This window comes from Siphateles boraxobius, unplaced genomic scaffold, assembly GCF_051911475.1.
Source record: "Siphateles boraxobius isolate OS27281-9 unplaced genomic scaffold, OSU_SipBor_1 33, whole genome shotgun sequence".
NCBI lineage: Eukaryota > Metazoa > Chordata > Actinopteri > Cypriniformes > Leuciscidae > Siphateles > Siphateles boraxobius.
In genome coordinates this window covers 3,643,477-3,715,565 of record NW_027508953.1, presented here as the reverse complement: position 1 = coordinate 3,715,565, position 72,089 = coordinate 3,643,477, and the positions used below count along the sequence as shown (strand labels likewise).

At 41.7% G+C, this 72,089-nt stretch overlaps 1 protein-coding gene and 1 long non-coding RNA gene across 2 annotated transcripts; one reads left to right on the top strand and one right to left on the bottom strand.

Annotated features, from left to right (window-relative positions):
- Positions 1-33,255: 33,255 nt before the first annotated feature.
- LOC143701910 (uncharacterized) lies at positions 33,256-33,648 on the bottom strand. The gene is made up of 3 exons (XR_013190197.1): positions 33,581-33,648; positions 33,425-33,480; positions 33,256-33,341 (listed from the first exon to the last, which is right to left on the bottom strand). It is a non-coding gene; the product is annotated as an uncharacterized LOC143701910 (long non-coding RNA).
- A 7,160-nt stretch (positions 33,649-40,808) lies between these two features.
- Positions 40,809-68,207, top strand: LOC143701554 (CMP-N-acetylneuraminate-beta-galactosamide-alpha-2,3-sialyltransferase 1-like). The gene is made up of 7 exons (XM_077194919.1): positions 40,809-40,892; positions 41,941-42,250; positions 46,481-46,674; positions 46,758-46,937; positions 47,026-47,071; positions 66,428-66,547; positions 67,662-68,207. The coding sequence occupies exons 2-7, from the start codon at positions 41,978-41,980 to the stop codon at positions 67,824-67,826; spliced, it is 978 nt and encodes a 325-aa protein (XP_077051034.1). The 5' UTR covers positions 40,809-40,892; positions 41,941-41,977; the 3' UTR covers positions 67,827-68,207.
- Positions 68,208-72,089: the final 3,882 nt, after the last annotated feature.

The window sequence follows — 72,089 nt, the reverse complement described above, 5'->3', positions numbered from 1 at the left end:
ATTTAGGCTCTGACCTACTTACATTTTCGATGCTGATTGGTTGAAAATCTAGCTAAACAGTTTTAGATGTCTCAATACGCAGGCAATATAGTGCGCAAATAAATTACACTTTTCTCATTCACTGCAGGACAATGCGTGGAGAAATTTTGCTTGGATACCTTTTATGAACGTTGAACATATTGAGCAAGAGAAAATGTAGTAACTCGTTTGTCGGAACGAAACTGAACGATACAGCTCACGTACAGCGGCCTACTAGTGCTGGAAGAGAGACAGCATCAAAGTGATCCAGTAAAGAAGAATATGGCATGGGGGTTTCTAGAACAGTATTACTATTAGAGGGCACAATTCTTTCTCTTATTAGTTCAATCTTTGTAACGAAAAAGTTCAAGAAATCCTCACAGGTATAAAGTGTAGATTCAGTTAAAGACGGAGTAGTCGGGTTAAGCACAGTGTTTATTGTGCCAAACAGAACTCTTGGACCAGTGCACTGTTCTACTTATTAGGTCTAAAAAATATTTAGTTCTAGCTGCTTTAGCTGCATGCTGGTAACTGCTGAGCGTGTCTTTTAGCATTTCATAGGAAACCTGCAGTTTTTCTCTCTTCCACCTGCATTCAGCTTTCCTGCAAGCCTTTCTAAGGGCACGCGTTTCATTATTAAGCCACGGCTAAGTTTCGGCCTTTTAAGCCTGAGCGGAGCAACTTCATTTATGATGTTTGAGCATAGAGAATAAAGAATATCAGTTAATTCTTCCAAATCTAAACAGGGTCCTGAAGCCTCAACAATTGAAGAGATAGGGCTAGATGCATATGCTTCAGCAAAAAGATTTGATGTTACCTAATTTACAGGTCTAAAATAATAGTCAAGAGATTGGTCTTTTGGTGTGGCAACAGGCAGATCAAAAGTAAAAAATACAGATCTATGGTCAGATATAGGCTACAATTGTCTTCTAGAGTCACATCACTAAGAGACACACCCAGAAATAAAATTAAATCAAGAGTGTGACCATGCCTGTGTTTGGCATCACAAACGCACTGTTTGAAATTAAAAGAGTCAACAAGTTCAGAGAACTGCTTTGCAAGTGAGTTAGATGGGCAACATACATGAATATTAAAATCCCCAATGATTAGAAGATTGTCAGTGGTCAGAACAATAAGCAAAAGAAAGTCTGAGAAGTCCGCAATAAAATCCTTATTGTATTTAGGAGGATGGTAAATAAGTGCACAGTAAATGGGACAAGTCAGTTCCAGCTTAACTGTTTGCAGTTCAAAGCATGGATATTTCTCTACTTGTAGTAAGGTGCATTTAAGCGTTTAAGCGTTTTCAACAACAGAGGCGGAAATCCTGGCGCAGGCTGTTCCGGATGCAGCGGCAGGATCCAGGTCTGTAGAAGCATGTAGTTTCCATGGGTCGCCCAGGCGTCCCTTGCGTTCTTTGCTAATCGTCCACTGCGCTTTCCTCGTCTTTTGTGGCGCTTCTTTCAAGAATGCAATCCACAGTGCAAGCGAGATATCTCCATTGGTATGGACATCCAATGTTTGAAAAAGTAAGAATTATGTCCACTGTCGATATAATGATGATCCATATAGTTGATTGAGAGTTGAATGTCCAAAAGTGTTGAGAGATCATACATCAGCATAGCTGAGATTATGCATGAGAACATGGACATTATTAACATAACAGCACAAATATTTGCGGAGGTACGGTGTTCACCTGTTTCTCCTACTTCTCTGGCATCAGCTTTCTTCTGAAATGTTGAGATCTTGGAGTTTCCCCTCTGTAGAGAGGTTATTTTGTTGCTGCTACAATAACAGAACATTTATCAATAGTTGTTTACCGTGAAGGATCAAAACGCATTTGAACTAGTTTTAGACATTTTTTGCACTCAGTGTAGGTGACGTAATCGACTAACAGCATGTTAAATAATCAGTTGGTTAAAAAATTAGCCAACTTCCAATCACCCATGCATCTTTAACTATAATAATATATTGAATTAATTAGAATTAATTCGAAGCAATAGTGTTTATTATAGAACCCAAAATATTTACAAAAAGTATTTAAATGAAAACAATAATGATGATAATTATATAAATCGAATATAAATTTGTAAATAATCCCTTAACAGAAAATATAAAAAATAAAAATAAAAAATAAATAAATAATATATATATATATATAAAAAGATATAAGCTTTTAATTATTGTGAGGGTTATTCAGCAATCAGGATACCACAAAAACAACAGCAAGCGAGGGAGTTGTGCTGCTTGTAAGTTGCAGTGGTGCTACCTTGTTTCCATGGCAACTCTGCGCCGCTCCAATGTTTGAAACTTTTTTTTTTACAGTCTATGGTTTTGTGGTGATATATGTACAAGTTGTGATTGACTGTTAGCTGCAGGGTCCAGCGTTGCTGGGCAACGGGGGCGGGGTCAGGGACGACTGTGAGTTTGTTCGAAACTGCGCATGTTAATAAAGGCAGACTGAGTTCATCATCAAGATGGCTCAATATCATGACATGGTGTCAGAATTGAAAGATCTTCACGCACTCTGATCAGCAAAGGAGAACGGAAGGAAAATGTCGAAGTTTAACGCACCTGAATCCTTTGATTTCACACAGCCAGCAAGTTGGCCGGCGTGGAGGCAGTGCTTCGCGCGGTTCAGGATTGCAACGAAACTCGACAAGGAAGATGGTGATGTGCAGGTGAATTCGTTACTGTATGCAATGGGCAAACAGGTGGAACCTATATTCAGCACATTTACATTTTCTGCTGAGGATGAAAATCAGTACTACAATGTAGTAGTTAAAAAGTTTGATGACCATTTCGTGCCCAAACGCAATTTGATTCATGACCGCGCTTGTTTCCATAAAAGAAATCAATGAAGTGGTGAAAGTATGGAAGCATTTGTCAGGAGTCTATATGAGCTGGCAGAGTTTTGTGATTTTGGGGCCACTAAAGATGAGCAGATTCACGATCGAATCGAAATTGGAATAGCGGACAGCGACGTGTCTGAGAAGCTGCAGTTAGAGCCAGATTTAACTCCCGAGAAGGCCATTCAGATCGCTCGCCAATCAGAATTGATTAAAATGCAAAGTGCTGAAATGCGAAGTGCATGGGATGTAAGTGAAGTGGGGCACAACTTTAAGCACACAAAACAATTCAAGAAACACACAGGAGGTAAATACAGGAATTCAGATATGAAACAAAGAGAAGTCAGTAGCAATGTGGCCTGTTCAAGATGTGCACATGTACATGACCATGGGGCTTGTTCCGCCCGAGGGAAACGATGTCGTGAGTGTAATAAAACAGGTCATTTCGAGATTGCTTGTAAAACAAAGACTGTTAAAGAAGTGACCAGTGACGGACACGAAGTCGAATCAAACAACATGTGGTTTCTAGGTTCTGTTTCTGATAGTGCTAACGAGGATGAGTGGCATGTGAACCTTCCAATGAATGGCGCTACAGTAAAGTTCAAGATAGATACTGGTGCTGATATCACAGTTATTTCTGAACCTACCTAGTCGCCCACAACTTACTAAAACACTGGCAGACATCAGGAGTCCGGGTGGCAAACTGTACTGTATTGGCAGATTTTTAGCCTGCACAGAACGAAATGGACAACAAGTCAGGTTTTGGACATATGTCGTTAAAGGTCCATATGCTAATAATCTCCTTGGCCGAAAAACTGCCTGTGAAACGAAACTGCTGAGCAGCGTTGACTTCATTAGTACTGAGGATGATGTTTTTGGAGACTTTGGACTTTTAAATTGTGAACCAATCAAAATTTAGCTCAGACATGACGCCAAACCATACAGCCTTTCTACCCCTCGTCGAGTTCATTTTCCATTACTGCCAAAAGTGGAAGAAGAGCTGCAGCGTATGCTCCGGTCAGGGATCACAACAGAAGTGACGGAAGCGACAGACTGGTGTGCTCCAATGGTACCGGTGGTGAAGAAGAACGGTAAGGTGAGAATTTGCATCGACCTTAAGAAATTAAACGAAGCAGTAAAGCGTGAGAGATTTATTCTGCCCACTCTTGAGGACATCCCACCACAACTGTCCTGTGCATGTGTATTCTCAATGTTAGATGCTTCTAGTGGGTTTTGGCAGATACCATTGGACCCAAGCTGTAGGAAACTCACCACCTTCCTCACCCCAGTGGGCCGCTTCTGTTTTCAGAGATTACCCTTCGGAATCACTTCGGCTCCGGAGATATTTCAGAGAGAAATGAGCACTCTTCTTAAAGACCATGCCGGCACTGTAGCTGTGATGGACGATATACTGGTGTTCGGCAGAGATAAAGAGGAACATGATCAGAACCTCAAGGCAGTTTTAAAGACCATCAGAGAATCTGGTCTAAAGTTGAATAAAGATAAGTGTCACTTTGGAAAATCTGAGATTCAGTACTTTGGACATGTCATTGGAAAGGATGGAATCCGGACTGATACAAATAAAGGGAGGGCCATAAATGAGCTTCCCAGCCCTAAGAATTTGACTGAACTGCTACAGGGATTAGGAATGATTAATTACCTGGGCAAATTCGTTCCGGCTCTTTCGTCAATTCTTCATCCGATGACTGAGCTACTGAAAAGTGACACAAAATGGGTCTGCGATGAGGCTCAGACACATGCGTTCAAGAAGGTCAAAAGCTTGTTGACTACAGCACCAGCACTAGCATTCTATGATGCCAACAGAACCACAGTGGTCAGTGCGGACGCAAGCAGCTATGGCCTCGGAGATGCCCTGCTGCAGGAGCATGAGAACAGACTACATCCCATAGCTTTCTGTTCAAAGACATTAGCAGAGACAGAGTGGCGCTACTCACAAATCGAGAAGGAGTGCCTGGCTGGAGAGTGGGCATGTAAACGGTTCTCTCGATACCTACAAGGTATGGACAAATTTGAACTTCAGACTGACCATAAGTCTCTTGTGCCCTTGATAAATGCATATGATATTGACAAAGCTCCCGTAAGATGTCAGCGACTACTAATGCGCCTGATGAGATTTAATGTCAAAGCAGTGCATGTGCCAGGCAAACAGCTCGTGGTGGCCGACACTCTGTCACGAAACCCACTGACACATCAGGGCGAGTCTGACACAGAGGATGACGTCAAGGCGTTTGTACAGGTAGTACTGTCTACTATGCCTATAAATGAGGACAGGTTAAGTGCCATAAGGAAGGCCACGCAGGATGATCTAGATCTTCAGTCAGTTTGTAAGTACATTCACCAATACATTCACCTGGCCCAGCCAGATGTCTCAACTGTCACACTCACTCCACGAGTTTCACACTGTCAGAGCTCATCTCTCAGAAATTGGTGGACTTTTGTTGTATAAAGACAGAATAGTGATTCAAGGCTCACAGAGACATGAGGTGTTACATCAGCTTCACACAGACCATCAAGGTCTTACTAAATGTAGGGAAAGAGCTAACAAGTCAACAAGCCCACACAACAGAGAGAGCCTCTGATGGTCGCCTCCCTTCCCAGGGGTCCATGGCAAAAGAATGCAGCTGATATCTGTGAACTTAATGGCAAGAAATACCTAATGTTCGTGGACTATTATTCCCGTGATATTGAGATTGCTCAACTACAGGCCATCACAAGCCAGCAGGTAATCACACATCTGAAAAACATGTTTGTTAGATGGGGATCCCATTTGAACTTGTGACAGACAATGCTACTCAGTTCACGGCCACTGAGTTTGCAGAGTTTAAAACGACATACAATTTCACTCACACTACTTCCAGCCCTCATTATCCGCAGGCTAATGGTGCCGCCGAAAGGAGTGTTGCTATTGCAAAGCGGATGCTCAGACAGCCAGATCCACAGCTAGCTCTGATGAGCTATCATTCTACACCTATCAGTGCTACTGGACTGAGCCCAGCTCAACTTATAATCGGACGTCAGATCAGAACAACAGTTCCGATGCTGCCAAAGAACCTGCTACCGAGCCCAATTAACTATGAACAAGTTAGATGTAAGGATAAACAAACCAAGCAGGCTTACCAGTACTTCTACAACCGACACTACTCAGCACGTGGTTCACCCGACTTACATCCAGGACAAAGCGTGAAAGTCAAGTTGGATGGAGAAAAGGGATGGAAAACATCGGCAACGGTCGTCGGAAAAGCTCCTGAACCAAGGTCATACATTGTACAAACAAAGGAAGGAGATGCCAGAAACACCTGAAACACCCGACAGACAGATAGTTCATGGGTACAGTGAATTAACTGATGGACCCTCTCTTGAGACTGATTTTTACACAAACTCTGAGAATGGGTCTAGTACCTCAGGAAATAATAATAATGCTGAGGTAGTAGTACTTTAAAGAGGGGAGATGTGGTGCTATATGTACAAGTTGTGAGGGACGACTGTGAGTTTGTTCGAAACTGCGCATGTTAATAGAGGCAGACTGAGTTCATCATCAAGTTGGCTCAATATCATGACAGGTTTGAAAGCGACTCACATGTTCAACACACACGCCAATTGTCAGTCAAGCAGCATTTACATAAATATCTAGAATAAACACATTAGACAACATGAAAAAAACCTCATGAATGGTAAAAACATGAAATTCTGCATGCATATATTTGAGGGAAGTGGTGGGCCATTGCAGCTGACGATACCAACGTTGGCCTAATGTTGTATTTCTGTCAGATAGGTTGGGCCAATGTTGTATTTCTGTCGTATAGGTTGGGCCAACGTAACCAACCAATATTGACGTTGGCCCAACGTCTGTTTGCTACCTGGCTGTTATTAGCAATCGCGACCTACTTCAACCCACTGTAATGTAAAAAAACATAAATGTTTTCACTCATCCATAAACATTATTAGATCCATCACCATGACAGCAACAGCAAGTCCCATCATTCAGCTAATCACTGCGTCATAAACCTACGCCTTTCTTATTGTAAGAGGTTAGCCACGCCTAGCAGCGAAAAAATAATTACATATTGTAACTTTAAAGAATGAAGAATGTCATAAGTTATAGCAAGTTATAACAAGTTATAAACAATCCATAAATAATTTTTGGTATTTTATGGAAAGGCTATATTCCATATTTTTAATGAGACCTGGGTTTATTTCATTTTAAGTTAGAATATTTTGTATATTACAATAGATAACCCAATATATTTTAGTCAACTAAATCTACAGTAGATTAGCTGACAAAAATCTTTTGTTATTTAGTCGACTAAAACTAGACTAAAACTAAAAAAAAGCAGATGACTAAAATATGACCAAAACTAAAATTGCATCTTAGTCAAAAGACAAGTACTAAAACCAAATTAAAATCTGCAGTCAAAATTAACACTGACGCTATCTCTCTAGCCTACGCTTCTATGGGCCTCCAATGTCCCATAGGCGTCAGGGCTCATTCCACAAGGGGCATGACCTCTTCATGGTCTTGGTCCAGTGGTGTACCAATTGAAAACATTTGTGCGGCGGTCGGCTGGTCTTCGCCGCCCACATTTGTAAGGTTTTATAATCTAGAAGTGCCTCTAGAAGTGCCAGCACTGCAGGCACGAGTTCTTTCAATTTGATAAGAGGTCTTGACCCCTGAGGGGCCCAAACCTAGGTATCCCTCCGTGGGTTCCGACATTGTCTGGTCCCTGTAGGGCTCTGACTTAAGTTCCAATATAAGCCTCGGACTGCTTAGCCTCAGGCGATAGCTCAGAGCGAAGTCATCAGCTAATGGCACCGCGTTTCAAAATGGGTACCCATAGCGTATAGCTACGCAATACGAAGTGAACGTTCTCGAAAGGGAACGTACTTGGTTACTAACGTAACCTCGGTTCCCTGAGAGTAAGAGAACAAGTATTGCGTAGCCAGCTGTGCTATTATGCTTCACGTTCGGGTACTGTCGCTTCAGTCGATTTAACCTGATTCCTATGGCGAAATGGGCCGCTTATATAGTCAGTAGTCATGCCCATTCTGGCGCGCTTCGACGGGAAGCGTCCTAATAGGATTACCCGTCCTTGCTACTTCGCCATAGGTTCGTGCAGTTCTCGCAGCCCAGCCAATCAGCGAGCTAGTTAGCTCTGTGCTGTGCTGGCTGTGCAGCTTCACTGCGTTTTAAAATAAATTTTTCAATATTCTTGAGAAAAGGAGTTTTCCCATAGCGTATAGCTACGCAATACTAGTTCCCTTACTCTCAGTTAACCGAGGTTACGTCAGTAACAGAGCACGTTATGTATTTCGTTAGTCTTAGTTGATCACAAGATGGCGCCGCAGATGGCTGCCTCAGTGTGGAGCTCTCCAGCTATTGTGTTGTTTTTGTTCGTTTGTCCTGTGTTTAGTCATTATTTTCCTATCAGTTTCACCAAAGACGAACTACTGGACATTAGGAAACACACACCAGAAAACTATACAGTTTTTGATTATTCAGACGTTTTGCGGGACATTCTCGTCGGAGGTGCAGCGTTGTTGTTCAAACGCGCGGTCAGACGCAAACGCGGGAAGCGTGCCGGCGCGCTGGTTAAACTCTGCGAGCGCGGCCTGCGCACTGCACTCCCCAGCATTCATCTTGTGAAACTACGATCCCTTCCTAACAAAATGGACAAACTACTTCTCCTCACAAGGATTAACAAGGATTTTTCTAACTCTGCTGCTCTGTGCTTCACTGAAACCTGGCTGAGTGAAGCCATACCGGACAACGCAATACATCTGCCGGGCTTCCAGCTGTTCTGAGCGGATCGCATCGCGGAACTAACGGGGAAAACGAGAGGTGGTGGATTGTGTTTCTACTTTAACGAAAATTGGTGTTCAGATATAACAACACTGAACAAGATATGCTCTCCTAACTTAGAGACCCATTTTATTAATTGCAAACCTTTCTACTCGCCACGGGAGTTTTCCTCTTTCATTCTCGTGAATGTTTACATCCCTCCAGACGCGTGCGTGAGCGCGGCGCTACAACAGCTGGCTGAACAAATATCTGAAACGGAACAAAGGCACCCGGACTCTCTTCTAATAATTATTGGGGATTTTAACAAAGCAAATCTTTCCCGTGAACTACCAAAATACAGACAGCACGTTACATGTCCCACCAGAGACAGTAATATACTGGACCACTGTTACACCACAATAAGGAATGCATATCACTCCGTTTCACGAGCAGCTTTAGGGCTCTCTGATCACTGTTTGGTTCATCTTATTCCGACCTACAGGCAGAAACTGAAATCAGCTAAACCTGTGTTAAGGACTGTTAAAAGATGGACCAATAAAGCAGATCAGGATCTACAGGCCTGCTTTGATTGCAGTGATTGGACTGTTTTTGAAGCTGCTACCACCGATCTGGATGAGCTCACAGATACTGTAACGTCATATATAAGTTTCTGTGAGGATACATGCATTCCTACCAGGACATTCTTATCATTCACTGATGATAAACCATGGTTTACTGGGAAACTCAAACACCTTCGTCATGCCAAAGAGGATGCTTACAGAAGTGGGGATGAAATCTTGTATAACCAGGCCAGAAACAGACTGACAAAGGAGATCAGAGTTGCTAAAAGAAGCTACTCTGAAAAACTGAAAAAACAGTTTTCATCCAACGACCCATTATCAGTCTGGAATGGCCTAAGGTTGGAATGGCCTAATGTTTAAAAGCCTGTGCTGACCAACTGGCCCCGGTCTTCAGACAGATCTTCAATAGATCATTGGAGCAGTGTGAAGTTCCCTGCTGCTTCAAACGCTCCACTATCATTCCGGTCCCCAAAAAACCCAAAATCACTGGACTTAATGACTACAGACCTGTCGCTCTCACGTCTGTGGTCATGAAGTCGTTTGAAAGACTGGTGTTGGCCCACCTGAAGGACATCACTGGACCCCTGCTGGATCCCTTTCAGTTTGCTTACAGAGCAAAAAGGTCTGTGGATGATGCAGTCAACATGGGACTGCATTATATCCTGCAACATCTCGACAGACCTGGGACTTATGCAAGGATCCTCTTTGTAGACTTCAGTTCAGCCTTCAATACCATCATGCCTGATCTTCTCATAGCCAAACTGACCCAGCTCTCCATACCACCCTCGATCTGTCAGTGGATCTCCAGCTTCCTGACGGACCGGCAGCAGCGAGTGAGACTGGGGAAACACACATCCAGGACTCTCACCACCAGCACTGGCGCCCCTAAAGGGTGCGTTCTCTCCCCACTGCTCTTCTCCCTGTACACTAATGACTGCACTTCTAAAGACCCCTCTGTCAAGCTCCTGAAATTTGCCGACGACACCACTGTCATCGGTCTCATCCGGAAAGGGTGACGAGTCTGCTTACAGACTGGAGGTTGAAGAGCTGGCTGTCTGGTGCAGTTACAACAACCTTGAGCTGAACACGCTCAAAACAGTGGAGATGATCGTGGACTTCAGGAGGAACAGCTCAGCACTCCCCCCACTCACCATCATGAACAGCACTGTGGAAGCAGTGGAGTCATTCAGGTTCCTGGGCACTATCATCTCTCAGGACCTGAAGTGGGATAATCACATTGACTCCATTGTAAAAAAAGCCCAGCAGAGACTGTACTTCCTTCATCAGCTGAGGAAGTTCAACTTGCCACAGGAGCTGCTGATTCAGTTCTACTCAGCCGTCATCGAGTCTGTCTTATGCACATCCATCACTGTCTGGTTTGGTTCAGCTACCAAATCAGACATCAGGAGACTACAACGGACAGTCCGGACTGCGGAGAGGATCATTGGTGCCCTCCTGCCATCCCTCCAGGACCTTTACTCTTCCAGAGTGAGGAAGAGAGCAGGTAAAATCATCACAGACTCCACTCACCCTGGACACCACCTGTGTGAACTGTTACCGTCAAGACGGAGACTCAGATCACTGGCCACAAGAACATCTCGGCACAGGAACAGTTTCCCTTCTGAACAGTTAACACACCTCCCAAGGCATATGCCTTTAAGTGCAATACTCCCACTGTTTAGTGCAATATCCTACAACTCAGGTGATACTTATACTTATATTTAGATTTATTTATTATAATATTCAAAACACTGTAAATATGTTCATAATCTGTAAATCTGGAAATGTCTATTCTGACTAAACCTAACTGTGATACTTTTTATTCTCATATATTTATATTTTTATTCTTTATTCTTATAATTTGTAGTATTATGTTTCATGTTTCTTGTTGTATTTGTATAGTCCACTGGAAGCCTCAGCACAAAAAAAAACAATTCCTTGTGTGTGCAAGCACACTTGGCAATAAAGCTCTTTCTGAATCTGATTCTGATTAATCAATCTGGTATGTGACTTTATGGTAGAAAATACATCAGACACAATGGAGTGAACATTTTTTAGACATGAGCATGCGTGATTAATATCTAAGCTGCATTGTTGTGTCATCAATTTCATACTGTCATTTAGTGGTTAAGGGTAAATATTCAGTCTGAAAATGTTTTCTTTTTATAAAGAACATGAGATTCCAGTGTCACTGTGTCAGCTGGAAATGCCACACGTCTCTAGTGTGATGGGAAATGCTTGAAGACACTTATGTTTACAGCCAGGCATTACTGTGAAAAAAGTGATACACGCACTGATAATGTAATGTAATAGAGCGTTTGTTATACATGTATGACTTTATTATTTTCATTCAGAGTAAATACACCGTCAAGGAAGCCATCACTGAAGCGCTCTCTTAATTAATTCTTCAATTCTTCTTTAATCTTCTTATATACTTTGTTTAAGGGGTTGTAAATCCAGCAGGGCTGCCAATTTTCACGCAGCAACACATCCATTTTTTTCTCACTCAGTGAAAAATCATGAAACAAAGATGACACTGACTTTTGATTTGTAACAAAGTTTCAGCTTTCAAATTCTGTCACTCATATTACGAAATTCGTTATATTACGTTTTGGCACTCTTAAATGTGACGTGACAGATGTCTGTAGCGGCATGTGAACTGATCTTCTGATCCTCTTTACTAGCCTACTAACTAGTAAATAATGAACATTGAACGAATGAACATTAGAATTTATGTTGAAATATACAGTAGGCCTACAACTTACCAAAATATAGGCTATAGCCTAAGTCTCAACCAGTGTTTCAACCGCGGAAAGAGATCAAAACGGATGGAGAAGAATGTCACGTAAAGTTACATTTACCTCAGAAAAGCCATTTAATTAACATATAAAAAAATATAACTTTAGAGAGGAGTATTTTGTTAAATATATGCACTATATTTTTTTTACTAATATCATCAAAAATATTATAAAGTTATTATAATAAAAACAGCCATATTAAATTAAGTTGTTAATTTTAATCTTTAATAATAAGCTGACAGGGCTCATAGCCTATGTTTACAGCATTAATTGAGCGTCTACCATGAGAAAAATTACCCAGCAAACACAGTAGGCTACAGTACGTTGTGACAATGTCATCAGTTAGACATCATTTGGTCACAATGACGTGACATTACTTTATGACAACGTTGTCGTGCATGGGCACGTCCTCGAAAGATGTCGCTAGTTTATGGAGAACATTGTAGAGACGTGGGGTGCTTCTAAAAATCCCTCCTCGTCTCCTCGCTCCTTCATCCTAAAACCCGGAAACCGATAGAGATCAGCCATCTTGAAGGACATCTCAATTCTCTAATTGCATCGCAAGGAGGCGAGGATCGAGGAGTGTGGAGACTTCTCGATGAGTCATGAGCGAGGATGCACAGGTGTATCCTATGCGGAAGTGTTTTATCGACTAAACGTGATGCACATATCCATTCTCCTCCCCCTTCACATCGATCACAATCATTTTAATTTATACTTTACCTTTGCAGTTTATATAAACCACACATCACACATCTTTCGTACCATGTAGCGTATCTTGCTTTATTGCGCTGCTGATGACGCTGTGGAGTGATGCTCGAGTGATCAAGTATTCCAATGTATATAAAAAAAGCTTTCATTCGATTCCTCCGTCCTCCTTTTCTTTCCTTGCAGCCTTCCCTCGTATCCTACAGGTGGTGGAACTGAGACGCGAGGAAAGGAAACGAGGATGCAAATAAGAAATTAGAAGCACCCGTGGTCAACTGGTCTACAGATAACCCTTTTAGAAAATTGCATTACAAGTATGAGGCCTACCTTTGTGATGTATGCCTTTTTGATATTGTGATGATGACTAGATGTTTAACGTACAAGCCCCCCTTGGTTAATGTAAATGCCTGCTTAGTGTGCTGCTTCGGGCTGTACAAATCGTTGCACAATTGAAAACAGGTCTCGGGGAATTACCTTTCACAAGCAAGACTGAACATTTTTCAAATAGAAACAAGGTTGTATTTGGTCATTATATAGCCTGCCTAATTAGTAATTGTAACGTTAGTTGGCCACCGGAGTAAAATAGCTAGCGATATAACGTTAACTTACAGCTAGCGTGAGTGATGTGCGCAGGATCATGCATCCTTAGTTCGTGACGAATAACGTTAATCTGTCAAAAGATTATTGTATAATAGAAAAGCAAAGTTACTTTAGTCACTATTAAACACATTTTAATGTTCAAATCTTGAACGTCTTCAAAAAAAATCTTAACGCAGTCTTCCACGACATGTCTGCCAGCCGTGCTGTGTGCATATCATAGGCAGATATGGCCCAACTTCCTGTTCATCACACCAGCGGGCAGCACACTAAATGCATGCCGCCACCTATTGTACTGGAGTTTAATTAAAATTAGAGTTATATCTATCAAGGGTTGTATCCTTTTTTACAGTCTATGGTTCAAACACACTGAAAAGTAATGATTGAAGTGGACCATAAAAACAATAACCAGTGCAAGTAGCTTTTGGGCCAAATCAGAATAATAATTCACCTCCCGTATTTGTAGAAAGATGTGGATCACTTCATGAACTCCCCCTAAGGTCACAGCTGTAGACTGTGCATACCATTGATTTAGTCTGAATTTATGTATAAATAATGCATATCTTTTTGGAAGTGTCTTTAATCTTTATAGCCTACATTATACATTAAAATTAATTAAATTAATTAAATTGAAAAGTATATTTAAATAATACTTTTAAACATTAAAAAAATTCAAACTATGAACAATTGTTTACCTGAAAACAAAACCATGTGTTATGACTTTGAGTTTTATATGCTATATGTCACAAAAAATAACACTTATTTAGTTTGATATAAACAATATTAAGTATTATGATGTTAAAAACAGCCAACAGTGTGGATACATCTTTTAATTTATCTTGTTTGAAATAGTTATTTATATATATATATATATATATATATATATATATATATATATATATATATATATGTTTGTGTTTTCTCAGCCTTTGTACTTCTGGCCAATATGTCCTCCAAAAAGGTAAGTTCAGTATCAATCAAGTTATATGGTGGATAGTTTGAGGAAAAAACTGATTAAATCTGGAAATGTACTGAAAAACGTAATTTATTGAATTATTGGCAGAGACACCAGTACAGTAGGTGGATGACATCCAAATAGCGTGAGGCAGTACAATAAAATCTGGGCTAGAGCGTCAAGGGCACAAAAGGCCGCAGCCAACAAGGAAAAACGATCAGTTCAATGGAGATAGCCAGCATTGCTGATAGTCACAACCAGCTCTTTGAGGAGGACAATCTTTGCATGTTTACAGATCCAGCCCTGTCAAGTTCTGAGATGCTCTCTTAAACATCCTCAAAATACATAGGCATTCAGAACTCCCCCATACTGCAAAGACACTCTTTGGAAATGAGAACCATTATGAACTTACTACCAAAGATGCTGTTGAGAGTGTACAGTTTAATGTGGCAGATCAGCTCTCAAAACACCTCTGAGCAGATATCCTGCAGCTGTGACAGACAATCTGCAGTCACTTGACCTCTTGTTAAACGTTGATGGGCTACCATTATTCAAAAGCTCAAACTTGTCCCTCTGGCCAGTTCTTTGTTCCATTAATTTGTCACCAGCATGCATCTTCCTCCTCAGCATCACCACTGCTGCATCCAAACCAAAAACACAAGACTTTATTAGTGACACAGTTCAGGAATTGGCAGAACTAATGCAGAATGGTCTGACCTGGGAGGGCAAGCATTTAAACATCCAACTGAGATGTGTTACCTGCGATGCTCCAGCCAAAGCCATGATCAAGTGTGTCAAGCAGTTCTCTGGTTACTATGGGTGCGACAGATGCACCCAGAAGGGATCCTGGGATGGTTGGTTGACGTATCCTGATGTTGAAAATCTGACCTTGAGGACAGACCAATCATTCAGGGAGTGTTGGCTACCAGAACATCATCACGAGGAGAAGATTTCGCCTTTCTCTGTCATTACATGATCAAATCATTCCCCATAGATTACATGCACCACAGCTGCCTTGGGGTCATGAAAAAGTTGCTGCTATTGTGGACAAGAGGTAGATCAGAGTACCGCATGTCATCAGGAGACATGGCCCGTGTAAGCAATAGGCTGGTGACACTGAAGAAAACAATTCCTGACTGCTTTGCCAGAAAGCCAAGGGGGTTCCAAGAAATTGAGCATTGGAAAGCAACCGAATTCAGACAGTTTGCATTATACACAGGGAAGATAGTTCTGAAGGGAGCACTATAAGGAAAACTGTACTAACACTTCTTGTGTTTTAGCACTGCTCTGTGCATCTTAGTGAGTCCAGAATTTACAAAGGAAGAAAGGGCCTCATGCCAGCCAACTACTGCGATACTTTGTGGAGAAAGGACGGGAGATATATGGATAGACATTTTTAGAGTTCAACGTCCATTCATTGCTGCACCTATCAGAAGATGCTCAAAACTTTGGCTGCCTTGACAACTGCAGGGCATTTAAATTTGAAAACTATCTACATCAGATGAAGAACATGGTCCGCTCTAGAAAAAATGTGTTAACTCAAGTAGCAAATCGCCCTGAAGAATGTTGTGAGGTGGTGGACAACACAATGTTATGCAGAGTGTTCACCCATTTACAGCCATATCTGATGACGACATGTGTTTCCTGTCTTTATGGAGCATATGTCGCTAGCATTAGGCACTCACAAATGCGTTTCCTTGACAGAAAGGCACTTGAGTGGAGGGCATTCATGTTGGAAGAACATGGAATCAGAATTGTTGTGTTTATCCTTCATACTTTGTAGGCTGTTCCAAGATGTACATAGTTATGTATTAGTTTTATTTAAAGACACAGCATTACAACCAAATCAGCAAATATGTCACAAGACTCAAGCTTTTCTGGAGAAGAACATTTTAACTACAAAAACGAAATGAGAATGTCTAGAACGAGGAGGATGAACAATAACAACAAATGGATCTGATACAAAACAGCCATAATCATAATTTATTCACGAGGGTAGAGCATGTCCTATGGATCTATTAATAGCTAATTATAAACATTTCAACAATTTATATTTGAACTTTTCTGTTTAATACAGGATTATTTGCGCTATGTTGTGCTTCATTTTATTGAGCACAATGAAGTTGAGGTGGCTCCATCCAGCTGGTTGGAGTTGAATAATGAGTTAAGACATAAATGTTAACATAAATGTTAAATATTAAACAGGTTTTACAATATTAACAGTTAATTATGCATAATTACATGCATCCAACCCTCAACCAAACCCTAATCCTACCCTAACTCTATAGTAAGTACATGTACTTAATTAATATTACTTAAATATATAATTACACTGTAACAATGACACCGTAAAATAAAGTATAACCGCACAATGTGTTCGTGACGGAGATGGAAGGTCCAGGTTCAGAAAGTAGAAGTCCTCCTCAGTAGTTTGTTCCAATCACCTGGATTTGCTAATTAGCAGTTTTTCCAGCTAGTAGGTAGAACTAATTAGTGAGATGAATTAGTGTATTTAAGATAAAACCTAAAGGTTTATTTTGTGTTACTTTGTTTTAGGTTCCAAGCTTACAGGTGGAATCAGATGTGGAGGAATAACGTGTTTCAGCTGGAAACCTGGCAACTGGACATGCAAACACACACACACACACACACACACACACACACACACACACACACACACACACACACACACACACACTTTTTTGTTTATGAAAATAAAAGTATTTTGTTTATATGTATATATATGTCACATATACAATGATAAATGGACTGCATTTATATAGCGCTTTAACAGACCCATGGCCACCAAAACGCTTTACATATTGCCTCACATTCAACCATTCACTCACTCTGTTCTGACTCCTATCAGTGTCAGTTCTTTGTTAGAAATGATATGTAGCGTCATCTGGTGGAATTTGGAATCATTGCGCTTGTAAGGAGATCGTCAACAGGTGTAGGCCTACATGGAAACTGAATGCTCCACCACTATGGAGCTAGAAATGTGTCTTTATTACATGCGAGAAAATAAATGATCTGAGAGAAGAAAAAAAAAGTTTGAGAGAAAAAGTTATCACACTGATAGCAAAAAAGCATTTCATGAGAGAAAAAAGAATATTTGAAAAAAAAAGTTTTCATACCAATAGCAAAAAATAATATTTGAGACTAAAAAAAGTTTTGAGAGAAAGTATTTTCTCATAGAACATAAAAAAATATAAATTTGAAATTTTTTAAATTATTTCTGAGAAAAAAAATCTCTCTCAAAATACTTGGAAAAAAATCTCGAATATATATTTTTTGCTATCAGTGTGAAAACATTTTCTCTAAAAATAAAAAGTGTTTCTCTCAAAACGCTTTTCTTTGCTCTCGATGCAATTTTTTGCTCTCGTGTCAGGATTTTGCTTTAGCTGTGAAAATTGTGTCATGGGCGGGGCCACGTTCTTTTTTTTCCTATTGGAACGTTCCTATTGGCCAGTCGGGTGAGCATCGTCTTGTCTTAGGAGTCGAACTGAATCATTACACCATTGTTCGCGTTCGGTTCACCTAGATAGATGCCGTCTCTGCAGATGATGACACACACACAACTCGATGGGCAGCTGGCTGAGCAAGTTCAGCATCACTGAAGATTACACATTAAACAATAGCACTCATGCAAGTTTACCTAGCATGATGGCTAATTAATAATTAGCTTTACTAGCGATTAGCAAGCTAATAATATAATACACATTCATTCATGAATATGAGTGCTATTTTTAATGTTTAATCTTCAGTGATGCTGAACTTGCTCAGCCAGCTAACATCCAGTTGTGTGTGTCATCATCTTACCCAAACATTGGAGTGTCCGTGCTCGACTTAGAGCTTAGATCAGGCCCAAAAAATCAAGCCCGATCCTACCCGAGCCCGTGCACGTTGTGTCCGAGCCCAGCCCGACGCATTAACAATAATTATGAGCCCGAGCCCGATTTAAACCCGAGTCCCGACCATTTTAATACGTGGGTCGTTATAACTGACGTTCTCAACTACTTTCTATGTTACTTTCTCCTCCTCCTCTGTTCTGCACCTCCAAATACTTTCAAGTTAGCCTACGTGTCGCCATCATACACATCAGCATAAATGCTCCTGATAAATTATGTGTTATTAAAGCATTAACACACAAACCACTGTTATAACATAAAATCAAGCAGCTACTGAGTGCATGGTTTGGCATGACTGAATGCGCGCAAAGTGCGCTCCCTGAAAAATCCCTAAAGCTGACATCAGTTCATCGCGATCTCACACATCTCTGTTATTATCAATGACGCTGACTGCACAATGAATCTTTCATAATATATACACTTTGTTTGTTATAATTAGAGGATTTGCCAGCATACAGAATTCAGCTCTGAACAAAAAGTCCGTTTTGAGCAGTGAGGGGAGACTATCTTAAATGCTTCTGATTGGCCATTGCGTTCAAGAAATCAACACATATGTCTGTGATTGGCTACATCGCTCAACGCTGCAAACATGTTATAAAACAAAACTCTGGCCTGTAAATCATTTGTATTTTGTTTTAGTTGTTCTTGTTGTTTTTCTGCAACAGATGAATAAAAATGTATTAGTTTTTATGTTTTATTCATAGATATTTCTAGTTTGCGGGAGTCCCACAAATCGTTTTATTCTCCCGGAACCCACACACACAGAGTGAGTGCATTACAGCCCGCGCCCGCGCTCGCACTCGGCCATCAAACCTAGTCCCGCGCCACACTCTCTTGCGATAGGAGTGCACGTCTCTAGATCAAAAGCCCGGCCTGGCCCGAGGATGGTGACGGGAAATATCGGCCCGAGGTCGGGCCTGGGCTCGGGCAGAGAATCTAAACTCTAAGGCAGAGACTGCATCTATCTAGGTGAACCGAACGCGAACAATGGTGTAATGATTCAGTTCGACTCCTAAGACAAGACGATGCTCACCCGACTGGCCAATAGGAACGTTCCAATAGGAAAAAAAGAACGTGGCCCCGCCGATGACACAATTTTCACAGCTAAAGCAAAATCCTGACACGAGAGCAAAAAATTGCATCGAGAGCAAAGAAAAGCGTTTTGAGAGAAACACTTTTTATTTTTAGAGAAAATGTTTTCACACTGATAGCAAAAAATATATATTTGAGATTTTTTTTCCAAGTATTTTAAGAGAGATTTTTTTTCTCAGAAATAATTAAAAAAATTTCAAATTTATATTTTTTTATGTTCTATGAGAAAATACTTTCTCTCAAAACTTTTTTAGTCTCAAATATTATTTTTTGCTATTGGTATGAAAACTTTTTCTCTCAAATATTCTTTTTTCTCTCATGAAATGCTTTTTTGCTATCAGTGTGATAACTTTTTCTCTCAAACTTTTTTTTTCTCTCAGATCATTTATTTTCTCACATGTAATAAAGACACATTTCTAGCTCCATACATAGCTTTATTTGTCTATCCTTGGAATAGATCCATCAGTGAGTATTGCCGCTCACAGTCATTTAAGTAGTTGAAACATGTGTAGACGTTCTACTACTGTTATTTAAAAGCATTTATTTTCAGTGAAAATCGGGTTGATGCTAATCGTGTTGCTAACCGCTAGCATGGATTTAGAAGTGTAATACATACAGAGTTAGCTCAGTCTGTTAAGACTCATTTAGGATTGTTTACTTGCCTGCGTTTTATTTAGCCCATTTACTTATGTTCTTTGAGTGAATCATATTTTAATATTTACTGTGGTTATTATATTTATGTTAATGTTGCACATATTTGACTGTGTTTATTTTATACTGTATTGCAATTTTACAAAAAAAAAAAAAAAAAGAAAACAATCAAGATTTCAGTAAAGAAAACACTCAACCTGGAGTCAAGCCTACTGAGTCTTATTGTTGATTTTCGCTATCTGTCTAACAGTACAGTGACGTGTCTGCCAGGACAGAATACACTCATTCATACAGCGACGGCGGTGTCAGGCATTCTAAAGGTCGGACATCCGGGAATTTTACTCCTATAATGCACTGCGCGCGCATAGCAACGCGGCGAAGGGTAAAACAACAAGCGCCCGCCATTAAGCTACACGAAAGCGGAAGATAAACAAGCGCCGAGAATAATGCCTAAAAACTATACATTTATGCAGTTAGCCTTTATTGGCTTTTTTTTGGAAAAAACAGTGTCCCTCACTGACATTGTACAAGCTGTGCCACTGACAGACAGCTCATTACAGCCACTTTGTAACACAGTGCTTTTGAATGAACAGTTTTTTTTTTTAATTAATAAAAAATCGATTATAGTTAATGTAATCGATGCTTGATGGGTATTTAAACATGACTGCAAGTGTAGGACACATGGTATGTACACATGGTGTTCATACCAGGGGATTTGATAGGGTGGCCATACGTCCGGATTTTGTCTGGACAGTCCGGATTTTAAGCCCCTTGTCCAGCGCAGCCTCAAGCCGGACACTCATTTGTCCTCCTTTTTGGAGTTGCGCTGAATTGTTTAAAAAAAGTTAACCTATAACAATCCCGCACATTGATAGCGGCTCCCTGATGCCCAGAAATTAGTTAAAATCTCCTGGAATCTCGAGCCGTGCATGCGAGACAGGACATAACGTATGTGCTCCAAACCGTGCAGCGCGCGGCAGAGAGCGAGAGACCTTGCGTGCCCTCAGCACCCCCGCCCCCACTTGTCAACAAAATATATGTGTCCTTCTTTTTGGTGTTATGGAAATAGCCACCCTAGGATTTGATGAGGTAATTTGTATGTCTGGATACTCGAGCCTGGGCCATGCTTTTGGTTTGTTCTCCCAGGACTCAGCTGGATGCCGATGGACAATATTGTAATGCTAAACCTACAAGCGACAGCTTTCTGTGGTACCTGGTCAATGCAGGCGCTAGGAGACTGTCTATATATTGATAAGACATTCTGTAATAGAAGAAGAAGATCTGTATTCATATAGCTGATAGCGCCTTTCACAGACATGTAACGTTAGCTAGTCACAAAGCACTTTACATGAGTGTTTTATTACATTCACTTCTCACCACCGACATACATTCGCATACACAGATATCATTCATCATTAATACAAAGTATTCCGTTGGTATCCATAACTGACATAATCCACAGCAAAACTTCTGTGAATAGATACCTTTTTGATTTGCCTCGGGCTTTGCCTTCGGTTTGTTTTACCCTTCAAACACGGCGGCGGCTGTTGCTATGCAGGTCACATGATTTGTGACGTAACGTCGACCAAGAGAATGCAAGGCGCCATCCAGCTCGTCGGGAGCAGCCGGGGTTAGGTGCCTGCTCATGGACACCTCGACACTTGGTCAGGTATAATGATATTGATACATGGTTATTGATATGAAAAAAAAAAATTAAGTTTCCAAATAGAATTTGTGTAGTATTTGTTTTGTTTTTATGAGCCAGTTAAGATGAGGTAAAATAATGTTTAAAAAAAATCAATTTTATTTATAAAATTGTGCTAATTCTAAAATGGGATTGAAATTAAATGTGGATTGTGTAGACTTGTTAAAAGTTCAAGCTGTTCAAATAAGGAAAACAAGGAATAAATTAATAAGGAAACCATAGGCATGTAAAATGTATGTATGTTGTTTAAATAAATTGGCATATATAAATTAAACATATCGATGACATTTATGGTCATAACATACAATGAAATACATAATCATATACATCGTCTTAATATATGTCAATATACTCATTTAATATGAAAAATGTATATATGTTATAAACTTATATCAACATATATCTAGAGATATGTATGTATGTGATAGCAATATATTGTCTTATATTTAGCATATATGATGGCGTCACTTGCGATATAGGGACATATATGTTATATTAGGGCTGGGTATTGACACAAATTTCACAATTCGATTCGATTTAGATTCACAAGCTTGCAATTCGATTCGATTACGATTCGATTCAATATTGATTATTTTGGATATCAGGTACAATACATGGCAAATTTTCTCAAGGTAAACAAATCTCTTAACCAATGCTGTAAACTATGGGAGTCAGTTGTATCATTAAAATTGTTTCATTAGCCTACTATAGCCTAATATTAAAGGTAAAGATTTACTGATTTGTCTACAAACAATTACACTTTTATTTATTTTTCTAATAATAAAGTTATATGAAATATAAATATTTAAATGCTGGCTGTCATAAAAACTTGCCAGATTTATTCAAACATGCATTAAATATTGAAAAACATAAAATAATTATAAAATAACATAAAATGCATATGTAATATGGTGCATATATTTAGCAAAATGCTCCTCTCTAGAGTAAATTTTTCTAGCTGACTAACGAGTTCATGGTCACTGGATATGGTTTTTCTGAGGTAAATGTGACGTTACATGACATTGTTTACAAGCTGTTTCACTGACGTCTTTCCTCGGTTGAAACAATGATTGAGCGATTCCATGTGACAACAAGGATTTCGATAAGTTATACTCTATCTTTTAACACACTTTCAGATGCTCATTCATGTTTATTTCATGCTGTAACTGGTAATATTAAGGCGGAAGAGAAGATTATGTGTGCTCGGCGCTGCTGCTTCTCTTGAGCTGCGCCAGAGCGATCTCACGCCACAGCGCCAAAACGGTATTTATGTTTTTGAATTTCGTAAGAAAATGGACGTAATTTGAAATCTGAGACTTTGTTTCATATCAATAGTAACAAAGAACAAAGATTATTGCGTTTATTGGATGGGATGCGCGCTACAATGTTCCATTCATTCATCAACTGAAAACAGGATGACTAATCGATTCTTGGGATTTAAGAATCGATATCGGTTCGTAAAAATGAGAATCGATTAAAATCGAGAAATCGATATTTTTTACCCAGCCCAATGTTATATATTACATTTCCGTATAGGATGTCTATGGGGCTAGATTATAATGACGCTGCTCTCAAGGACATTTTTAACTCCTGGTTGGATAACCCCCTGCCTGCATGGGAGATGGATTCTCTCAGGATTCTGGATTCTTGGTCGTCGCAGTAAGTGGGGAATACCAAGTCGACCAGTATCATCTTTCAACAATCACCCTGCCCTTCCTCGCCTGTCATGTCAAGTTTATGATCCTTTTCTGGCTTCTACCAAGAAACTAAGATCCATAAGGAATATGGCAGTTCAGGCCACCACAGCTATCCCAGAGTCAGTCAAACCAACTGCCATCTTCCAGGCATCCAGGTCAGTCCCAGTCACTTCAAAATCTGAGTCAATATCTGTTATTCAAGAACCACTCAAGTCAACCACTGCCATCTCTCATACATTCAAGTCTATTCCAGCCATCTCTGAGTCTGCTGACTTAAACTCTATCTTCCCAGTAACTGCCAAAAGTATTCCTGTTACTTCATAGTCTGCCAGGTCTGTTTCAGTCACTGCTGAGTCGACGGGGGTCACTGCTATTCTGCCTGGGTTGGCTGAGTTGGCTGTAGATACTACAGAGGCAGCCCAGCACACAGTATCAGCCCGTCGAAAGAGGAAGAGGAGAAAGGCCCGTTCAGAACCGTCTACGATTCTCCATTCTCAAGCTCCAGGTCCAGTCATTCCAGGGAAAGTCCAGGGAAATCTTTTTTTTTTTTTGAACACTGTGTTTATTGTTTTTTTTCTTAAAAAAACTAAACAAAAAAACAAAACAAAAAAAGAATAAAAAAAAAGAATACAAAAAACAAAAACAGGGAAAAAACAATACAATCATATCACAACCTATATCACACCCCAAACCTCCCTCCCCCAGTGCCACTAATAAACCATACAAGATTAAACAAGAAAAAAGGCATTTAAAGTCATATTAAATTTAGGTATTTTGTCCTGTTGTTGTTATACCAATATATGAAAGGAAACTGCCCCAGTGTTTTACAAACAGATCTTCATGTTTCTTCAAACAAAATGCAATTTTCTCAAGAGGTACATATGATGATACTTCTGTAGTACACATAGAAGTAGTAGGTGGTTTAGAGTCCTTCCACCTCAGAGTTATGCATTTTATTGCTGCTAAGAAAGCTAATCTAACAAACCTCAGATTAATCCCCCTCCGTTCATCTTATAATGAAATGTACCCCAACAAGATAAGTCTGGGCTCCTTGAGTATATTAGTACCGACAACTGTGCCAATGATCTCTAAGACCCCTTCCCAGTATACCTCAAGATCAGGACAAGACCACAACATGTGTAAAAGTGTCCCTCTCTGCACTTTACCAGTGAAATCATTTTCTAAGCAATTGACTACTTATGTCATGCCCTCAGAGACAATTTCTGCCAGTCCAGTCATGTTCACAGAGGCCGTTCCCAAGCTGCCTGTTGTCATTGCCGCAGAGGCCTTCTCTGAATGTCTTGCAGATCTTGTCAAGTCTCTAGCAATAATTCCTGACAAAGCTGTCGTGACCACAGAATAAAAGCCCGCTGCTGTGAAGGCGGTCCCAGAGCCCACTGCTGTGAAGGCGGTCCCCAAGCCCGCTGCTGTGAAGGTGGTCCCCGAGCCCGCTACAGAGGGAGCTGTTCCCGAGCCCGCTACAGAGGGAGCTGTTCCCGAGTCAGCTTCAGAGGAAGCTGTTGCCGAGTCCGCTGCTCCAGCTCCGGAGAGCGCTGCCCAGGAGGGTGCTCCTGAGTCAGTCCCCGTGCACGCCAGCGCAGCCCAGGAGGGCGCTCCCGCGTCAGTCCCACTACCTGTTTCCAAGACCTTCATCGATCCTATCAGTTCTGTCTTTGGGCCCAAGTCTGTCAAGCCCAGTTGGAAGTCCAGATCAGTTAGGCCACTTCCTGTGTCCAAGAGTGGCTCTAATCAAGTTCCCATTCCTCCCATCCCACCCTCTGCGTTTTCTGGTTATGGGTCCCCTAAGCCGGCACCTCCTTTGTCAGCCGTGAACTTTTTTCCTGGTTCTGTTCCCACCCACCCCATCCCATCCCTCCCATCCGCCCCATCCCTCCCTCTGTGTGCCCTGGTCAGTTTGGGACTTCCATGTTTACGCCCTACCCGCTCCGCCCAGTTGTTGCCTCCGTGGACTTCTTTGCCTGTTTTGGACGCCTGGAGGCCTCCTTGTTTCCCTGTACCAAGCCCTCTTCTCTAGTTGAGTCCTCGTTTGTCTGAGTGTTGTCACCTGTCCCTTGTCCGAGTGTTGTCACCTGTTTCTCATGTTCTCCGCTCCGTTGTTTGAGTCCTCGTTTACCTGAGTGTGTTCACCTGTTCCTTTTCCAAGTGTTGTCACCTGTTCCTCTTGTTCTTAGCTCCCTTTATATGTGTGCTCTTTCCCTCATGTGTTGCCAGGTCGTTAGATGTTGTGCTACTGTGTACTTCTGTGTTACATAGTTTGTTTCTCATTACTAAAGTCAATAGTTTTTTATGTGTAGAAGTTTTTTAGTGCTTTAGCTCAGCCATCGGTCCTGTCTGTCTTTTCTCCTGTGTCTCTAGTTCCGGTTCTGCCCTGCTAGCAGAGCTTCCCTGGCTGCTTACACTCTATGCTTTGGAGCAAGCCTGGTGCTGAGCCTGAGATCCCTGAGTGCCTGGTGCTGAGCCTGAGATCCCTGAGTGCCTTGCTGTTGTAATTGAAGATTCTGGCTGGCTACTGCTAGTATTCTCAGTTTTCATTCTGCTCTGCCCGTACTACTCCCCAGCCTACAGTCATCGTGTGCTAGTTACAACTGCTGCTCGGCTAGTTAGAACGGCTGTCATTGTGTCTCAGCCCTGTCTATTGTCTGGACTGTTCACCTTTCCCACCACTTGTCATCTGTCTACTGTTTGTCAATAAACCTGTTAACACTTGTTCTGCATTTGAGTCCTTGACAGACCTCTGACAGTCTGTATATATATCAACATGGTAACTGTGTATTCACACCCTAGCAACCATTCAGAGCCACCAAGCAACCATTTGCAACATATAGAAGCCATATTACAACTCCACAACATCGTACAGACGTGGTTGTTGGCTCGTATGCAATCATGTACAACACCTTAGCAACCGAGTTGCAAGTTTTGCAACTGCAACTCACATTTTCTTCAGGAAATGTACATTCTAGTTGTCTATATTCTGCAATTGATATTACATTGTATTTGCTATTATTATTATTATTATTATTATATTATACCACTTGCGATTATCAATCTATTATAGTTATGCTTTTTTATTTTACTAGTCACTATTTCCGGATAGGTTTCCGGGCGCTGCTCTGTGGCTGCCCTGCTGTCTCTCGTGTTTGGCACTTGTTTGTTTATTTGTTTGTTATCGTGAATGTTCGTATGATATGCGTCTTATCCCGCACTGCACTAAAGCAATCATGGACTTGGCTTATTGGTATAACATCAGACTGCTTATAGTGATTTTAAAACACTGTCTTGCCCATGGACTTTATCATGACCATGTCGCTAGCGTCGCGGGTGATATCCGGTATAGTAGAGAATTCCTCCTACTAACACGCGATCGTTTATCTACGGATCATGCAGCCGTTGTAAACTCTATACCAAACTATTTAAGGACCAACCCAAAGACATGGACTACCCGAACAAAGCGCAAACGAGGATCAAAAGGGGGTACTCGGCGAAGATTAAGGAGGCTGAAAAATAAACTCTCCCTGCCCGTTACGTTGCTTATCAACGCCCAGTCTCTAAAAGCAAAAACCGACGAGCTGACTGCAAATATCCACCACCTGCACGAGTACCGTAGTGCCTGTGTCATGGCTATCACGGAGACATGGTTGGACAACAGCATCACATCCAGCGAGGTGGGATCCCGCGGTTTCTCTGTGTTTAGGACTGACCGGGACCCTACAATTACGAGGAAGACCCGTGGGGCGGGGTCTGTCTACTCATCCGGGACGAGTGGTGTCGTACAGTGTTGGTGAGAGAAAGCTTGTGTACCCCTGACATTGAACTGTTGTGTGTCTCGCTTCTGCCTTTTTATTTGCCCAGAGAGTTTCCTCAGATATTTCTTACTGTCGTATACATACACCCAAAGGCAAATTTCGATAGGGCACTAGACATCTTTTTTAATCTCTCCCATAAGCTCGATCTACTGTCTCCGGATGCCCCTAAGTTTATTTTAGGAGATTTTAATAATTGTCCTGTGAAAAAGTGCTTACGCACATATTATCAGTATGTGGATTGTCCCTCCAGGAAAAATAAGTTTTTAGATTTATGTTATGGAACTGTTAAAAACGCTTACTCTTCATCATTGCTCCCACCACTAGGGGCATCTGACCACAATGTGGTTTATCTCCGTCCTACATATCAGAGGCTTCTGCAAAGAGAGAAGCCCCAAAAACGCTCCGTTAAAGTATGGAATAATGACAGTATTATGACCCTGCAGGGTTGTTTTGATTGTACAAACTGGGACATTTTTAAATGCCCTGTTATAAATGAACAGGTAGAAACAATATCTGACTAAATCAATTTTTGCGTAGACACAGTTATACCCATAAAAACAATTAAAGTCTTTCCAAACGATAAGCCCTGGATTTCCAACAAATTAAAGCATCATATAATTGAAAAGAAAAAAGTATGCAGGAACTAGGATGATACACCCAAAAGGGACATACAGAGACAAATTAAAAGACAAATAAAGCTGGATAAATACAGGTACAGACAGAAGATTGAGGCAACCCTGATGTCAGGCAACTTGCGTGAGGCATGGCAGGGGATCAAGACAATGACCAATGTCCCCCACAAGGGCAGAGGGAATTCTTCCTTGATTCTGCCCGGACTTGAGGGACTGGAAAGGGCAAACCAGCTAAATGGGTTCTTCTGTCGTTTTGAGAACGGCAGCAGTGCTGGGGCTGGCATCGTGCTGCCCCCTCCATCCCCTGCATCTTCTGTATTAAACATCAGAAAATCGGATGTCCTTCACCTCTTTAGTTGATGTAATCCTCGGAAAAGTCCTGGCCCTGATAAAATCTGTGGTAATACTCTCAAGCACTGTGCAGAACAGCTAGCCCCTGTGTTTACGGATATTTTTAATTCTTCTCTTATTTTCTGTAAAGTTTTTTATTGAAAGTTGACATCATTGGTCATCTTGTGGAAACACCGACAATTGTACCTGTGCCAAAACTGCCAAAACCCACAGAGTCCAATGACTTCCGACCGATTGCATTGACATCATTGGTCATGAAGTGCCTGGAGCGCTTGGTAAAGATGTACATTGTATCACAAACCCAGCATCTTATGGACCCCCTGCAATTTGCTTATCAAGCCTCTAGGGGGGTGGACGATGCAATTTTGACATTAATGAATTATTTGCATATCCACTTTGAAAAACCAAAGACTCATGCTAAGATTCTATTTGTGGACTTTTCATCTGCTTTTAACACTATGCAACCCAAGATTCTTGCAGACATTTTAGCTAGTGAATTCTATCTTAACTCAGGTATTATTAATTGGATCATGGACTTTCTTACCAGTAGAGTACAGCGGGTTAGAGTGGGCTCAGTTCTGTCAGATGTGATGATAACATCAATAGGCTCTCCACAAGGATGTGTTCTATCTCCTTTGCTATTTATTTTATACACAAATTCATGCATTAGCACTTTTCAAAACAGGTATTTTATTTAAATATGCAGATGACACAGCTTTAGTGAGTCTGTTAAAGGACGAGGAGGTGGATCATGGGCCAGTTTTAGACTCCTTTTTAGAATGGTGCAATAATCTACATTTAATTTTAAATATTAATAAGACCAAAGAAATGTCAAAGTCACAGCAACCCACTGACACCTTTATCAATGGGGAGATTATTCAGGTTGTTTCAAACTATAAATACCTTGGCATTGTACTGGACAACAAGCTTAAATGGGACTCATGGACTGATTTTTTGCACACTAAGACACAGCAAAGAATGTATTTTTTAAAGAAAGTGCTTGTTTTTAATGTTAATAACAAAATGTTTCAAATGTTTTATGCTGCTTTTATTGAAAGTGTTTTAACTGGCTGCATTATCTGTTGGTTCGGAAATGCCACCGAATCCCAGAAAAAGATAATCAGAAAAACAGTTACTTCTGCCAGCAAGTTTCTTGGGATAACTCTACCGAGCATTGAACACATTTACAAAGACGGGGTGGTGAACAAGGCTAATTGCATTGTATGTGATCACACACACCCGTTAGCATCTCATTTTAAATTACTGCCATCTAGGTGTCGTTTCAGTCTACCACTTTTGACTAAGAATAGATCGAAATTTTCTTTTGTACCACAAGCCATAAAAGCTTTAAATCACCCAAAATAAGCTAGATGTCCGGCTGGTCTGGTCAGACCCAAGGGAGTATAGTGTACTGTTTTGTATTTTATTGTTGGTGTCATATGTCTATGTCTGATGTCATGTCATTAAGTGCCCTGCGACTGTGCCGCAAATCCAATTGCCCCACGGGGAAAATAAAATCTATTACTACTATATTACTACTATTTAACTTATTTTTTATTGTCTATATTCTGTAATTGATATTTCATTCTATTGCTATTATTATAGTATTATACATAAACTATATGCTATTATAAATGTGTTATTATATTATTGTACTTATGATATTATATAATTATACTATTCGTTACTATTTTATTTGCTCTATACTGTTTGTTTATTTTACTGACTACTAACTATTTAAAATGTCAAATGTCAAAAAAATTTACTCGAATCAGTGAACAACATTAATAATGTCCCAGTCTTACAGATCATTAACAAAAAAAAAGTTATTTTAGGGTTTGGTTACCCTTTGAGCAATGGCCATGAATGGTGGTTTAATGTCAACAATGTGACAACACTGTAACGACCTTCACCATACAAACGTAGTTATAGCAACCTACCTTTTGGCCATGTTGTTAAAACGTTGTTAGAAGGTTGGGTACGTTGTGCCAACGTTCTGTGTTTGCTGGGTAGTCAGATAGTGGGGGGTGGCCTACAACTCTTGTTAGGGGAGCTCCTGATCGGTGCGAATAAAAGTGACAAGAGCCCCGAGAAACGAGCAGAGAGAGTATGCTGCACCTGATGGACTGAGTTGACAAAGGGTATTTTCCCTGCTGATGGACTGATTCTTTTGAATGCCTTGCTGACAAAAGGTGTGTTCCCTGCTGATGTGAGCTCATCTACTACTTGAGATTCTACAAGCTGATAAAGGGCGGTAACGTTTTATGAGATTGTGCTGTGTTTTAATAAAGAATTGTGTGAAAATTGTCATTCTGGTGTACTATTCTATGAGCCCTACTACAGTTTGTGTGGTTGTTACAATATCATACGAGACATTTACTTGGTTCATCAAAGATTTTATTAAGTTATCTGGACTGAAGACCAGTGGACCACGTCTCGTAGGGTTGCCAACTTCAGAAAAGAAAAATACGGGACAATCGTGATTCTTTACAGGAAAATAAGGGAAACTCAAAATATTTGTACTGGATCACACAGATGTCATTTCAGGTTCGTATTTGTTTAAAAGGTTCTCAGACATAAACACATTTGTTTTGCTCAACGTATTTATGTACAATTTAATTTTAAAATTAATTTTAAGGTCATACAAAAAAGTCAGATTACACACAAACCATTGTTCAAAATAAAAATCCTTAGAACTTTCTATTCATCACAGAATCCTGACATAAAAAATAAAATAAAAACATTAATAGGCTAGGCTAATAATCAGAAATGTTCCTTCACTCTTAGAAAGAATGTTAAAGATGACACAACCTGTGTCCAGGTCCAGGACCACTAGTTTTGTGCTAATTTTAACTCATTCACTGTGTTAATGAGTTTAACACACTAAATGTGTCAGAAAGGTTACCAATAAGATGTGTAAAAGATGTGTAAACGTGTAACATTACCAAATGTGCTATCCTTGGCTACACACATTGTGTTAAAAAGGTATCTAAAATCCTAAACAAAACATTTGACAAAATAAGTATTAAGTCTGTGGTTGATTATCTTATTTATTATAATGAAATATCATCAATTAAATTCAATCCAGAATAGAACAATACAATTTAAAGCAGTCAAAAAGGAAATGTCCAACATAGGACAAAACAGTTATTTTCACAATCTCATTATGTAACATGACACATAACCCCACCTTCAAAATAATTTCACTTATTTCCAAACATTTGTGGATTGATGTACATTGGTGGCCAACAATTTAGAATATATTAAGCATTTTAATGTTTTTGAAAGAAGTATCTTGTGTTCACCAAATATTTAATTTGATACAAAAATACTGTAAAAACAGTAATATGGTGCAATATCATTACACTGTAAAACAGCTGTTTTCTATTTGAATATATTTTAAAATGCAATTTATTCCTTTGATGACAAATCTGAATTTTCAGCATCATTACTCCAAGTCTTCAGTGTCACATGATCCTTTAGAAACCATTCTTATATGATGATTTGAATCTGAAGAAACATTTCTGATTATTATCAATGTACGTACTTCTCCATCTTTTCCAAAGCATAAGAGTAAATGTGATCATGAAAACAATCTTTAAAAGGCCAACCTCAACCAAAAGCCAACCTTTTTTATATGCATATTTTGTCCACCTTTGGGAAAAAGTAAATGAACCTAAACCTAAATTAACTTCTCCTGTTCAGAACTTAGTCTTGTGTAGACCTATCCCTAGACTCTATCGCAGCTTTTCTAGATCAAGGACTGGCCAAGAGAACGTTTGACTGACATGTAACGCAACCAATTTACAGTTCGTTTTGTTCTGCGTCATGTTTAGGTGCGTGGCAATAATGTCGATGTCCCTACAACAACAGACTGGCATGCATCTAATAAATTATCAAATTTCACGAACACATTATCACGAACTTCACATACTTTTGAAAATCCATTGTTTAGTTGATCCCTGTACGCGCTCATTGTCACAGTTGTGAGCACAACGGCGTTCTTCTTCCACGAGGGGTTTTGGTGTTACGGCATAGAGAGCCTAAGTCCCTCCCCTTCCGGTGGACCACCATGGGACCTTATTTCGGAAAAACATTGTATGGTAGTCAATGGCGAGAGACAATAAATATTTGGATCCCTCTTGAATTATGCCCTGAATTACACATATGATGTTTGTCGATTTAAAAGATACATTTTAAAGTCAAGAAAGTCGCAGTTTGATGTAAAACTGTTGAGGTATAAGACTGTGAAAATACGTAATTACAAAGATTACAAACCCAAAAGGCGCGCATGTGATGTACCTTTTCTCTCAATGAATGAAGCTAACTTTACTGAAGCTAACGTCTGTCATTTTTTCTATAGTCTAAAGTTATAATAGTAACGTTACACCGTCATGCCTGTGTGTTTTGTACCAGATACGAGCTTGGTGACGTACATGAGACGAGAGATGTAGTTCATTGAGCGATTTTCACATAAAACTAAATGTTACTCTTCTGTTTTATGACAAACTGTGACTTTCTTGACTGTCATAATTATCTTTTAAATTGACAAACATCATATGTGTAATTCAGGGCACAGTTCAGATGGAATAAAAAGATAAGTTGTCTCTCGCCATTGACTACCATACATAATTTTTCCGAAATAAGGTCCCATGAGCCGGAAGCGGAGGGGAGGGACTTAGGCTCTCTATTTGTTTCCATCGGCGGACCGATAAAGAACACGACACACACGCCTCCCGAACATCCTGTAGAATTCAACCAATCAGATTGCGACTTTGAAACTCCTGAAGTGTTTCCAGAGAAATGTGACATATGCATCAATTTCCTGTTCCCTGGATGCATGCGTGTTCACAAACACAAATGTGCTCAGTTTTTCTTCAGAGAAGATCGCAGTTCCAACACTAAATAAAAATATAAGAGGGAAAGAGAGAGAGAGGAGAAAGTTATACAAGCATACATTTTTTTTATCTCCATCATACTATAATTCAGAATATATATTTGTAACACCTTTTTCTCAGCAAATTTAAAAATTTCAGATGAACAGTAAACTAAATTATGCCAGATTGAATTTTAATACTTACATTTCCTCAATTCTCTCCAAAAATGCTGAGATCCATAGACATAAATACTGCAATCAAGGATTTAGCAAATTTCAGCTTATTTGCAGTGAAGGGATAGCTGTTTGAGACAAATACACAGTAAGATACATGCAAGAAATCCCCATGTGATGATCTTTTTCTTACCCTCAGTAGTTAACCCACATGTGCGCTGATATGCTGATATCATATTAGACACCTTCCGGGTCGGACTCTTCGGCCTAATAACAGATTAAAATAATGCACAAATAAAAACTAGTTGTTTAGAATGCTTGATTTGGTATGAATTAATGATTTAGTGAGTTTTACTGCAATGCTTACCTGAATAAATTCAATCTCGTGAGACTGAACAAAGAAAATTATCCATCTTCTGATTGGTTCATTTGCTGTGTACGGTGTACATTTTAGGACATCCTCAGACATATGAAGACAAGGCATCATGCCTCAGACTAAAAGACTTCGGTCATTGGACACAACGGCATCACGTCTCAGACTGAAAAGCTTCAGGTCTCAGGAAAAACAATGTCAGGTGTCAGGTCTCGTACAATTAGGCATCAGACGAAACAGCCTCAGGCATAAAGGCATCGGACAAAACGGCCTCAGACAAAAAGGCATCAGATACCCCTTTTCCACCAAAGCGTTTTGAGAGCCGGTTCGGAGCCGGTGCCTGCGCGCGAACCAGTTCTTTGTGTTTCGACAGCCAAAGAACCGGTTCTCGGCCAGGAAAACTGGTTCCAAAGCGGCACCAACTCTTTGCTGGACTAGAACCAGAGAACCGTTCTTTTACCACGTCAGGCTTACGTCGGGGGCTGGGGGCGGGTTTATATGTGTCCTAAACATCTTTTCTGACCGCAAAGCCAGGAGAAACATTTGCAGAAACACGATGTAGTCCGCCATTGTAATTGTTATGCTTGAAGTTGGCGCAAGCGTTTCTAGCTTTTTTAAAAAAATTTTTATTGAAAACATTATGTAAGCAAAGAAGAAAACAGTCACAAAATAGAACAAATAAACGGAGAGAAAAAAAAGACAAGACAGGTGTACATAACTAATCAGAAAAGATTACATATCAAAGGAAAAGATTAAAAGACTTACATATTTCAATTGTTTTTAAAGCCTTCTTGGTTCACGAGTTAGAGATAATCCCAAAGTAATGTTGTACTTGCAAGCGTTTCTAGCTGAGACGTAAAGCGACGTACACAGTGACGTAACGACGTCGTTCGCTGGGCGCTCTAGAAGTGGAAAAACAAACAGGTTCTGAGGAGGTTCGCAAGTTGAACCAACTCCGAACCAACTTTGAACCAGCACCAGTTCCGAACCCGTTCTTTTTTGGTGGAAAAGGGGTAACACAGATAACACAGATTGTCATTCCAAAAAAGCACATGAAATCCATTTCAAGCTACATCCTTATGTGGTTTGAAATCCTATTCAAATCACATATCAGGAAATTCGCTTCAGTCTGAATGCTCTGATCGGATTTTGCGTGGTATGTGACTTTCTCACGCCACATAAAATGTAAACATCAGACGTTGTTATAGGGAACATGCTGAGAGTCTCTGCCGAAACAAGGCTGTATTGTTGCAAAGCGCGGACAAGCAGAAAATTATTATTTTTGAAACTGGCGCAGATAAGAGCACGGATACCTGTGCATACCAGCCTCCTACAGTTCTGCAGCTCGAGAGGCAGGAGTCCAGCGCGGCGGCTTCACATTTCCATGTTGTAAAATTTAAACAAGACAACATCTCTATTGCAAATGCAAACCCCTCCATCAACGCAACGTCACTGCCATATTGCCAAAGAACTGCATGAACACACAACTCGGATCTGAACAGTTGCGATACACAGTGTGGACATCATTTTAGATAAGATTCCAATTGATTTTTTTTTTTTGCACTCTTCTCTTTAACTTTTGGCAGTCTATAGAACTCGAAATGTTTTTTCCCGGTGTGACCGATTAGTACAGACCAAAACGAGACCATTTTTCAGCAGCAATAATCAGCCAAATATGCAAGTCCGTTCAGTTTAGTGGCATTGTTTATGTTCAGTACCTCAAAAATGGCCGACTTCCGGATTGATGACGTGTAGTGAAAACCCTCAATAGATGGGTTTCCGTTTCTCTAATTACCCATTATCCTCTGCGGCGCGCCGCCATGTTGTGTGTCAAAGCTGTCATGCTCATGTTTACCGCCTTTTCATTTACCCAAGTATTTTTGACTCTTTTGTGTTGAGATAACGATGACAAATTCCTGCAAACCTGGCGACAAGGTGAAGATTATTTACAGGGACACATTAGACGATGTTTGCAAGGCAAGATATGATGAGAAATTGAGTTATATCGATGGAAAGGATCCTTACACAATGTCGAGAGACGACTGGTCATGTAATCCTGCGGCCTACCCCGATATTCAGGAAATGGACATTGCCAAAGTCTTATTTGATCGGTGAGTAATGTAGATGAACTGCTGCGCTTGTGACAGGACGCATGTTTAACTGAAAGAACCTGCAGAAAGAGAGAGAGAGAGCCGGTCGCGCGCGCGCACTCCCTATCCCTTCGGAGCCAGGCGAAAGTGTAAACAATACTGTAATAAAATATAGAACTATAAAGTCGTTTTAAATCGACAACATGTACGTACGGCTCGCATGCATTTAATGTATTTGTGTGTACTCTTCTCTGGGCATACTGTAGTCGCTAGTGTGTTTTTGCACTGACAAGGAGCCATGTGATCAATGGCTAGGCTCACACAATCATCGCAATGTGCATGATAATCATGGAAATAAAACAAAGTAGAATTAAAGGAACTCAGCTGTTTATCAATTTACCTGAGATAAAATGATTGGAGCAGACTTATAGTGTCTTTTGTTTGGGTCAGGGTCGAAGGCCTCTCTGTTGATTCTCGCCAGCCATACGTTACGTCTCTTGTACGAAAGCCTTTCCGTCTCTGTTCCTTGGAGATAAATCACTTTTGGAATATCGAAATATTGTCTCTTCGTCGTGTCGGGATCAGCACGATTCATACAGCCCCATACAACACAGGTGTGACCCATTGCTTCAGGATATTATCATGCTCCGTAACACAAACGCTTGACCCACTTGACACACAAGATGGCGCCGTAAGGAGTTGCGGGAGAAATGTGATGTCATCGTAAATCTATCTATACTGGAAGCAGCGCAACCAAGAGAAAAGCTGTAAGATTAAGAGAATGGACTATTGGGAATAATTTAATACTCATTCATGGAAAAAAAATATATTAAAGTGCAAGTCAGTGATTCTGATAGTGTTTAGGCCAGCAGAGAAGGCCTTGCTGGCCCTGACGGCCCACCACTGCCGAAACCATATCGAGTGCACTCATTCATCTAGGGCAAATTTCAAACGGAAGTGACGTGAGCATCCCTATGCCCAACTCACTCAGATAGGAAGAGCCCGTGAAGTGGACTTTGGAGTGAGCAGGGCATTAAGCATTAAACACATTTCTTACCTATGAAACTTTATCAAACTTAATATGAAATGGATGACGAAAATGTGTGCAATATCACAACAAAATAAAACAACTTGAATGATTCTGTTTATAGCCTACTCTCCTGCCATGTCTAGATTTAAAATTAATCGAGAGGATTCACATGACCATAAACGATTAAATTACTTCCTTGAAGTGACCATGTTCCCATTTCTAACGGGCTTGTGGAAGGGTCCTTCGTGATGGTATTCAGTTGTTCACTTTCGTTTGGAATATCCCTACAAATGGCGCCCCCTTCCCAAAGTGCCCTTCAAGGGTGCAAAAACGCCTTTTGGAATTCGCCCCTATATGCTCTACGGCTCGATAGAATATCCCAATAATCCACTGTGAATTCCGGCGTCTCGCCACAAGATGGCGCCCACATCATCATTTTCCACCGATGGTCCAATGTAATATCATACAGGTATAAATTCCCTTTAGTTTAAGAAATTGTTAAATTAAGCTTTATACATATTTCCAAGTCAGATTTCAAGATAAATTATTTCATTACTGGAGCTGCCAGTTTAATAAGTTTCAAATGATTATTAAACAGCAAGCACAAACTATGCAAAAACGGCAGCCCTTCCGGCACACTCAGTGTTCATTCACTCCTTCAAGTGGACTATATTAGTGGAGTAACGTATAGGAATAGTGAATGAGTGTATATAAGTCTATTTCAAACACAGCCTATCTCAAGCCCTTTATACAACTTCCACATCAACGGCTGCTATCAATCATTACTTAATTGATTTGATTGGTATAAAGGGAGAGATGAGACCTGACCAAACAAGAAGTTGATCAGATGTTATGCAAATGTTCTGATCCTGAATCAGATCAGCACATAATAAAGAATAATTAAAAATAAAAACTTGTGAGATGTAAACTTGCAATTGTGAGAAAGTCACAATTATCTTTTAAATTGTTTTATTTCGCTGCAGAAACAAACTTCCATAACCTCTTTGCTACCATATAAATAATATTTTAGATCCACCCCTAATTATAATTGACTTTAGATGGTTAAAAAGTTTTGAATAACAACTGATAATATATAGATTTAAGGCCCTATTGTTTCATCAATTTATGGTTTTGCCATAATGGGTAACTGTCAGAATACAAGTTTTTTTTGAGTTAAGATGTAATCATTAGAACGTGTTGACATCAGAAAGTGGGGCATTTGGATATTTCCACCTCTACTCGTTTTGAGACTAACCCTGGCATGGCATATCACTGTCATGCGCTCCAATACCAGCTCTTTATCCTAAAGTTATTTGAACTGAACCATACTTTCAGCAAGCACTGTTTTTACATTTGCAATCTTCCTTTATTCTTCTGATGGTACACACATTTAATTGGGCTGTTTTGCCTTCCTTTATAGGATAATAGACAGTAGACAGGAAAGAACGTTGTTTTTCTAAAGTTCAAGCATGGTGTAGTAAACTTTTTAGGCTAAAGACTCTTTAATGTACTTAAATCCATGTAAGGACTGTAGTAAATAAATGACTGTAAGGACTGCAGTCTTTGCCAAAGCAAATATATACACTCTGTATAGATATGCTAAGAAATATATAAAGGTTCCTCTATGATTTTAGTTTTAGCATAACCTGATTAACAAGAAAGAAATAAAAAAATGTCTGTATAAAGAAACTGTGATCTAATGCTTAAGATTAACATGACTCAATTGCCATTGTTGGAGTTGCAATAATTAACAGAATCACTGGTGACGCAGAGCCCCATCTACAGGTCCTTCTCAAAAAAGTAGCATATTGTGATAAAGTTAATTATTTTCCATAATGTAATGATAAAAATTAAACTTTCATATATTTTAGATTCATTGCACACCAACTGAAATATTTCAGGTCTTTTATTGTTTTAATACTGATGATTTTGGCATACAGCTCATGAAAACCCAAAATTCCTGTCTCAAAAAATTAGCATATCATGAAAAGGGTCTCTAAACGAGCTATTAACCTAATCATCTGAATCAACTAATTAATTATAAACACCTGCAAAAGATTCCTGAGGCTTTTAAAAACTCCCAGCCTGTTTCATTACTCAAAACCGCAATCATGGGTAAGACTGCCGACCTGACTGCTGTCCAGAAGGCCATCATTGACACCCTCAAGCAAGAGGGTAAGACACAGAAAGAAATTTCTGAACAAATAGGCTGTTCCCAGAGTGCTGTATCAAGGCACCTCAGTGGGAAGTCTGTGGGAAGGAAAAAGTGTGGCAAAAAACGCTGCACAACGAGAAGAGGTGACCGGACCCTGAGGAAGATTGTGGAGAAGGACCGATTCCAGACCTTGGGGGACCTGCGGAAGCAGTGGACTGAGTCCGGAGTAGAAACATCCAGAGCCACCGTGCACAGGCGTGTGCAGGAAATGGGCTACAGGTGCCGCATTCCCCAGGTCAAGCCACTTTTGAACCAGAAACAGCGGCAGAAGAGCCTGACCTGGGCTACAGAGAAGCAGCACTGGACTGTTGCTCAGTTTTGCATGTCATTCGGAAATCAAGGTGCCAGAGTCTGGAGGAAGACTGGGGAGAAGGAAATGCCAAAGTGCCTGAAGTCCAGTGTCAAGTACCTACAGTCAGTGATGGTCTGGGGTGCCATGTCAGATGCTGGTGTTGGTCCACTGTGTTTTATCAAGGGCAGGGTCCATGCAGCTAGCTATCAGGAGATTTTGGAGCACTTCATGCTTCCATCTGCTGAAAGCTTTATGGAGATGAAGATTTCATTTTTCAGCACGACCTGGCACCTGCTCACAGTGCCAAAACCACTGGTAAATGGTTTACTGACCATGGTATTACTGTGCTCAATTGGCCTGCCAACTCTCCTGACCTGAACCCCATAGAGAATCTGTGGGATATTGTGAAGAGAAAGTTGAGAGACGCAAGACCCAACACTCTGGATGAGCTTAAGGCCGCTATCGAAGCATCCTGGGCCTCCATAACACCTCAGCAGTGCCACAGGCTGATTGCCTCCATGCCACGCCGCATTGAAGCAGTCATTTCTGCAAAAGGATTCCCGACCAAGTATTGACTATTGTGTGCATAACTGAACATAAATATTTGAAGGTTGACTTTTTTTTTTGTATTAAAAACACTTCTTTTATTGGTCGGATGAAATATGCTAATTTTTTGAGACAGGAATTTTGGGTTTTCATGAGCTGTATACCAAAATCATCAGTATTAAAACAATAAAACACCTGAAATATTTCAGTTGGTGTGCAATGAATCTAAAATATATGAAAGTTTAATTTTTATCATTACATTATGGAAAATAATGAACTTTATCACAATATGCTAATTTTTTGAGAAGGACCTGTATAATCATGTTTGCAGAGGTTCTTCAGATTTGCTCTACTGAATAGTGTTGAAGACAAAATATTGCACAATTCAAATGTAAAGTTCATGTCATTATAGCTCTGAAGGAAAAATAAAACCACGAATTTGAAATAAATAAATGGTTTCCAAAGCTTTTGACCAATGATTTTCCGTGACTTTTCTATTTGTTCATGATTTTTGTTGATCTTTTAAAAAAAAGAGTGAGATTTTGTACTTACAAAAGTATAGACAAATTTTATTTGCTATAGAAATGTCAATTGCTTCCACATGTGAAAGCTAACGCAAACAGTGTTATTGTCACCGTGCGAGGAGTGGAATAAATCCGTGGATTCAAGTGCAGAGTAGAAGTATTTAATAAAACTACAACGTACAAACTTAATCCAGAACAAACAAGGCAGGGCAGGAACAGAACTCAACACGACAAATACACATAACAAATACAACAAACGAGCACAGGACAGCAAACACAGGAAGACTAAATAGGAAGGCAAATAAGGCGGGTAACGAGGATAACAGGTGGGACAAATAAACCAATAATCAGATAACAAGGGGGAGGGACCAGACAATAACAAGAGCACATAGCCCAACATAAGAAAACACTCATGTGCATAACCAAGACAGGACAGACATGTGACAGTTATTTGATCAGGAGGTGTAGAAGAGAAACCCCTCCTCCTTAGATTCATCCCTCATATTTAACCTGATCATCTACCACATTCACAAATCTGGCACACATTCTTCAGGCTTACTGCTATTGTTCCAGATTGTGTTTAAAAAATAGTGTTTTTACAAACATCAGGTAGGTTAACTTTACACTATTTATTTTTAAATGAATATTAGTTTTTGTCTTTGTCACACAATAGAAAATGACTCTTCCGTTTACTAGAATGCATATTTAATGTACTACAGTTTTCAGTTTATTTGCGTGTGTGTGGTTATCATTTTAAGGACTAGTTTGAGTGGAGTGATGACAAAGTGAGTAAAATGAGGACCTTGTGGCTGGTCCTTGCTTTGACACCCCTTTAAAGAGCTGTTTGAGGGTTAAGTGTTTGTTTTAGGGATAAGGTTAGAATTGTTAAAGATAGATTTAAGGTAAAGGTTAGGCAATGATGGTTAAGTGTATGGCAAAGGGCTGGGAATATCATTCCATACTGGGGATTGCATTATATAAGTGTTTCCCAACCCTGTTCCTGGAGGCACACCAACCCTACACATTTTCAAACTCTTCCTAATCAAACACACCTGATTCATCTCATCAGCTCATTAGTTGAGGCTCCAAGACCAACAGGGTTGGGGAAAAGGCTATATTATAGAAATTAATGTCCTCACAAAGATAGTCATACAAACTTATGCGTGTATAGCCTATATGTGTATAATATGTATTAGAATATACGGAGAACATTTTCTCCCTAGCCTGTGGTTTTCCTCTGAGTATCATGTTGTGATTGCAACATCCATTGACAGTTGCGCACACACACACCTTACGAGCTTTGTTTACCTAATTTAAATCCACCGCTGTCGTTTATTGTTCTCTGGTAACTTTATGGTTTTAGACCTATCAAACACAATGAAGATGGAAAAATCATACGAGATGAGGATAATAATAAATGTCACATTTATTAATGTACGCTGTAAAAAACCCCGGAAAATATAGGATAGCCTAGGCTACTGGTAATTTTCTCCCAGGTATTCAAAATACAGGTAAAACACCTGTAAAAATAAATAAGGAAAATTCCTTCACTTTAATAAAGTAGCCAACATTGTGCCATTTTGCCAAGGATTCTTTGAGTGTTCTATAGAGTGCCTAATAATAAATTGCACACTAATATATTTTTTTCTCTTCTCAGCTGTAGGATTTGAAACCCTCTTCAACCAGCTGAAAATATGGTTCCCATCACTAAATGGAGATATCCATACATCACAGGGCTCTTCACTTTTAGCATCTTATTTCTTCTTATGTTCTTCCAAAACGCGGTGATCTATACTTTTCTCAAAACATCAGTTGATTCCACCAAAGGAGGTCTGTGCGCTTGTGATAAATGTGTCACGGATCTGAACGATGATGACTGGTTCTTCTTGCGGTTCAACCCCACAGTTCCACCTCTGCTGAACAGGAGAAACAGTGCGTTACAGACAGACGTCTACCATTGGTGGAAGGTACGTGACTTCTTTCTGGATGAAAACCAAGGGTGGGGGAGACTGGGGTTAGTTTGATCACGGTGAATAACTGCCATAATTGGGTTCATTCATTTGCCAAAAAAATATATATATAATTTATTTTTCTTTTTTTTCTGTGGAACCTTTTTTCCATAATATTTTTTTTTTCTACATAAAATTTAGAGTAGCCTATAATCATGTATTCATCAAGTTGTTCCAAACCTGTGTGAGTTTCTTGAGTAGTGAGTAACCAAACAGTTTCTGGTTTGACTTCCATTATAGTATATTTTTTTCTCCATATGGAAAATAATGGAGACCACCAATGGGGACTGCTTCATATATGATTTTGATTTAACTTATTTAAAGGGTTAGTTCACCCAATAATTACTCACCCTCATGTTTTAACCCTGTAAGACTTTTGTTCACCTTCGAAACACAAATGAAGATATTTTTGATGATGATGAAATCTGAGAGCTTGCTGACACCTTAGGCTGCTTGGTAATTGCATTCTGCCAGCCCAGAAAGTTAGTAAAGACATCGCTAAAATAGTCCAATTGACTACAGTGGCTCAACCTTAAGTTTATCAACTAAATGATAGTGAAGCAACTTGAGATTTCACACTGCTCCAGTGTTCTGTTGAAGATTAGACATTTAAATACCGTATGGGCCTGATGCTTTGCTGGTCTCCTGTTTTTTGAAAACTCTGTTCACATCCTCCACACAGACCTTAAGCGCAGGTTGAATAGCAGGACAGGGGTTGAAGGGTGTGTGTTGGTTTTTGTGTGAAGTGCAGATCAGAGCGGGTGTGGGGTGAGATTCTGGGCTTTTAAAATCTACAGTAAAATACATTCAGATCCTCAGCCAGTTGATTCTTCACAGATCGTGGGGTTAATGTCTTGTGCTTGATGTTCCTTAGACCTGTCCAGACTGACACCGGATTGTTGGCTTAAAACATTTAGCCACAGCTTTGGTTGGTCTATTTTTTTAGCCTGGTTAAACAAGATTTTATCCCCACTTCTGTAAGCATCCTCTTTGGCATGATGAAGCTGTTTGAGTTTCCCAGTTAACCATGGTTTGTCATTAGTGAATGATAAGAATGTCCTGGTAGGAATGTATTCTCATGACATGAAGGCCAAGTGTGGTAACCCATACTCGGAATTTGTGTTCTGCATTTAACCCATCCAAGTAGTGAGTAGGGACACACACACACACACACACTGCAAACCATGGACACACACAGTCCAAATTACAGGTTTACCGGATTTCAGTTTCTGCCTATAGGTCGGTATAAGATGAACTACAGTGATCAGAGAGATCCAAAGCTGCACGTGGGACAGAGTGATATGCGTCCTTTATTGTGGTGTAAAGGCCCCAATATAATTAAAGCAGATTGAAGAACAAACTGATGTGACGCAATTTTGAATAAAATCTGGTTGAAACCAAGTTCGCTAGGAGTTTGTTTTGGGATTTCGAAACAGCTTTCCTGGGAAAACCCTTCGTACTGCCATTGGTCCATGGCGTTTACGTAATAGGTAGGTGTGCGCGGAAGCTCCGCCTAGTTCCGCCTTCTTTCACATGGAAATCTTTTGTGATTCAGGCCTGTTCATGCGGTCGCGGTCAGATGTCCATCAGTGAAAACATGAGCACACTGGATAGCTGCTTTAAAAAAAATGAAGTTGTACTTCCAATGAAATGAGACATTGACACTGTTTTTCATGTTTAATATGGTAAATCTGCTTGACTTGATGCTATCTATTGTATAAAGTGATAGCCTATAAATAGCGTGACGTGACTTTAGTTAGCCCGACTCAATTGGCCCATATGGAGGCATCCGATCAGCGGGTGAAACTCTCTGCGCGTTACTGCCTTTCCTCGTGGCAAAATAATTTGATTAAATGAAATTCATTTTTTCATATGTATTACCTCTCATCTGACTCCATACATGAAAAGGTTTTAATGATATGTGTGCATCATTAAATGTGAGGGAATGTTTGACTATTCTTTTTAACTCTTTACTGAAAATAATGTCAGAGTCAGTTAGAATAAAATCAAATGTTTACACTTTATTATGTCAGGTAAATGTATCATGCCAATTTCATAATGATTTCAAAGATAATAGATACAAAACATCAAATGCTCTGGAATAAATAGAAAAGATGCGAACCTTGACATTATCTACATGATGCGAAGTGTTTTGCATACACTCCACATCACAGGCTGGTCTGGGTTACAGAATCGCCACAAGCCGTTCACAGTTCACAGTGGACATTTGCATTAATCACCGTCCCAGACTTACTGGGGACAGAAATTGATTTACATGGGGGCACACCCACAGCAGTTACCAAGATATCTCGAAACTCTCCACACCTAAGACCTTTGCACCAGTCACACTTAGACATTTCAAATGATACCAAACATTTATAATATACTGTATGATAATTGTTCATATTAAACCATATAGATTTTGAGTGAATTCAGGTAGGGATGGGTGAAGGGAATGAAGTGTAAATTAGGAGGTGATCAACTCAAGTGTGACCGTGTCTCGAATGGGGATGGTAATATAGCAAGAGAGTTCAAATTTTAATTTCCTTTGTTTTCTCAGAGAGTAGCCCTCTCTTCCAGTTCTTCCAGTCCTACCCTTTATTGGAGCGCCGCAGAGCTCGTCCACATCGCTATGATCAGATGCTTTGCTTAAGCTTTTGTTATTGAGAGGAAGGCATGCAGCACAGATTTACATGTTCATCTAAACACCGCTCTCAGCAGTGTGGATGGCTTCATATGTTCGATAACAGTATCGTGTGATCACGTATTTTGAACTTCATTTTACACTTAAACGAAGAACGAAAAAGAACTTCACTGTGAGTATATCAGGCCCTTAATTACTTAATTACCACTATATTACTGTCTCTGGTGGGACACGTAACGTGCTGTCTGTATTTTGCTTTGTTAAAATCCCTAAGAATGATTAAAAGAGTCTGTGTCTGTGATCTGTTCAGCCAGCAGTTGCAGCGCTGTGCTCACACGCGTCTGGAGGCATGTAAACATTCACGAGAATGAAAGAGGAAAACTTCTGCTCTTTAGTTTATAAAAGCCTCTAAATCTCTAAATTAGGAGAGCACATCTTTTTCAGTTGTTGTAACATCTGAACACCAACTTTCATTAATGTAGAAAGTAACATATTAAAAATGGTAAATTATTTCAGAATGCTCTGTCTGTAAATGACATTTCTAAATGTCTGTAAATGACAATTTTACATGAATCACTTTTTTTGTAATTTTATAATAGTTTTCCAAATACTTACCCATGTACAAAAGCAAATGGTTGTTGATGCTGTTTCCTATGCAATGATGTTGGACAATCATAACAGTGGCAGGCCTTTTCAGACAGTGACATTTTAGTGACAAGCCTTTTCAGACAGAGGGTCAGAATGAGGGTTGAAAATTATTGTTTGTGCAAAAAAAAAAATGACGTTGTAAGTGAACCACAGGATTTTTTTTTTAAATTAGTCTTCCCAGTGAAAGCTTACTATTCTGAAGCTCTTAAACCCGATCATGTGTTTTAACATTCATATAGGGTCTACAGTCGGAAGCCTCTAAAAATACTACACAGATGTGGTGGCTCCAAGACCGGAAATAAGTGGGTCAGATCCAAAATGTGTATAGCCTACTGTTGTGTGTCTGCAGGAACAGGGTTGGGGAAAAGGCTATATTATATAAATGAATGTCCTCACAAAGATAGTCATACAAACGTATGCATGTATAACCTATATGTGTATAATATGTATTAGAATATACGGAGAATATTCTCTCCCTAGCCTGTGGTTTTCCTCTGAGTATCATGTTATGATTGCAACAATCCATTGACAGTTGCGCACACGCACACACCTTACGAGCTTTGTTTACCTAATTTAATTCCTTATATGCAAAGCTGATTTAAATTGCAGTGAATAATGTGTAGTTCAAAAATACTGGACAAACCGCGCTCCTAATGGATATACCGTAATACGGAACGCAAATTTTTAATTTTTTTCCACCGCTGTCGTTTATAGTTCTCCAGTGACAAGGCTTTTCAGACAGAGGGTCAGAATGAGGGTTGAAAATTATTGTTTGTGCAAAAAAAAATTACGTTGTAAGTGAACCTCGGGAATGTTTTTTAAAAAAGAGTCTTCCCAGTGAAAGTTTCCTATTCTGAAGCTCTTAAACCCGATCATGTGTTTTAACATTCATATAGGGTCTACAGTCGGAAGCCTCTAAAACTAACTACACAGATGTGGTGGACACATTGTTTTCTCTCTTCCCTGATGAAGAACACTACTCAGATGGTGGTCCAGATCGCTGCAGAACCTGTGCTGTGGTGGGAAACTCTGGGAACCTCCTGGCATCCCACTATGGTCAACTAATAGACAGCCATGACTTTGTCATTAGGTATTTTATTTTCTCTTTTGAAGTCTCGACGATGCATACGACAACAGATGACTTAAAAATACAGCTTCATGCTCTTACCTCAGGATAAATAAAGGTCCGACAAAAGGTTTTGAGAAGGATGTGGGATCTAAGACCACTCACCGGGTTCTGTATCCTGAGAGCGCTGTAGACATGGACAACTCCACCCATCTGGTGCTTCTGCCCTTTAAGATTACAGACATGCGCTGGCTCATCAGTGTCTTCACCACCAGACACATCACGAGGTGCAATTGTTTCCTCACACGCTCACATAATTATTAAAAAGCCTTTTATGGCAATTATCTTAATGTAATGAATCTTTGTTTTCCTCAGCACTTATATTAGAGTGAGTCCTACAGTAAATGCAGACAGAGACAAGGTAAGAATCATATCTATCAATCAGTATATAACATTGATTTTCACGTATTGATCTGTATAGTTTTCCTAAACAAATGTCATTAAATTATGCATGATTAAGTCAGAATCCCCTGAATTGTGCACAAATAAAGGTTCCAAGAGGGGTTTTCGCAGCGATGCCACAGAAGAGCTATTTGTTTTTTTTTCTCAAGGACCGTTCACACCAAAAATGATAACTATAAAGAGAACTACAACGATACTTGTTGTAGCATCCACGCCAGCATACAATATTTTTCAGTTATTAAGCATGCGCTGCAGTTTTGTCTTCTGCAGCTTTAAAGGCTTGAACTCTTTAAAGCAGGGGCCTGTACCATGATGGTAGTTGAACAAACTCAGGATTAGTTTAGAGTTGACAAAACCAAACCAATCCAACAAGGCTTTGTTGATACCATGATGCTGATCATCAACTTTCTCTGTCAACTCAGGCTTTGATCCTGAGTTTAGGAGTTTAAGTGTGACATCAGTAGCGAACAGCCAATCACATGTTGAGAGAGAGTGAAACTGAGATTAATTTCTCGCGAGAGAAGCAGCGCAATTCACTTATTAAATAAAAGTATTAAAATATTAAGAATTTAAACAAATTTACACAGCAAGGAGAAACAGCTGTCTATGAAAGAGGACAACTAAAAGAAAAAGTCTCGCTACTGTATATCAGTGCAAGTAAAAGTTCTGAAGTTATTTTATACAGCTGATAAAGGTATAGAGAGAATTGAACATTTAAGCTCACATGTAGTCATTTTATTGCTTCATCTATTGATGCTAAAGCGTATTTATATTACCTTTATATATTCATTTAAACTGCGTAATAATAATTGATGAACTAAAATTGTACATGTGTGATTGATAAAGGGTATAATAATTACATAAATAATATCTAAATCATACAAATTTATTATTCTAAATAAGCATCACTAAAAACCAGACAATTTTGTCTGTAAAAATCATTTGCTATGTAGTGACCTTTAATTTTGAGTAGAAACAGGTGGAGTGACTTTATCGCATCAGACATGTGTCACTTTGCTCACAGCTGATTGGTCCAAGTTCGGTTTGCAACCTCTTACCTAGAACATAACCTGCCCCGGACCAGGTTAGCCATGGAGCGTAAGTTACTATGGCGATGAACACTGCTAAAAGCCAAACCACTTTCATGGTCCCTAAAACCCAGGGTTGACGCAAATTAAACTGAAACATAGCTGGCTAGCCACCTAAACCGGCTTCATGGTATAGGCCCAAGGATGGATTCTGATGTTTTTATGGTTATCAGCTAGAAAAAATTGCCCTGAAAATGATTCCAACGATATTGTTTCTCTGTGCGGTTATAGTTGTGGTCTGGAGTCTGCAATTCTTTTATATTTCGAGCGATATCGTTATAGTAGGCTAACTGTCAAAGGACATGATTTTTTTTTGTTGTTGAGATGTGTATTTATATTTTTGTTACAAATGAATGTCAATTTGAGTTTATTCAATTTAAAAACAATCGTGATATTCAGAAGACGATATTTATAATGTATGCTCTTTGAGGTGTTTAAATTTAGGGGTAGCCTACTTTAAGTAAGATTTACGTAGAAAACGTGATGTGTCACGTGACCCGGTTCAGTTTGGAGCGGGTCTACTCTCTCTGCGTCATTTTGGGTCAGAACGAACATGGTAGCAGAGAAAAGACATGTAGTCTGAAAAAGAATTGCCTAATCTGAATAGTTTTACGGGCGCACACGTTAATTTACCTTTATATACATTTCATAATGTTTAGTTTTATTTTATATTACTTTACGTGCACGATGTGATGTGCTATTCATGATGTTGATTGGATTTGTCGTATTTCTGTTGTGACATTCACTTTCATATAGGGATGGGAATCGAGAACCGGTTCTTCTTCAGAACCGGTGCCCAGTGAACCGATTCCTTGGAACCTTTAGCATGCTTGCTTAACGATTCCTCTTATCGGTTCCGCTCGTTGCAAATGTGTCATGACGTCACACACGCGCTACGTTGTTTTGGTTATATTTCACGCGAAAAGACGACAATACGGTCACTTGCAACACTTGTAAAATTTCAATTTCGTCAAAGGGAACTACCTCCAATATGCAGAAACATTTGGCCACACAGCATGCAATTAATTTGACGCGAGTGTGAGTGATTAAAAATGCTCCAACTACTTTAAAAGCCTAGGCTACATCTGGGCACATTTCGGCATTTATGAACAACCTGGTAAGCACGACCTGGAGAAGAGACAGTGCGTGTGCGCTCATATCACGCACAAATAGAATATGCACGAGGTAATACCACTAACTTGAACTGTTGAACAGTCGAGCTGTTATAACTTGAACAGGATCACCCGGATCCGCAGCCAAAAACAAATCATCCACCCGCCCTAATGTTATCTGATTTAGGTATCCGCACCCGATGGTCAAATTACAAGTATTCTGTGTTACGCGTCATTATAAATGGATGATCGCCTTCAACAACGGACTCGTTGACGGATGCGCGCGTCTCAGGGTAACATTATACAATGATGAATGAGCGCTGCTTTTAAATGAACATTTCTTTAAAACAAAATTGATTTGACAATTTCATTTTCTTAATGGGATAAACAGACTTTAGTCCCATGAAACTTTAACTGGAATGTCACTGTTTCTGTCACTGCGACTTCCCGAACAGGCGAACACACACACACACACACACGCGTGCGCACGCACACATCACTTTTGAAGTAAAATTGAAAATTGGATGCAGTGCACCGCGATGCATCGAGATATCGAATTGAACTGAATCGATGACATTATAATCGTAATCGAACCGAACCATGAGACCAGTGTGTTCAAACCACTAATACTCTGTGCTGTGTCTTCTGATCAGATATTAAAGCGAGTTAATACAAACAAACACATTTGTACTTATTCCCTCACCCAATGAGAATCGATAAGAGAATCGATAAGCAATATCGATAATGGAATCGGAATCGTTAAATTCTTATAAATTCCCATCCCTACTTGCATATCATCGGACATTGGCACGAGAGACTTGTAAAGACTGAGAAATGCATATTTTTAATATGTTTATTTCTTGTAGTTTTCGCGATGTCACCGAAAAGAGATATACAAAAGACATCTGTATGAAGCGTGGCCTTTATTTCGTCAGACCAGTGCGGCAAACGTTATAGTAATCGTCCTCTGTGTGAGCGGGCCTTTAGTGTGAAACACATTTTTAAAATCTAAAGAACAGCTTTCCACTATAAAGAAACTTTTGTTAAAATTGAAAGGTTCTTTATGGAACCATCAATACCAATAAATAATGTTTATTTTTAAGAGCGTATTGCATGATTATTTTGGTTGTTTTTTGAAGGATTAGTTTACTTTAAAAAAAACTTTTGCTGATAATTTACTCACCCCCATGTCATCCAAGATGTCCATGTCTTTCTTTCTTCAGTCGAAAAGAAATTAAGGTTTTTGATGTAAACATTCCAGGATTTTTCTCCATATAATGGACTTCAATGGGCCTCAAACGGTTCAAGGTCCAAATGAAAAACACCCTTAACACTTAAAACACCTTTGCTCTGTTCTGTGATGCATCACAGAACAAGGCGAGCATTTGTGCTTATAAAACTTAAACTTTTTTATTTATTTTTGAAATGACCGATCGTTTCGCTAGATAAGACCCTTATTCATCGTCTGGTATCATTTAAAGCCCTTTAGGCCGCTGTACGTGAGCTGTTTCGTTCCGACAAACGAGGCACTACATTTTCTTTTGCTCAATATGTTCAACGTTAATAAAAGGTATCCAAGCAAAAAGTTCTCCCAGCATTATCCTGCAGTTAATGAGAAGAGTGTAATTTATTGGCGCACTATATTGACTGCGTATTGAGACATATAAAACTGTTTAGCTAGATTTTCAACCAATCAGCATCGAAAATGTAAGTGGGTCAGAGCCTAAATCAAGCCAATATCACTATGCACATGTAGTGATGGAGGAGGACGTAACCAGCGCTTCTTCATCTGATAGCGGCGATCAAACTCGATTAACACTGGTAAAGTGTATTCTTCATGTCGGAAAAGATGGTGCGAAAGGTCCGCCGCCCTTTACTGAAGTCCGATGGGACAAATTTAAGCAATGTGCGAAGGAATGGCTCAAAACGTCGGACACTACGGAGCTAGCTATTGATCCCACGCTGCAGGTAAGCTACTTTCATAACATATGAATATTTTTTCATTATTTTTGGGTGATGCTAATTTACAAACTTTTGTCACATCAGAATCTCGATTAAAAACATCGACATGATGAGAGACGTTGTCCTCCGTTGCTTGATCTGTTATCTGGGCGAAAAAGATGAACTCATCCAAGAGTACAATGTAAGTGACTAGAATTATTCTATATATTTATGGTATTTTGAGAAATGTATTTGTACATTGTTTTTATTTATAAAAATAGAAATGCAACTTAAACAATCTTTTTTCCAATTAAATTATATAAAGCTAATGTGAAAATATTTAACACAAAATAGATTTTTTTGTCAGCCAATATATGACAAAAGTTAACACTTTATTTCGATGGTCCACTTTAGACATTCTATACTGACTATAGGTAACTGCAACTAGGTTAACTTCTATCAATCTATCAACCCTAACCTAGCAGTCTACTAATACTCTGAGTTAGTTGACATGTAGTTACTTACAGTTAGTAGAATATCTATAGTGGACCATCAAAATAAAGTGTTACCCTTTTTCTTATAGTGGCTGACAAAAATCTATTTTGTGTTAAATATTTTTTAATATATTAATTAAATATAATTTAATACCTTACAACAATAGTGTGACCAAATGTAATTTTACGTTTATTTTATTTTCTCTTCCTGAATACACCCTCTGTCATTGGTGAAACTTTACTTATGTTATTGTGAAAGTCTTTGTGGTGTGATTAGAAAAGAAAATAAACTATAATGGTTTACTTGTAGTTGTCTTAGCATTTTAAGCTGTTATAAGAAATTTTTACTACCGTATACAAATCAACTTTATAATTATGGTTATTATTTGGTTAATGGTTATGGTTAATATTTATAATTATAATTATTAACAGACTTTTAATGAGACAGACAAGATAAAAAAATACTTCTTTAATGTTTGTTTTACAGTGTGACAATGGAGATATCCTGCAGCACATAATGAAAATTGCCGTCTGCAAGAGGGATTATCAGGAGGATTTCAGCATCATCTTGGAGGGGATGCAAGTCATGGCATGGCTTGGAAAATCTGTCAAGAGCCTGTGCTGTTCTTCTTGGACTCACGTATGCACTAAACCTCACCCACCCGGAAGAACTGAGGCACACCTTTAGAGGCCTTTCAGAAGCTCTTCTTGGAACTGGATGTTTGCATGTTTTCCCTGAAATTACTAACACTTAAAACAAACTCATGACGTAGATTGAGACAATGCATTATGACCAAGCTCTGCTGAAAAAAAACTGCATTGATTGATGAATGTTTAATATTGTTCTACATGAAAGCTTTCAGCAAGTACAAATTATTTTATGTTTTGCTACAAGTTATTCACAGGTTTTAGTCAAGAATGTGACTTTTCCAACAGAAATTTGTATGCACATGTTTTTGTGTAACAAAATGATCTTTCTCAATGACATGGAAAATGTTTTCTTGCTTTTATGTTTCATGTCTTAAAACGGCTGTCTTACATTTTATATAGATTTGTTTTATTTGTGCAAAAAATACAGAATAAAAGCATGTTTGATAACAAAAAGTGCATTATGTATTCATTATTATCTTAACCTGAAAAAGGCAGTAAATGTTATAATTAAGTAAATTTCATTAATACAAATGAGTAAATTCTGCTTGATTTATTTGTGAGACAACTTAAATTAAAAAAGCACGTTCCACTAATAATATTAAATTCATCATGTGCCATAGACTAAATTTTACTTGATTCATTCGGGTAGATTTCACTAAAAAAACAAACCTTAAAATTTACTCAAATATAATAGTGTAATATTGTTACCATTTTTTTTAAAGTAGATAGCATGTAATATTTTTTACAGTGTACATGTAGTGCAGTTACTGCTCGTGTATGCAAATTGACAATTCACCATTAAATGTGTTATTTTGAAAAGGTTTTTTTTTATATATTATATTTTGGCTTAATTCGATCTGTTATTCAGATTTTACCTCAAATATTACCTTTGAATTGGAACAACATAATGAGAAGTAATTGGGATGTTAATGCTACAGTAGAAGTTTTCTTGCTAATCTTATGTTTACTGTGCCTAGATAGCAACTTCAGGTATATCACACATTTCAAACTGGTTTATTTTGTACTTCAAGTGGTAATTCGGCATTTTTGTGTTTATATGATAAACCGGTTTGAAAGGGAAAAATTCCCTATGTTATCCATTTTTTTTCAAAATGGGCACCTTTAGCATCATTTTTCTCTAAAACTGCAAGGTTGTGTGCAGAGAACTTTTTCCTAAGGAATCTCTTTATATTTCTGATGTTAAATATAAAAAAAAGTAGGTAGTGCCCGACTTGGTGGAACGAAACCCTATTTCTAGGCCGCTTTTAGGCTACCGACAGCGGCCTACTTTGAAACTGTCATTTGGACCTTGAACCGTTTGAAGTCCATTATATGGAGAAAAATCCTGGAATGTTTTCATCAAAAACCTTAATTTCTTTTCGGCATCTTAATTTCAAGGCATCTTGGATGACATGGGGGTGAGTAAATTATCAGCAAAACTTTTTTTAAAAAGTGAACTCATCCTTTAAAGGGGAAATGAAGCAGTCAGTCAAGTTTACATGATTTAAAAGATGGATTTCCACTATAATCAAAAATTATATAAGAAACATGACAAATGTTAACATATAAAAGAAACACCGTTATATCTTTCGTGGCAAGGGCGCCGCCATTGTGCAGTATTATAACCAGTGACGTCACGGGGTGGGTTTGCTCTGTGCTGAGTTCAGTAAAATACAGTGAAAGATGCATGTAAGCTGGTCGAACCAGCAAACAACTAACGTTAGGTACAGTCATTGTTAGCTAACAGCTGTAAGCATGAACTAGCTAACGCTAACTTAGTGTTTAGCTAGTGAACTTTATTAGTACTGACAAAAAGACGACGTGTAACGTTAACAAACTGCACATGGAAACATTGTTCGCGATGTCTGCCATCATATTCCTGTCTCTTGTCAACACCATGGTTGCAATACATGATCAAGATCAGTGTCTTGACAGCAGATGGATCGTGCTATCGTGGCGTAATAATCTGTTTGGTTGTAATTTACTTACCTGAATGAAATTAAATCGAATGTATTGTCCTGTGGAATCATTCATTCACAGACATCATACAAAGATGTTCAACTAATAAAGATCTTCATCGCTGGCAAACAATATAGATTTGCAGTTTTGCAGATTTGCTTTCACTAGACTGTACTGTCCACGGCCACTTCATCCAAGACTCTTGATTTTCTTAAATCTTCCTGTTACGACTCTGAGTCGAGTGTGAATTGAAAGTGATTCAGTGCGTGCAGGAAACCGAACAGATCATTCAAACTGATTCGCGAACCGATTTAGACAGATCTCCCAAATCTCGTTATATGCAGGGCCATACAAGTTATGGTGTATTAGGTGTAGTTCATACCTGTCAACAACACTACCGTTTTCCCCGGGAGTCTCCCGTATTTCACATCCATCTCCCGCCCCCTTCCCGTTTTGTTTCTCCTGTGAAACTCCCGTAATTTGTATAGCCCAAATCGTACTCGGTTACTAACGTAACCTCGGTTCTCTCTAGAGAGGGAACGAGTACTGCGTAATATCTCACGCTACAGGGAAAACCTCTTTTCCATGAGATATTGAAGCTAAAAATTATCCTTAATTTTGAATTAATGTAAAACGCTGTGCAGCAGTATGCAGATATAGGCAGGACGGCTCGCATGCCTATTGGCTGCCCTGCGGCAACAGCAGCAGCCTATCGAGAGAGACGCTGCGTGACACCATCCTATGGGGGTATTTCGCGCCCATTTCGTCACGTCCCGCCAGAAAAGGCGCAATCTCGCCCTATAAATATAGCTCGATAAGGCTGGTACACTGGTTTTCATCGTCGAAGCGAACCAAAGCTGTGTATGCATGGCAAGATACGCAGTACTCGTTCCCTCTCTAGAGAGAACCGAGGTTACGTTAGTAACCGAGTACGTTCTCTTACGAGAGTATCTCTCGTACTGCGTAATATCTTACGCTATGGGGAACACAATGCAAAACGGCGTGCCTACTGGGATCCGACACCAAGGTCCCAAGGGCAGTAGCCCGGGGCTCATGTAGTGCATAATCACCATAGACTCACAGAGAGTCGGAGAAGAGAGGCTGCAAGCATCATTCCCCATGAAATAGCATCCTATAGGAGCTAGTTATGTTAATAGTGTTTGACACAGGCAGGGTGAACGTGTTTAGCCTGAACTGGGTAATAGTACGGGTTATTCAACACCCATATAGCCGTTTTATCGCTCAGTGAGCGATACATAAGCAAAAATCAGCATCTGGGCCGGCACAGCGGGGCAGATAGCACTGAATTCTATACTGACAGAAGCTTGGCTTGTAAGGCGGGAACCTCTAGGTTATAAAACCTTATAAATGTAGCGGCGAGGCCCAGCCCGCAGCCGTACAGATATCCTGCAAGTTAACCCCACTATACCACGCCCACGACGAGGCAATGCCTCTCGTGGAGTGCGCTCTGACACCCAAAGGACACTTCAGGCCCTTAGAAGTGTAAGCCAGTGCTATGGCGTCGACTATCCATCTGGATAGGCTCTGTTTTGTCCGCCAAACAAAACGAAGAGCTGCTCGGTCTTTCTGAAGGCAGACGAGCGGGACACATAAGCTCTCAGTGCCCTGACAGGGCAAAGGAGACTTGCATCCTCCTCCTCATCATGAGCCGAGAGAGCGCACAGGGAAATAACCTGGGCCCTGAACGGTGTGTTGAGGGATTTGGGCACGTACCCGTGCCTTGGTTTGAGTATGACTTTTGAGTCATTAGGCCCAAACTCCATACATGACGCGCTTACAGAAAGCGCTTGTAAGTCCCCTATGTGCTTCACTGAAGCGAGAGCCAAAAGAAACAACGTTTTGAAAGACATATGCTTAATGTCTGACAAATGGATTGGCTCGTACGGGGCACCTTTCATGGCTTCCAATACCGTAGAAAGGTCCCACACCGGGACTGAAGGAGGTCTAGGAGGGTTCAGCCTCCGAGCTCCCTTGAGGAATCGCACGACTAGGTCGTTCTTCCCCAGTGACTGGCCAGACACAGGTTTTGTGAACGCTGCTATGGCCGACACGTACACTTTGAGCGTGGATGGGGTCCTGCCCTTATCCAGTAGCTCTTGCAGGAAGGAGAGTACTTCCGTGACCCCGCAGTCTACTGGTGAAAAGCCCTGAGCTTGACACCAGGCAGAGAACACAGACCATTTCGAGGAGTAGAGCCGTCTAGTAGACGGGGCCCTCGCCTGCGTGATCGTGTTTAACACTCCCTCCGGGAGGTTAGCGGGTACCCGTTGATGGCCCATGCATGTAGGGACCATAGTTGCGGGCGAGGATGCCAAATCGAGCCCTTGGCCTGAGAGAGGAGGTCTTTCCTCAGCTGTATTGGCCACGGGGCAGTGCTGGTCAGCCGCATCAGGACCGGAAACCACGTCTGGTTTGTCCAGAGCGGAGCCACAAGCAGCACTGGGCATCCGTTTTCCCTGATTTGCTCCAGCACTTGAGGCAGGAGTGAGACGGGGGGAAAAGCATAGAGGGGACAGCGGGGCCAAGCGTGGGCCAGCGCGTCCTTGCTCTTGGAGAAATATTTCGGACAGTGAGCGTTCTCGTGAGACGCGAACAGGTCCACCTGCGCTCTGCCGAATGTCTCCCACAGCAGTTGGATCGTCTGCGGGTGCTTTCTGAAGGCAGACGAGCGGGACACATAAGCTCTCAGTGCCCTGACAGGGCAAAGGAGACTTGCATCCTCCTCCTCATCATGAGCCGAGAGAGCGCACAGGGAAATAACCTGGGCCCTGAACGGTGTGTTGAGGGATTTGGGCACGTACCCGTGCCTTGGTTTGAGTATGACTTTTGAGTCATTAGGCCCAAACTCCATACATGACGCGCTTACAGAAAGCGCTTGTAAGTCCCCTATGTGCTTCACTGAAGCGAGAGCCAAAAGAAACAACGTTTTGAAAGACATATGCTTAATGTCTGACAAATGGATTGGCTCGTACGGGGCACCTTTCATGGCTTCCAATACCGTAGAAAGGTCCCACACCGGGACTGAAGGAGGTCTAGGAGGGTTCAGCCTCCGAGCTCCCTTGAGGAATCGCACGACTAGGTCGTTCTTCCCCAGTGACTGGCCAGACACAGGTTTTGTGAACGCTGCTATGGCCGACACGTACACTTTGAGCGTGGATGGGGTCCTGCCCTTATCCAGTAGCTCTTGCAGGAAGGAGAGTACTTCCGTGACCCCGCAGTCTACTGGTGAAAAGCCCTGAGCTTGACACCAGGCAGAGAACACAGACCATTTCGAGGAGTAGAGCCGTCTAGTAGACGGGGCCCTCGCCTGCGTGATCGTGTTTAACACTCCCTCCGGGAGGTTAGCGGGTACCCGTTGATGGCCCATGCATGTAGGGACCATAGTTGCGGGCGAGGATGCCAAATCGAGCCCTTGGCCTGAGAGAGGAGGTCTTTCCTCAGCTGTATTGGCCACGGGGCAGTGCTGGTCAGCCGCATCAGGACCGGAAACCACGTCTGGTTTGTCCAGAGCGGAGCCACAAGCAGCACTGGGCATCCGTTTTCCCTGATTTGCTCCAGCACTTGAGGCAGGAGTGAGACGGGGGGAAAAGCATAGAGGGGACAGCGGGGCCAAGCGTGGGCCAGCGCGTCCTTGCTCTTGGAGAAATATTTCGGACAGTGAGCGTTCTCGTGAGACGCGAACAGGTCCACCTGCGCTCTGCCGAATGTCTCCCACAGCAGTTGGATCGTCTGCGGGTGCTTTCTGAAGGCAGACGAGCGGGACACATAAGCTCTCAGTGCCCTGACAGGGCAAAGGAGACTTGCATCCTCCTCCTCATCATGAGCCGAGAGAGCGCACAGGGAAATAACCTGGGCCCTGAACGGTGTGTTGAGGGATTTGGGCACGTACCCGTGCCTTGGTTTGAGTATGACTTTTGAGTCATTAGGCCCAAACTCCATACATGACGCGCTTACAGAAAGCGCTTGTAAGTCCCCTATGTGCTTCACTGAAGCGAGAGCCAAAAGAAACAACGTTTTGAAAGACATATGCTTAATGTCTGACAAATGGATTGGCTCGTACGGGGCACCTTTCATGGCTTCCAATACCGTAGAAAGGTCCCACACCGGGACTGAAGGAGGTCTAGGAGGGTTCAGCCTCCGAGCTCCCTTGAGGAATCGCACGACTAGGTTGTTCTTCCCCAGTGACTGGCCAGACACAGGTTTTGTGAACGCTGCTATGGCCGACACGTACACTTTGAGCGTGGATGGGGTCCTGCCCTTATCCAGTAGCTCTTGCAGGAAGGAGAGTACTTCCGTGACCCCGCAGTCTACTGGTGAAAAGCCCTGAGCTTGACACCAGGCAGAGAACACAGACCATTTCGAGGAGTAGAGCCGTCTAGTAGACGGGGCCCTCGCCTGCGTGATCGTGTTTAACACTCCCTCCGGGAGGTTAGCGGGTACCCGTTGATGGCCCATGCATGTAGGGACCATAGTTGCGGGCGAGGATGCCAAATCGAGCCCTTGGCCTGAGAGAGGAGGTCTTTCCTCAGCTGTATTGGCCACGGGGCAGTGCTGGTCAGCCGCATCAGGACCGGAAACCACGTCTGGTTTGTCCAGAGCGGAGCCACAAGCAGCACTGGGCATCCGTTTTCCCTGATTTGCTCCAGCACTTGAGGCAGGAGTGAGACGGGGGGAAAAGCATAGAGGGGACAGCGGGGCCAAGCGTGGGCCAGCGCGTCCTTGCTCTTGGAGAAATATTTCGGACAGTGAGCGTTCTCGTGAGACGCGAACAGGTCCACCTGCGCTCTGCCGAATGTCTCCCACAGCAGTTGGATCGTCTGCGGGTGCAGCGACCATTCCCCTGCTGGGACATTGTTTCTGGACAGTCTGTCAGGTCCCAGATTCAGGCGACCAGGCACATGCGCAGCTTTCAGCGAAAGCAGGTTGTGCTGAGCCCAGACCAGGAGGCGTTCCGTTAGCCTGTAAAGGTTTCGGGACTCGATGCCGCCCTGGCGATTTATGTATGCCACCACTGACATGTTGTCCGACCGGACCAAGACGTGGTGGCCCTTTATCTGGGGACAGAAGCGCCGTAGCGCGTTGTCGACTGCCATCATTTCCAGACAGTTCAGGTGTAGGAGCTTTTCCCGTTCTGACCACTGGCCAAAGAACGGTCTGCCCCTGAGCAGCGCTCCCTATCCCGAGGTGGAGGCGTCCGTGGACACCACCGTCACACTCGAGGGAGTCCCCAGACTCACACCTGACTGATACCAGTCGGTTTTCTGCCAAGGTTCCAAAGCTGAGACTCATTTTAGATCGATCCGGAGGCGAAACCGACCAGCGGTCCATGCCCTGGGCGGAACTCGCGCTTTCAGCCACAGCTGCAGTGGACGCATGCGAAGCAGACCCAGCTGGATCACTGAAGCTGCTGAGGCCATGAGGCCCAGCATTTTCTGGAACCTTTTGAGCTGGACAATCGAGCCACGGCGAAAGGATTTCATGGCGCGCTGAATGTCCCGTTCGCGCTCTGGCGACAGACGCGCTGCCATGGATAGCGAGTCCAGCACTGTTCCCAGAAAATAAATTTTCTGGCTGGGAGACAGCGAGCTCTTCGCCCTGTAAGGGGTATACAGTTAAAGACCCAGAACCAGATATGAAGAATGAAGACCCAGAGTCAGAATTATAAAAAATTAAAGAAAATATTTACTGAAGATAGTTTGCAGTTTCATCAGCAGAAGTCAGCTTCAATACTCGCACAGGAGTTCGTAGGCCGCCCCGCTTACAGTTACAAAGATCACAACAGTTATACGATTTCCAAGGTCTAAGCTACGTCATTGCTTACAGGATGAATGATTCTCATTGGCTATGAAATAGATAAACACAGTAATTTTCCACACATATACAGATAGACTGAAGCATATCTCCATCGATTATGCAGCTGAAGTTAGGCACGTCATGACCTTCCAGGTCGCAGATTTGGGTTGCTGGGCGCCAGCATGTCCAGAACAACAACTCAGTCAATCTCCAATAATGCCAGTGGTTCCTTAACCTGTAACCAAGAAGACTAACACACACACCGACACCCAGCTTTTCCAAGGTTGGATTTGGCCAGGCTCTCACTATAAACAGGAGAGTCCTCTCAAAACATCAAGATAATGCGTTCTTTCTCTCAAGGTTAGCTAAACTTTAGTCTTAACTGGAAAGAAAGGCTTTAACAAAGAAATGGCCCCTTAAACTATTGGCTTCAATGACCCCTATATGTTTTAACACATTGAAGACCTTTCTCAAACACAAAACAAGTCCCTATTTCATTTCTGGAAGCTGGGTTAAATAAGCAAGCACTGCATTCAGATATCAAATACAGACATTAAAGAATACATGAAAAGAACATTTCAGTAATCACACTGGTAACTTATATAAATAAAGTAAAATCTCCAGAGAAGTCATTCAACTCATTTGATATTTAGAAGGAAAAATATTGATTAATACCTTAATTATAATCAATCAATACATATACATTGAAGCAGCAGTGGATTCCAATCCACCCCCTTCAGCCCAATTGACTGATACCCCTTTTCCACCAACAAGAACCGGGTGCTGGTTCAGAGCCAGAGCCAAAGCTGGTTCAGAGTGGGTTCGACTGACGAGCTTAATAAGAACCGATTTGCCTTTCCACTGGCTAGAGAGCCACAACAGAGCCAGATCTTACGTCACTGTATACGTCTCATGTTGCCCAGCAACGCTAGTGCGGTAGCGCCAAACAGTACGCCAGGTTTGTTCGAGAGGCATCGGCTTCTCGCAGATCGATCTCCGCATGACATCAAAGCACTGCGATAGCGATCTAAAAGCACAAGGAGTCGTATGTTCTCCAAACACTCCCGCAGCTCCGATCGGTCCGCGCCGCTCCGATGCATCTCGAACAAGCCATCAACAATAACGGACGTTGCAATACTATGGATGCTCATGGGTTTACAAAAAAATCGGAGTCCAACGCGTTTGTGCAGCTCGCCGTAACTTACATAGACGGATATTTATAATCGAGCTGCTATTAGCTCGACTAGCTGCTATTTAAAAATGGCGGTCACAAGTTTCTATTCGTCTTGTTGGTCACGGTAACCCCGCCCCCAGCCCCTGACGCAAGTGGTTCTTACTTGGCTCTGTTCTAGACCAGCAATGATTTGGTGCTACTTAAGAACCACTTTTCCTGGTTCGGAGCTGGTGCTTTGCGTGTGGAAAACCAAAGAACCGAATTGAAACTAGGCTCTGGCTCCGAACCAGCACCAGCTCTGCCTTGGTGGAAAAGGGGTATGAGAGACCCAGATTCTCGAGATGTTTGAGTAATGTGGCCCTGTGTTCTATGAGCTCTGATCGTGATCGAGCTAGAATCAGCCAATCGTCCAAGTAGTTCAAAATTCGCATGCCCTGAAGTCTCAGGGGTGCGAGAGCCACGTCCATGCACTTCGTAAATGTACGGGGTGCCAGCAGGGGCGGATCTACAGGGGGGCAAGGGGGGCAGGTGCCCCCCCCACTCTAGAGCCTTGCCCCCCCAGCTGCCCCCCTAACTTTGATGATCCAAAAACTGTACTTTAAAAAACAACTCGAAAGCTTTCTCAAAACAGTGAACTAAACGATAAATTTACCAAAATTGAACAATTTAATTTTTATTAAAGCCCCTCCCCCTACCCCTCAAATACTTAGTACGTCCCTGATTCAAACGTGCAGAGCGGCGTTCGCTCAGTCTGGCTCTCACACACACACACACACACAGCGAGTCTGCTGCGGTGCGGTGGCCCTGCAACCCGACTGGAGAGCTGCCCCAGAGCCTCTGAAGGTGAAGTGAGTTTCCCCAGGTGTAGTAAAACACACGTTTAACTTAGTTGCATTTTTAATGAATGCAGTGTATGCTAAAGACGATCCAGCATCAGCAAAAACAGCGAGTCTATTACATTAGCCAAAATCAGCGGTCAAATCGCTCCCTTGTGATTTGTAAGAGCACTCTTCCCTTTGATTAGCCTATTTTAGATTTTTGTAAAGACATACAGCTTAATAAAAAACATAAATTAACGTTTACTGATGGTCGCCGTTACGTTACAACACACAATAAAGTACCAGTTAGGAGATTGATCATTTGATTAGCTAAGCAAATCCAATTCCTCTCAGATATCACAGCAATGAAACCTTAGGTTACAACTGGGGAAATAACAAATACAATTAGGATTATTATATTAAGTAGTCTAAACATAACTGGTGTGTGTGCATGTGATAAATCTTTCTGATTTTATATTTGTTATATAGGCTATTATTAGCTACATGGACCTACAGTGTGATGTAATACAAGGTAGGGGTGGAACGGTACATGTAGCCTATTCGTATTGGTACTGGCGTCACGGTTCGGTGCACAAATTTACACGTAGAATACACGGTATAAAAATAAATAAAACTCTAAATAGCGAAAGAATTCGCTCAATTCGCGTTTGGTATGAACGCAGCATATTGAACAGACTGCGATGTCAATATTGCAATGCTGAATTGTGTGTGTACGCGCGCGATAGAGGGAGAAGCGCGGGCGCGATCGAACTGTGTATGAGTGTGTGAGACAGAGAGAGAGAGAGAGAGAGAGAGGTGCGGGCGCGATCGAACTGTGTGTGTGTGAGAGAGAGAGAGAGAGAGAGAGAGAGAGAGAGAGAGGGAGAGGGAGAGGGAGAGAGAGAGAGGTGCGGGCGCGATCGAACTGTGTGTGTGTGTGAGAGAGAGAGCGAGAGAGGGAGAGGGAGAGAGAGAGAGAGAGGTGCGGGCGCGATCGAACTGTGTTGGTTTCGTTTTTACAGAAACCGTGGGACATGTTTCGTGTAGTGTTTGTGGGCACTGTATTGTGGGCACGTAGACTACATTTATTGCACAATCGACATGAGTCGATTTTATTTGTGCTAGCCCTGTATTGTGATGGGCTGTGTCTGCGTGTGGGAATGGGCACTGAGACGTGGGCATTCTTACAACACTCATAACACCGTCGGCCGTGGCCGGAACACCAGAAAATACTCTCTTTATTGGATTTATCTGGGTAGCCGTAAAAACGGCTTTTGTGTGCAGGCAAGCGGGTAAATGGACCGGCTTGTTGACTGCTAAATACGCTGGAACAGTCACATTGCATGGAACTGGACGAGCGAAACGTTTCTGTGAAAATCCGGCCGCAGCGGGATTTGAACACCTTCGCTTTCCCAGAGAGGCTAGGAAGGCTTTGAGACCTCGGGCTTGATTTCAATCCTCGGCCGGGGCCCGCGCTGAGGGGGGCGGCGTCCAGCAGAGCAAGAGCGCGGTCTCTGTTCTCGGGCCTGGCGGCGTTGAGAAGCAGCGGCGGCGGGTTGTGTGGGTGGCTGTTTAGAGCGACCTGCTGCGGAACTAGAGCACTTCGGGAGGAAGTGCTTCATCGCCTGTGATGTCTTTTGAACTTCCTGGAATCTGTCCGCGAAATCTTTGACGGCAGATCCGAAGAGGCCAGCTGACGAAATGGGCGCGTCGAGGGATACAGAGCGCTCCGCTTCAGTCATTTCAGACAGCGTCAACCACAGATGTCTCTCAGCCACGGTGAGAGAGGCCATATTCCGCCCAATGGCCTGTGCAGCTGATTTTGTGGCGCGTAGAGCCAGGTCTGTAGCGCTCCGCAAATCTGCAACGCTGATCGATTCAGCGCCTTCCTCGTCCATTTTTCGGAGAAGGTCGGCCTGGAAGATCTGAAAGATGGCCATTGTGTGTAAAGCTGATGCGGCTTGCCCGGCGGCGGTGTAAGCGCGACCGTGCATGGTTGACGTCCCTCGGCAGGCTTTAGATGGTAGCGTCGTCTGCGCTCGCCGTCCAGCAGAGGGCGGGCAGAGATGGGAAGCTACCACTGCTTCCACTGGGGCAAGAGAAAGGTCTTTCGCACCGTCCACAGTGGAGAATGCAGCCGAGACAGAGGTACGCACCCTGGCCGAGAGGGGGGCGCCCCAGGACCTCGCGACTTCTTTGTAAGGCTCAGGAAGAAAAGGCGCGGGCCTGGATTGTGACTGCGAGTGGTCCTTTTTGAGGAAGCATCCGTCCAGTCGGTTGCGCGCAGGCTGCGCGGGCGCCTCCCAGTCGATGCCGAGGTTGTCGACTGCTTGAGAGAGCAGACGCATCAGCTCTTATTCAATGCCGGCTCGTTTTCCAGAAGGCTCGCGGCTAGCAGGGGGGAGGTCCACAGAGCTCGCCCATTCCTCACTATCTGATGCCAGGAGAGAACAGACCTCGGTTGTTTCGTCGACCTCAATGGCGGAAGCGGCGGCAGACGGCGGCCGCTGTCCGTCGGGGAGGGACTCGAGCGATGCCGGCGAAGCTGGCTGGCGAACCGGCGAGCTTTGGCGGGCAGGAGAAGGCTCGGGGCCGCGCTGAGCACGGCGCTTTTTACGGCGCGGCGCTACGGCGGGCTGAAGTGCAGGCTCTGAGAAGGATGCCAGGCGAGTCCTCAGAGTCACCATAGGCAGTAGCTCACAGTGAGAGCATCCGCCGTCGACGAGAGCGAGAGCCGCATGATCCTCACCCAGGCAGGAAACGCAGATGACATGATGGTCACCGTCGCTGAGTGTGGCTCGGCACGAGCTGCAGGATCTTTGCATCTTGAAAAAGACGTAGCTCTTTTAGCAGAGAGAGAGACAGTGAAAAAATGTGTGTCGCAGCGGCGAACACACACACACAGTAATTGAAAGGATATAACGCCGGAAAGCGTAGCAGGTACGGCGGCTAAAGGCGGTGGTGCCAGCGACTTCAGACACAAAGGCTCATCCTGCGGTGTGCTTGTCCTCAGACGGCGTTGCTTCTCACTCCGGATCCAGCGATGCGTGATGCTTTGCTGAAGAGATGAAAATCGGTGTACCAGCCTTATCGAGCTATATTTATAGGGCGAGATTGCGCCTTTTCTGGCGGGACGTGACGAAATGGGCGCGAAATGCCCCCATAGGATGGTGTCACGCAGCGCCTCTCTCGATAGGCTGCTGCTGTTGCCGCAGGGCAGCCAATAGGCACGCGAGCCGTCCTGCCTATATCAGCATACTGCTGCACACCGTTTTACATTAATTCAAAATTAAGGATAATTTTTAGCTTCAATATCTCGTGGAAAAGAGGTTTTCCCCGTAGCGTAAGATATTACGCAGTAGGAGAGATACTCTCGTAAGAGAACTCGTTATATGCAGGGATGTAAACGGCACACTTTATTTTAATGCAAATATGTTGTTAAATGCATAGTTTTCCAAGCGCGCTGTATCTTTTTTATGGGCATGATGAGCGATGCTCAATTTACAAATGAATCAATCTTTTTTTCCTTTCGATTCTGTTCAAAGACTTCATCAAACATGTTGGCAGATCTGTCTAAATCGGTTCACGAATCAGTTTGAATGATCTCGGTTTCCTGCACGCACTGAATCACTGAAGCGCTTTCAATTCACACTCGACTTGGAGTCGTAACAGGAAGATTCGTATGCTGTCTGTGAATGAATGATTCCACAGGACGATACATTCGATTTCATTTCATTCAGGTAAGTAAATTACAACCAAACAGATTATTACGCCACGATAGCACGATCCATCTGCTGTCAAGATGCTGATCTTGACCATGTATTGCAACCATGGTGTTGATAAGAGACATTGAATATGATGGCAGACATCGCGAACAATGTTTCCATGTGCAGTTTGTTAACGTTAGACTTCATCTTTTTGTCTGGTACTAATAAAGTTCACTAGCTAAACACTAAGTTAGCGTTAGCTAGTTCATGCTTACAGCTGTTAGCTAACAATGACTGTACCTAACGTTAGTTGTTTGCTGGTTCGACCTGCTTACATGCATCTTTCACTGTATTCTGAACTCAGCACAGAGCAAACCCACCCCGTGACGTCACCGGTTATAATACTCCACAATGGCGGCGCCCTTGCCACGAAAGTTATAACGGTGTTTCTTTTATATGTTAACATTTGTCATGTTTCTTATATAATTTTTGATTATAGTGGAAATCCATCTTGTGAATCATGTAAACTTGACTGACTGCTTCATTTCCCCTTTAAGGTGATGATCATCCATCCTGCATTCATAAAATACGTCTACGAGAGCTGGCTGCAGAAACATGGCAAATATCCTTCAACTGGCTTCATTACATTGATATTCGCCCTGCACATCTGTGATGAGGTAAAAGTTGTATCTCTTATTTCAATTCCTCCAATGTTTGTCTCACAGAGCCAGACTTTTTATCGGCATGAAGTCTAGTCTAGTGCATTTTGCAGGAGACTATTTGATTGACATGTAAAAGGATCAACATCATTTTGGTTTTACATGTCATTTAGAGGCGGGCTAATCTGAAATCCATGATGCCAAAAGCAGCCACTGTCTATAAATCATGGCATTCATTCATTATTGCTATTTATTCATTATCCATTTTATGTAGATGCTGACACACTCTTACATGCATTGTAAACAGTGCCCAATAAAGGACTCTGATTCACAGACCCAATAATCCTGAAGTACTAAAACTAAGATTTTTCATGTTTTAGAAAGAAGTCTCTTTTGCTCATCAAGGCTGCAGTTATTTGCTAAAAAAAATACAGTATGTAAAATATTCATAGAAATTAAAATAATTGTTTTCCATTTTAATGTTTTAAAATGTAACTTATTGATCAGCATCATTACTCCAGTCTTCAGTGTCACATGATCCTTCAGAAATCATTCTAAAATGCTGATTTGCTGCTCAAGAAATTTCATATCAATGTTGAAAACAGTTCTGCTGAGCTTTTATATTTTGTAGAAAGTTTGTCAGGATTCTTTCATGAATTAAAAGTCCAAAAGAACAGTATTTCTTTGGAATATAAATTTTTGTAACATTATAAATGTTTTTACTGACTTTTCATCAATTTAATGCATCCTTGCTTAATATGGTTGTGTACTTATAGTGCATATTATACATTCAGGTGAAAGTTTAGAGTGCAGTATGCAACAGACGGTTAATGAAAACCATGAGCGTTTTTTACAGGTTTGCAATAAACTTTGTTGATCAATTCGTACCTTTACTATATGCAAATTAAGGTTTGATTTGCAGATAGTAAAATGAGCTAACTTATTATTTGCTCTTCATTGTCAAGCAAGTGTTAAGGGTGTGAATTTCCACATAGCTGGATGTTATGGTTAACGACTGTTTGCTTTTCAGCCATGTATTACTGTACAAGCAAGCCATTCACGCACTCATTTAATTTTTAACTTTTGGTGCATTGCAAACAGTGATGTCCTATTTTTTAAATCTCTCACACAGGTCAATGTTTTCGGGTTTGGAGCTAAAAGTGACGGACACTGGCATCACTATTTTGACGGCATCTTGACTCACTTCAGCAGAGGCAGTCATGGTGGGGACTTTGAAAATAAAACCATAAATGAGCTTCTGCTGATAAACAAGATTTCTATATATAAAGGGGGGTAATTATGACATTTTTCTCAGTATTACATCTTTGGTTAAGGCTTTTAATAAAATCTTTTCAAAAAGCCTGCATTTTCAAAATAGATTTATTTTATGACTATTTATTTATTTACCTGTATTAAACCAGGCAAATCAATTAAGAACATGTTTCTTATTTCCAATGGCCTGGCAAGAGCATATTGACCTTGTTAACAGATAAAGGGGGACAATTAGAGAAAATAAAAAATAATACACTGTGTTACTACATCAGAAGGTAAATAAATATATTCATATTGGGTAATGAATGGATTTTCTAAACAGAATGGTTTTATGTGTATGTCCCCAATGATTCTGTGAAGTTATGCCTTTCTGTAAAGTATTATTAAATACAATTTAAAAAATGTCCCCCCTTGTTGATGCAGATTTATATTTCACATAAAAGATTAAATCACTGCAAGCACTGTTTTTACATTTGCAATGTAAAAACTTTTTTCTTCAGACGGTACACACGTTTTATCAGGCTGTTTTGCCTTTTATTTTTTTAGGATAATTGACAATAGACAGGGTAGGTTTTTTGGTATAACTAATAAGGAATTATTGAAGAACTAATAGGCAATTATTCATTAACTACTTCACTACTGTTAACTACTAAGGAAAATGTATTAACTAATCAGTATGTAATAGAATTTTATGATTGTGTTAAGTAACAGTTAGTTAATCAATAACTGATGAATTCTGTCATACCTCCTGAAGAACAACTACTAATTATCTACTAATTAAGGTTGAAGAAAAATAACTAAGTAACTAATGAACAGTCACACAAAACGTCTGGTTACAAATGGTAACCCTCGTTCCCTGAGGGAGGGAACTGAGACGTAGGTAATGACTGACCAGTAGGAATCTCGCTAGAGAGGCCAATCTACTTCGAGTGAAACTAAAACAAGCCAATACGCACTGGCGTGCAATCATTTGCATCAGCTGCACGGCCTCATTAGCGCGGGTAAATAACGAGCAGCTGCTGGATTGCACTTCAGTTTTTACTGAGGAGCCAACCTGACAAGCTGGCCGTCCCGGCGGGTGGCAGTAGATGTGGCGACGGGACCTACGTCTCCGTTCCCTCCTGCAGGGAACGAGGGTTACCATATGTAACCGAGACATTCCCTATCGGTCAGTCACTACTACATAGGTCATGACTGACTAGTAGGAATCCCTACCAAAGCGCCACAGCCGCTGAACCCCATCCAGTGCCACGTGCAAGCCTCTACCCCTTCTTGCCTGGAAGGACGATAGGAGGAGGCTTAACACAGAGTGTACCCGTCACTGTTGTTCCGTGATAACCCATACAGTGAGACATTGGATAACACTGGGAAAGCATGCCCTTTCTGTTTAGGAAGGAGAACGCTGCGGAAGCCACTTCTTCAAAGAGTTATATGGAAAAAACATATGAACTAACCCGAAGGTTGTACTGCACACGAATAATGGGTGACTCAGCCCAAGGGAAAGACACGGGCTTCCGATAGGAGCATCCGTGGAGAATATACACATATGGGATCCCTGTACAGGGTCACACATAATGGAACTCAGCCCAGATCCGGCTCTCAAGGATTCAGTTGATAAAGGCCTGGCACCGGACGCTCCGTCATGTCCGGGCCGAGGGGTTTTGGAGGACTCAACAGGTTTTTCACTCTGGAGCAATAAGGGTGCACAGTAGGGTGCAGCAAGCCGACAGAGCCGGGCCTCTCGGTGCTTCTACCCGTTTATGGTGAGAACACGGGAGGAAACCGGCTCTACACGTAGGCTATAATATCTAGCAAACGTGTTAGGTGTCGCCCAGCCCGCAGCTCTACAGATATCTGTTAGCGAGGCGTCACGAGCCAGTGCCCAGGAGGATGCAACGCCTCTCGTGGAGTGTGCATGCAAACTGAGCAGGCAGGGCACGCCTTGAGCTTGGTAAGCCAAGGCAATGGCATCCACTATCCAGAGGGCCATCCTTTGCTTGGAGACAGCCTTTCCCTTCTGGGGCCTCCGTAACAGACAAACAGCTGGTCTGAGGTCTTGAGACTTTGTGTTCTTTTCACGTACAAACGCAGAGCGCGAACGGGACAGAGCAAAGACAGGGCTGGGTCTGCCTCCTCCAAGGGCAGCGCTTGCAGGTTCACTACCTGGTCCCTGAAGGGAGTGGTAGGAACCTTGGGCACATAGCCAGGCCTGGGTCTTAATACCACATGGTTGTCACCCAGCCCGAACTCTAGGCACGATTCGTCGACCGAAAATGCATGCAGGTCTCCTAACCTCTTGACGGCCTGGGTCTTAATACCACATGGTTGTCACCCAGCCTGAACTCTAGGCACGATTCGTCGACCGAAAATGCATGCAGGTCTCCTACCCTCTTGACAGAGGCCAGTGCAACCAGTAGCAAAGTCTTCATGGAGAGAAGCTTTAAGTCTACTGATGGCAGAGACTCAAAGGGAGCATCCTGAAGTGCTCGAAGCACCAGGGAAAGGTCCCAAGAGGGTATGGCGGGGGGACGAGGAGGATTTAATCGTCTCACCCCTCTAAGAACCCTGAAGACCAGGTTGTGCTTCCCAACTGTTTTGCCATCTATGTGGTCGTGATATGCTGAAATAGCTGCAGCATGTACTTTGAGGGTGGAGGGAGACAGCCTTTGCTCCAACCCATGCTGCAAGAAGGAAAGCACAGACCCTATCAAACATCTTCGGGGGTCTTCTCTGCGAGAAGAACACCATTCGACAAACAGGTTCCACTTCAGGGCGTAAACACGTCTCATGGACTGCGCACGTGCTGAAGTGATGGTGTGAAGTACCACTGGGGGTAATTCACCTAGAACCTCCGCGTCCCGTCGAGGGACCAGACATGGAGTTTCCAGAGGTCTGGATGCGGGTGCCGTAGGGTGCCCCGTCTCTGAGTCAGAAGATCCTTCCTCAGAGGAATGGGCCAGGGAGGGACTGTAACAAGGAGCATGAGTTCTTGAAACCACGTCCGGGTGGGCCAGTAAGGTGCCACCAGAAGGACCTGCTCCTTGTCCTCCCTGACTTTGCACAGTGTCTGCGCAAGTAGGCTCACTGGGGGAAACGCATATTTGCGGAGGCCCCAGGGCCAGCTGTGTGCCAGTGTGCCAGTGAGTGTTCCCTCGGTCAGGGAGTAAAACAGCTGGCAGTCGGAGGTCTCTGAGGAGGCAAACAGGTCTACCTGAGCCTCCCCGAACTCTCTCCAGATCAGCTTAATCGACTGGGGGTGGAGTCGCCATTCTCCCGGAAGCACAGCTCGTTATGCTCGTTGGCCACATGGTTGAGCACGCCGGGGACATACATGGCTCGAAGTGACCTCAGATGCTTCCGACTCCAGAGGAGGAGATGGCGGGCAAGTTGCAACATGCGACGGAAGCGAGACCACCTTGTCGGTTGATGTATGCAACGGTCGCAGTGTTGTCCGTACGGACCAGCACGTCCCTGCCCTGTAGGTGTCTTTTCAAGCGGCTCAGGGCAAGATGTACTGCTAGCAACTCAAGGCAGTTGATGTGCCAATGCAGTTGGGGGTCTGTCCACACCCTGGACACTGCATGCCCGTTGTACGTGGCACCCCAACCAATGGCAGAGGCATCTGTGAATACCATAGCATGCCTGGACACCTGTTCCAAGGGGACTCCTGCCCGCAGGAACGAGGGATCTGACCACAGGCTGAAGGTCTGGCGGCACGCCGGTGTGATTGCCACCCGGTGAGTGCCGTGATGCTACGCCCATCTCGGGACTCGGCCGTGAAGCCATTGCTGAAGCGGTCTCATATGAAGCAGGCCTAGCGGGGTTACCGCTGCTGCTACTGCCATATGCCCCAGGAGCCTCTGAAAGAATTTCAGTGGAACCGCCGTCCTGCCTTTGAACGTGTTCAAGCAGTTCAGCACCGACTGAGCGCGCTACTCTGTGAGGCGTGCTGTCTGTGCGACCGAATCCAACTCCATACCGATAAAAGAGATCCTCTACATGGGGGAGACTGTGTTCGCATAGCTGATCTTGAGAGTGTGCTAGTATGAGCCAGTTGTCGAGATAGTTGTAGGACCCTTGTACTGATATGCTCGACCCTCGAACGCAAATCACAGGAACGGCCTGTGTCGAGGAAGAATCAAGACATGAAAGTACGCGTTCTTCAGGTCGATTGCTGCAAACCAAGCTCGGGGACGAATGCATTCTAAAATGCGTCTCTGCGTGAGCATTTTGAACGGTAGCTTGTGGAGGCTCCGATTTAAAACTTGCAGGTCCAAGATCGGTCATA

Coding starts and splice junctions, on each gene's coding strand:
- LOC143701554 (XM_077194919.1), top strand. CDS start 41,978: ATGGTTCCCATCACTAAATGGAGATATCCATACATCACAGGGCTCTTC. Junction 46,938..47,025: donor ACCACCAGACACATCACGAG/GTGCAATTGTTT, acceptor TGTTTTCCTCAG/CACTTATATTAGAGTGAGTC. Junction 47,072..66,427: donor TAAATGCAGACAGAGACAAG/GTAAGAATCATA, acceptor TTCCCCTTTAAG/GTGATGATCATCCATCCTGC.